The sequence below is a fragment of the Macrotis lagotis genome, chromosome 2 (genome assembly GCF_037893015.1).
Source record: "Macrotis lagotis isolate mMagLag1 chromosome 2, bilby.v1.9.chrom.fasta, whole genome shotgun sequence".
Lineage (NCBI taxonomy): Eukaryota > Metazoa > Chordata > Mammalia > Peramelemorphia > Peramelidae > Macrotis > Macrotis lagotis.
The window spans coordinates 219406932-219479020 of record NC_133659.1 but is presented as its reverse complement, the minus strand read 5'-3'; the positions used below and the strand labels follow the sequence as shown (position 1 = coordinate 219479020).

At 37.2% G+C, this 72089-nt stretch overlaps 1 protein-coding gene across 1 annotated transcript; it reads right to left on the bottom strand.

Moving 5' to 3' along the window:
* Nucleotides 1-28673: 28673 nt before the first annotated feature.
* LOC141514206 (uncharacterized) lies at nucleotides 28674-70907 on the bottom strand. Its single transcript, XM_074224794.1, has 5 exons — nucleotides 70680-70907; nucleotides 39884-40041; nucleotides 35020-35334; nucleotides 31738-32010; nucleotides 28674-30420 (listed from the first exon to the last, which is right to left on the bottom strand). Exons 2-5 carry the CDS (start codon nucleotides 39957-39959, stop codon nucleotides 30347-30349), a joined length of 738 nt encoding a protein of 245 aa, XP_074080895.1. The 5' UTR covers nucleotides 39960-40041; nucleotides 70680-70907; the 3' UTR covers nucleotides 28674-30346.
* Between the last annotated feature and the right edge of the window lie 1182 nt (nucleotides 70908-72089).

Below are 72089 nucleotides of genomic sequence, written 5' to 3'. Positions count from 1 at the left end.
TCAAAATTAGAAGGAAAGCAGAAAACAAGGAAATAATCTTCACAACAGAGTCCCAATAAAAGTTTCATTTCTAAAATATATTGACAATTGCATCAAATATATGAGATCACAAGTCATTCCCCAGGTGATAAATGGTCAAAGGATATGAACAGACAGTTTTCAAATGAAGAAATTAAAACCATATATAGTCATATAAAAATGATCCAAATCACTATTGATTAAAGAAGTATAAATTTAAACAACAATGAGTTATCATCTCACATCTATTAGATTAGCCAAAATGAGAAAAAGGGAAGATGATCAATGTTGGAGAGAGGTTAAGGGAGGATTAGTACATTGATGCATTGCTGGTCAAGCTGTGAATGGATCCAATTTTTCTGGGGAACAATATGGAACTATGCTCAAAGAGCAATAAAACTGTCCATTCCTTTGACCCAGCAGTTCCAATTCTAGGTCTATATCCAGAACAAATGATAAAAACTGGGAAAAGTCCTACATGTTCCAAAATATTCATAGCAACTCTTTTTATAATGGCAAAGAATTGGAAATTGAGGGGATGCCCATCAATTGGGGGAATGGATAAACAAATTATAGTGCATGAATACTATGGAATACTATTCTATAGGAAACCATAAGTGGTCAGACTTAGAGAAGCATGGAATGACTCATGGAATCTGGTACTGAACTAAGGGAGTAGAACCAAGAGAACAATGTACATATCAACAATAACATTATGAGATGAACAACCTTGATGGAAGCAGCAACTCTTGGCAGTCCAGAGAGCTAGGCCAACTGTATTTGACTGACTAAAGACTATATTATTTCCATCCAGGGGAAGAAAAACAAAACACACAGGAAAAAAACCCAACCTTTCTGAATCTGATGAACACTTTTTGAAAATTATCTCTTATGTATCTCTTTCCCTTAATCCTAATTCCTCATGCCAAAATTTATTAATTTGTAAACATATTTATCAAAATATGTATGTAAAATGCTAACCTGACTATTCACTGCTGAGGGGAGGGGGTGGGAAGGAAGAGTGGAGGGAAATTTTCTACCTTGAAAATATGCATGTACATATGGATGAAAATAAATAAATGAATTTTAAAAAAAAAAAGAAAACTGTGCTGTAAGGGGAAGTAGACTCCAGTCCCATCCATGATCATAAGATCCCCCACCCACCCAAAGGGCCTGAGTCTTTGGCCTTTTCATTCTTTCTTTTCCATTCTAGGTGCTAAAAGCTGATTCTTCAACTTTGGGAGTCCTATATTCTCATTCTATAACCAAAATATTTGATCATCTATTTCAGTAATTTAACATTCTAGCTAACAGACTGAATTCTTTTAGTATTCACTGACTTGACCACCGTGCTGTCCAAGGGACTCTCAAAAGTCTTCTCCAGCACCACAAATGGCAAGTGTCTATTCTGTAGCTCATTTTTTTTTTCTAGTCTATCCCTCACAGTTATACATTGCTATTGGGGAAACAAAACAAAATTAAGCTTTGACTATATGATCCTTTGTTAGCAAGATGAGGTCTCTTGTTTGTAGGTATGCTGTCCAGATTTGCCATAGCTTTCCTTTCAAGGACTAAGTATCTTTTTTTAGAAAGATTTTATTTATTTTGAGTTTTACAATTTTCCCCCCATTCTTGCTTCCCCTCCCCCACTGCACATTCTGTTAGTCTTTACATTGTTTCCATGGTATACATTGATCTTAGTTGAATGTGATGAGAGAGAAATCATATCCATAAGGAAGAAAAATAAAGTATGAGATAGCAAAATTACATAATAAGATAATGGGGTTTTTTTTTTTCTGATTTGAAGGTAATAGTCTTTGGTCTTTGTTCAAAGTCCACAATTCTTTCTCTGGATACAGATGGTATTCTCCATTGCAGAGAGCCCAGAATTGTCCCTGATTGTTGCACTGATGGAATGAGCAAGTCCATCAATATTGATCATTACCCCCATGTTGCTGTTAGGGTGTACAGTATTTTTCTGGTTCTGCTCATCTGGCTCAGCATCAGTTCATGCAAATCCTTCCAGGCTTCCCTGAATATCCATCCCTCCTGGTTTCTAATAGAACAATAGCATTCCATGACATCCTTATACCACAGTTTGTTAAGCCATTTCCCAATTGAAGGACATTTACTCAATTTCCAATTCTTTGCCACCACAACAGGGCTACTATGAATATTTTTGTACAAGTGATGTTTTTACCCTTTTTCATCATCTCTTCAGGGTACAGACCCAGTAGTAGTATTGCTGGATCAAAGGGTATGCACATTTTTGTTGCCCTTTGGGCATAATTCCAAATTGCTCTCCAGAAAGGTTGGATGAGTTCACAGTTCCACCAACAATGTATTAGTAGGACTAAGTATCTTTTAATTTCATGTCTATAATGCAATCACCAACTGAAATGATCTTTGAAACTAGAAATATAAAATCTATCACTGCTTCTATTTTTTCTCCTTCAAAGAGGAAGAGAAAATAGGTTTGTTATATTTAGCCCCATCAGGCAAAACCAGAAGCAGAGTCCAAGAGGCAGCAAGTTCAACCTTGATGTAAGACAATCTCCCTAACAATTAGAGCTACACAAAAATGAAATGTTTTACCTTAGGAATTGGTAGGTTGCTCCTCACTGGATAGCTTTAAACATAATGACCCCTTGTCAGCATTATTTTAGAGGTTTAGAGGTAGGAGTTGAACTACATGGTCTCTTGTTGCGGTCCACTCTGGGCAGCTGGGTCTCAGTCTCATTCACACGACTCTTCGGGGAGCTCCGCCGGACATGTCCCGCATGTTCAATAATGAAAGTAAGCCAGTGAGAGATAAGCAAGGAGTTTATTGCAGGTATATGCTACATCTCTGACTCACATAGTTGAAATAAGGGTATATATAAGCCTAGTCCCCTTGTATCAGCATTCCTCATCTCCAGGCCTGTGAAAGTATAAGGGGCATGCCACAAAAGGTCTGTATCCTGGGAAAATGTAGAATCTTCAACAAGATAAAGATGAAAGGTAGAGAGATAAGTACCAGAACTCCTTCCTGGGACACTTGAACAAGATGAGGATGAAAAGGCAGAGGGATAAGGACACAAAAGGTCCTTCCTGAGAATATTCAACAAGATAAGGATGAAAGGCAGGAGAACAAAGAGAGAGAAGGGCCAGAGCTCCTTTCTGAGTTCAGAGCACTCTGGTATGGACATTCCTGTTGTCCCAGGTCTCAATGACTCTCAGGATGAACTCTTCATGGCCACATACTCTGTCTATTATCCCCTTACAATTCCCCCTTCTTGTTTAAGCGCAAAGTGCCCTATAGATTCCCAGAAAAGGGTTGTCTTGGAGGATCAACAAAAACATCAATCAGAACCTTTCTTATTCATGAGATGAGGACTTACATCACAAGGGGCACACACAAGCAAAATAATAAAAGTCCAATACCAAACAATATATAAGGTAAAAATATATGCAACAGACCACCAGATTGAGCATGAAAGAACTGATCAGAATCTGCTGCCTGGTCAATATGATCAGCTATTTGGGCTAATTTTGACAATTTTCATGTAACATTTTCCATATTCAATCCATGCAGCTGGGCTCTAATAACATTCCATTCTACTTGAGATTCATTATATTGCGCTTTGGTCAAACAATATTGATTATATCTATAATCACATTGTAACCTTTGTTGTAATTCCAAATATTGTACTTCTTCTCCCAAAAACATAGTGGCTTTATGCAATTGATATAATGCTTTATAAAATTGCTCATCTACCTGAAGCTGGTGTTTAAATCCCACTGAAACATTCTGCATTAATTCTTGTAATCCCTGTGCTTCAACTATTCAATTCTGAGTATTAGATTTTGACATAGCAAGGGCTGTAGAAGCCACAATGGCTTCTACCAGTAACGTAATGCCCAAAATAACACAAAAAATACATCTTTCTGTTTATCTGTTGAAAGGATAACATTTTCTCATTAGTTGCCTCAAAAATATGATCACTACATGTTCTATACCAATTTTTTGTTTTTACAATAGTAAATGCATAATGTGGTCATGTTACTTTGAAAACTTTTCTACCTACAGCAAATTTAGGGCCTATGCAGGTTCTTACTAAACAATTCATACAGGTTAAATTGAACACCCCATCAGAATATTTAGTTAATGTAACATTAGATTTTCCTTCTACTAAAAATGCATATTCCTCACCCCAGCATACCCTGGCAGTAATAGCGATATTACTAGTTATATTATTCCTTATATCAATATTAACCAATTCAGGCATTCCTTGCACAGTATGTCCCCCAACCAATGCAACAAATTTTTCTATCCCTTTAACCTCTATTCCAGATCCATATATATATATTGCAGTCGAGGATAATTTACTGCTCCTCTATCTTGCATGTCTCTTATGGTATTATGACAAGATATTAAATATTCTGTATAATTCATAAAGTCTAAAGGTACTTTGATGCACTGATGAGTATGACAATATTTAAAGGGCATGAAACCAGGATAATGATACATAAGTGAATAGAATTACAAGAACTTAACCTGTTTCCTTGATATTGTTTAGTTTCATTCAAAGGTATCTCAGTACCATTTAATCTCCATGTGTATATGTGATATTTCCTGGTGTCAATTTGTATAGAATTCTTATTTGTTTTTACAGCAATATCCCCCAAATATATCCTTCCATCCACAATCTGAGTACACCATCTATCAGCAGGTACAATACTTTTAGTGTAATTCCATTCAGTGCTCAACCAGATTCCTCCCATTTGTTTCTGGAAGTACACAGGAAATCCTTTAATCAATCCCATGAAAGTCATTGTTTTGTTAAAGTTCTGTATGGATTCATTACTTATTATTTCTTCAACACTCCCTTCATCGTACATGCAAGAAAGATTTCCATGTAAAATAAATTCTAGCATAGTATCTGTCCAGGATAGTGTTTTCAACCATGGTGGAGATGGAACGAAAGCCCATCAATGATCAGTCAGTCATATTAGCCTTTCCTACAGTTAACAAGTGCATCATCATAAATGTTCTTATGAGTATCTTTAATTGTCTTTTATGAGCATGATTCTTTCTTCCTCTCTTGTCTTGCCTTCTCTTTTGTCTATTCTTCCTCAGTTTCCACATTTCTTATTCTTTTTGCAGAAACCCATTTGTCTCCATGATCTGTGGAAACACAAAGAAAACCTGGACCCCATATTAATACTCTGTAAGGTCCATACCATGAGCCATCAAGCTCCTTTACCAATACCATAGGTTTTATTTTCAGAATTATTTTTAAAGTATTTTCTTTCCAACTGTTTCTTAATTTGTATAAAATGTCTCATGGCTGGAGACAAATTGTCCAATTTAGAAATTTGTAAAAAATTATACGTATATATTGCTTTGTCTAGAATTCCTTGTGATAGACATCCTCTTCCCCTTTCTTGTTTAGCGAGGATCGCCTTAATATTTCTGTTAGCATGTTCCACTATGGCCTGACATGTAGGATTGTAAGGAATTCCAGTGACATGCTTTATTCCCTAAAACTTTTAAATTACAAAGATTTCTTAAGACCAATTGTTGCCAAAAAATCCCTTCTTATGACTATAAGATTTTCTTCATACTTCTCTTAAATTCCAAAAGTCATATTCAAATTAGTTTTAAATCATCTTCTTTTCAAAAGCCTAAAAAGTTTGCAAATTCTTCTTATCTTTATCAGTGCAATACTAACTTCTCAATGCTTTCATTTATAAAAACTTTCTATCCTTACTGACCAACATTTCTTAATATTAGAACATTCTATATTCTGGGAATGAGAGATTCCCCAAAATTTGAGATATCAAAGTGATATGTACTAATTCTTTACCTTTACTGTTTATCATTACTCACTCATTCCAGATTCTTCCCAGATACATGATCCACATTCCAATCAGTGTAAAATATTAACTTCCTCTTATTTAGTTATTCTAAAGCTAACTCACAAGTCTGTCCTGACTCCCATAACTCTGGAGGAGCCATAAAACATCAGAATCCAAACTCAAACATATTCTTTACAAACCCCTTAATTCAATTTACATGTATCTTTAGATTAGCACACTATAGGATCAATAATAACATAATTAACATTTACCTTGCAATTGCTTTCATATCAAACTTTTTACTTTATGGGGTTTATTATTTTTCTAATCAATTCATTGCCAAACATTGCAAAAAAGTACCAATTTAATGCAATTTTAAATCACCCCAACCTCATATAAACACATATGTCCCTATAGACTTACAGTTCTATACTTTCTTCTTTTCTTATAATGATTTGTACACCATTTTCCAAAGTTCCCAAAATCCATTTTTTGTATACAAAGTCAACCCTGCTTAAACCTTTCCATACTTAACAAATGTTTCAAAAGAAACCCCAATTGTCTCTAAGTCTGGATTTTCTTTCCAGTACTTTCAGAATCTCTTACTCAAACTATACCACTCACATTTTCCCACCATTACTTTTCATTAGCTCTTCTTGACTTTAATTCATACTATTCCAAACTAGAGTCATATAGCTTATACAGCTATATAAATACAGATATGATCCCACTTTTCACAATGCATTTTTCCTTCCAAGGTTTTAATATTTAACGTTTCTTGATTACAACTGCTAAAATCCTGGAGAAGGCAGTCATTCAAAAATCCCTTAGCCTAATTAGAATATTCCCTGCCCCCCTTCTTCAAATAGAGTAAACTGAATAACTTTTATAGAGAGAGACCATCCTAGATTCTTTCTGGGGGCGGGGTGGTCTTCTATTCTTCAACCCTTACATGTCCCATAATTTTCTGTAATAACTAACAATATCTGAATCTATATTGATAAACTCCTGAGGCTCTAATGATGCCATATCATTCTGGAAAAAAATTAATTATTTAGTTTCCCTGATACGGGCAATTTGGGAACCACATTATACACTTTAGGATTAACCTGACTCTCCTGTCTTTCTGAAATTTATTTTCCCTATTTTCAAATTAAAATAACATTTCTTTTTATGATTTCCTTGTTTAACATATTTGGTAATATTTGCTGTTTCTTTAACTTCAATGTCCTTTTTAACACTTACTTTACTAATTCTTCCTGAAGTAGCTCTCCCTCCTGAAAGCGGGAGGGAGGGGGGAACACTCTGGCAGCACAGAATCAAGGAGAATGGGAAAGAGAGGGAACATAAACAAGGAATGGGGGGGCCCTTCTCATAATAGTAAAATAACAGGGTGAGTAGTTTGGCCTCAGTCAATTTAACACCAAAATCCATTCCTTTTTTAAAATAAAAACAAAAAATCCTGGAAGAGGAGGGGGATCAGATTACTCACAGAAAGCAGGCTCAAGGGGAGAGCCAGTGAGGGCATTAGATGCCAAAATAATAAAGAGCAGCAAAATGAGGCAACCCAAGGACAATTTTAGGGGAACTTTTCTCCCCATCTAGCAAATCAATAGAAGAACCTGAACACACAAGTAAACAGACAATCTAAACACATAAAGACAGACAAGGCACAAGCACAGATTACACAAACACAACAGAATTTTCCAAACTGACAATCTCAACACATATCCACAAACACAGACCAATGGCAAATTCCTGACATCTCAGGAATGCTCTCTTAAACTAGTAAGAAGGAGCTGGTAGGGGAGGAGGAGGCCAAATTTCATCCTCCTGTACAAATTTTTTTCTTTTCTTTCTTTCTTTCTTTTTTTCTTTTCTTTTCTTTCTTTTTTTTTTTCTTTTTTTTTTTATTTTAGTTTTACTGTCTGTTTGGCTTTCTATAGAGAAATGTCACTCCATTCCCTCAAAAGCATTTTTCAATATACTAATTATCAAGAAATTTAGTTCTTTAAAATAATCAGGGCATTCTTGTTCATAGCTAGTCATCTGTTTTCCTATTACCTGCCATTTATCTTTTGTTATTTCTATATTCTGGGCCCATGGTGATATAGTGTGTATTTTTTCAATGAATGCCCATAAATCTTTTAGTTGTATAGTAATCCCTTGTTTCTTGATAACTTTGTATAACTGTCTGGCCCAAATTTCACTTTCTTCTGGCTTAACCATGGGAACCTATTCCCCATCTTCCCTGCCTACTCAAGTAGCGAAGGTACTTTCATTATCTTCTTGTCCTACTGACAAGGTCCCAGTTCTCTTTCCTGCTCTTACCTTTAGTCCCTGTTCGGATGCCAATTCTGTTGCGGTCCACTCTGGGCAGCCGGGTCTCAGTCTCATTCACACGACTCTTCGGGGAGCTCCGCCGGACATGTCCTGCATGTTCAATAATGAAAGTCAGCCAGTGAGAGATAAGCAAGGAGTTTATTGCAGGTATATGCTACATCTCTGACTCACATAGTTGAAATAAGGGTATATATAAGCCTAGTCCCCTTGTATCAGCTTTCCTCATCTCCAGGCCTGTGAAAGTATAAGGGGCATGCCACAAAAGGTCTGTATCCTGGGAAAATGTGGAATCTTCAACAAGATGAGGATGAAAGGCAGAGGGATAAGGACACAAAAGGTCCTTCCTGAGAATATTCAACAAGATAAGGATGAAAGGCAGGAGAACAAAGAGAGAGAAGGGCCAGAGCTCCTTCCTGAGTTCAGAGCACTCTGGTATGGACCTTCCTGTTGTCCCAGGTCTCAATGACTCTCAGGATGAACTCCTCATGGCCACATACTATGTCTATTATCCCCTTACCGTCTCTGAGATTTCTTCAAATCCTTAGACTTGGTTAAGTATTTGCACATGGCCTCTCCAGATATTGGGAGACTGATGTCTTGACTGACAAGTGAATTGGATTTAAGTGAGGCAGAACTGTAAAAAACCATCAGCTTTGCTTTCTCCTCCAGAGGCAGAGTCCTGTGGCAAGTCATAGATCAGAATGACTACAGATGGGCCAGATGTAGTGAGAGATATTAACCATTTTAAGCTAAGATCTTTCCTAGGTCTGAGGCAGCTCCCCATCAGTAATTAAAGGTTAGGCATGAATAGAGGCAAAAGAGGGTCTAGTTTGCCTTCACAGGAATACTCAAACAAACAAAACCTCCTTGGATGAACTCAGTGGGAATAGGGACTTCTTTGTCTTTCTTTCTATCCCCAGCACTTAGAACAATACCTCACACACCATGGTTGATTGTTGTCCTTTGTTCTCAAAGAAGACCAAAATGACATCACTATGTTAGAGTCAAGTTGCAATGTGGTTGATTGTGGCTAATCAGACCAATATGAAATCAGAATGCTCTACCATCTATTGGGAACACACAGTCCATATGAACACCTGGGATAGGTTCTCTAAACTTGAGCTTCTCTCATTTCCTTAGAGCTGTTTCAATACTGCTTTGCACAGTACCCTCTCTAAAGAGAGCACACCATGTTGGGTGTTCTTTTGCCAGTGTCCCCCATGCTGTTCAACTGATTCCAAAGTTCTTATGAGACATCTTGAGAGTGTCCTTCTATCAATTTTTTCTGACCCTAATGTGAACACTTGCCCTGTGTGAGTTCTCCATAAAATAATCTTTTAATCAATCATACATCTGACATTTAAACAAAATGGCTAGCCCTTCAGAGTTATGCTCTCTGGAGTAAAGTTTGAATGCTTGCCAGTTTTAGTTTGAGGAAGGACCTCAGTATCTGGTATCTTTTCCTGCCAGTTGATCTTCTGAATCTTCCTAAGACAATTCAGAAAGAGATGATTCAGTCTCTTTTTTTTTGCAAGGCAAACGGGGTTAAGTGGCTTGTCCAAGGTCGCACAGCTAAGTAATTATTAAGTGTCTGAGACAGGATTTGAACCCAGGTACTCCTGACTCCAAGGCCAGTGCTTTATCCACTACGCCACCTAGCCGCCCCGATGATTCAGTCTCTTGGCATGGTTTACTATTCCTGAAACTGGTATTATGTCCAGGTTTCACTTGCATACAACAATGAGGTCAGCACAACAGCTCTGTACACTTCAGTTTAGCAGTCAGTTTAAAACCTCTTCTCTGTCACACTTTCCTTAGGAGCCTTCCAAACACTGAGCTAGCTCAGACAATGTGTGTGTCCACTTCATTATCAGAGTGTACATCCCTGGAAAGTATACTGTCAAAAAAAGCAAACATCCTCAGCATTCAGAACATCTCCATTGCTGATAATTCCACATGCGGATAGTGTTGATGGAATATCTGTGTTTTCTTAGTATTAATCATAAGGCCAAAATTAGCCCAAGCAGCAGAGAATCCATCTATATTTTGTTGCTGTTACATTTCAGCTTCAGAGAATGCACTATCATCTGCAAACAACAGCAAAGAAATCACCCACCAATACTCCTTTCACTTTGTTCTTGGTTTGTAACATTGCCAAGTTGAAAAATTTATCATCAGTGCTGTAATGCTGCGTTCTTTCTCATTGAAGGTGTTTGACAACATACCTGGAAATACCAAGCTAAAAAGCACGGGAGCAAGCATCATGTAATTGACATACAACACTGATGAACTTCTCTGGGCAACTAAATTTTAACATATTTATCCATAAACTCTTATAACTGAAAGTATCCAAGGCCTTGTTCAGATCTACAAACCTTGTGTACAAATCTCCATTCTGCTTTTGGCATTTCTTCTGGAGTTGTCAAACAGCAAACATCATATGGACCATTCCTTGACCCTTTCTGAAGCCACACTAGTTTGTAGGTAGATGACCATCTTCCAGGTGAAAGATCAGCCTTTTAAGGAGGACTCTGCCAAGAATCACAGGAAGGACATGCCTGTAATTGTCATAGGAGAATTTATTTCCTTTTTCTCTGTAAAGATGGAAGATGGAGACATTGTTGAGCTCCTGAGGGATAACCTCCTCTTGACATAAAATCCAGAAAATTTCAGTTAGTTTTTGTATGAACAACAGACTCCCACTTTGTAAATTTCAGCTGGAATAGAATTGCCACCAGGTGTTTTGCCACAGGAGAGGAGCCTAGTAGTATTCAAAACCTCTTCTTCAGTTGAAAATTTGTCTAGAGAGGGATTAATTTCAATGAGGTTAACAGTCAATGACTTTTTTTTTCCTATTCATTTTTGTCCCTCTTGGGACATGCTTGATGACTACTGTCCCATTCATTTTTTTGTTGGTCTTTGTAAGGCAACAGGGTTAAGTGACTTGCCCAAGGTCACACAGCTCAGGTCCTGACTCCAGGGCCAGTGCTCTATCCACTAAGCCACTTAACTATGCCCAGTCAATGACTTTTGCACTGATTGATGATGACCTGTTAAGAATACTATGGAGGTTTTCAATTCATCTCTCCAGGATTATATCCTTACCATTAATCAATGAGGTTTCAACAGCACTAGGTAGAATGAGATGCACCATGTCTGTAGCATGTAAATAGTCTTCAGGGCATCATAAAAGCATTTTGGATTGTTGTTATTATTAGCATAAAACTGAGTTTCATCTGCCTTCTTATTGAGCTCAGAGTCCTGCATCTTTCTAAGCTTCACTAGTACTTTACTTTTGGTGGGATAAAATACTGCCTTCAGCAGATGGATAAATTCTCCTGCTGGTAAACTTGAAGATCTTGTTTCTCATTTACCAGCTTCTGAATTTCACCATCATTTTCATCAAGTCTGTTTGCAAGTGTTCTGACCAAAATTAGCAAACGAAATGCTGTACTTTCAATCTTTGAAATATGCCTACTCTTTTTCTGCTTCCCCGTTGCCAATCATGTTTTGGCTCAACTTTATCTACAAGTTAGCAACACACTGTTACTGCTCAGAGAAATGGTCAAATCTTTTGACATGGAGTCTTTACATTTTGTCTTGGGTCCACCCCTTTTATTGAATGTGAATATTTAGCTTGGGGAGGATAAGTCTGTGATCAGTTCAGCACTCTGTCCTACACATTGCCTTTGTCATTCTCACATCTTGTCTGTCTCTTCTTACAATCACATAGTCTATTAAATGCCAATGTTTGCTGCCATGGTGTATGCATGGAGTTTTATTAGGTTTAAGTAAATGGAAAACAGTGTTGGTAATGAGGTCATGAAAAGCATAAATCTTTTTTTTTAATTATTTATTTAGGCAATGGGGTTAAGTGAATTGCCCAAGGTCTCACAGGCAATTATTAAGTTTCTGAAATCACATTTGAATTCAGGTCCTCCTGACTCCAGGATCAGTGCTGTATTCACAAAATAGACCACCTAGCTGCCCCATAGATCTTGAAGTGAACATTTCCAATTCCATTTCTCCCAAGGACTCCCTGCTATGACTGGAAATTGGAACTTTAGCATTAAAATCACTCAGAATTAAAAAATTATCCTCTTTTGACACATTGATGAGAGTTTCCAGGTGTTCATAAAATTTTTCTTTGATCTCATCAGGGGGTCACAAAAATTTGCTATCAGGAGAGGCAGAGCTTCCCTTGACATCATGAAAAGAAAAAATAATGATAAAAATAGAATGAATATTAATATTTGCTCTATGATCTGTGTTATATATGTAGTTTCTGTTTAATTCCAGTAATTTTCATTAACAAAACAGATGAATTTGTTTTTTAGCCTCAAATATAGGGAAGGAAGCAAGGTGAGGCAGCAGTGTACTGTGTCTCACCTCAAATTGTGGATTCCCTCACAAACTGGGTCTAGCATGTACACTTAAGCACATGCCTGTTGATATTTCTGTTTATGTCCCAGTTTAATGTTTTTAGACTCTTTTATTATAAATCCTCATTTTCCATAGACTAGATGATGCACTTCATCTATGTGTATAAGATATTTAGTATTGCTGATCTTGATTTTAATCACCCAAAAAACCAACTGGGGCGGCAGTCAGTACAGCTGTCTCACTGAGGTGGGTGTGCAGGTGCTACTTATTTTTAGACTCATAAAATGCAAATCCTGATACTGTTTGTGCCTTTCCAGTCATGGACCCCACTACACATCACTGAGGGGTTGTCATGGTAGGAACATAGGCATTGATGATGGTGACATTATGTTTTTCTGCAAGTGGCAATCACATTGCAATGATTCCATTATTTACTCCTTTTGGTAGGCATATAAGTTTGTTGACTAGATTAGTTTGATTGCAAAACTTATGCAGCTTGATGGCACCTTCCTTCACTGTGACTACTTCTGAAAAATGTGTATCCTACTTAAGTAAGCTAGCCTTCATCTGCCATCCTTGTTTCACTCAGAGTTGCTTCTTTCGATGTGATACCTATTGGATTTTTATGTTGTTCATTAGTATGTGCACATTCCATATACTGGATTGTGAGTGGGATGATCTTTGCAGAAGTTTTTGTACATTTTTTTGGTGGTTCGCCTGCAGGTTGGGATTTCTACTTGTTCTGGTAAGTAGGTCAGTGTTAGGCAAGCAAATGATTTTTAGGGCATCTTTTCTAGCTCCTTCCTCACATCAGGAGGTGAACAGTGTAGTCCTTAGACACCAAAGGGACTGCTGAATCCCACTGTTGCTTCTAGTGAGAAGATGATCCTATGGTCTGAGTTGCCTGGTTGCAGGCTCTATAGCTCTATAGCTCTCAATGTATCCACACCTGCTGCTCTGTTTCTTGCCTATCACAGCAGGACTTTGAGATAGCTAAAAATAATAAAATGATAGGGGTAATGTCTTTTGATTTGTGCATCAAAAGGATTTATGTGAGGCAGAGTTATACAAAGTTGTCAGTTTCACTCTCTTTTCCAAAGTCTTCACAGCCTAGTGGAAGGACAGAGTCAAGGCTACTGGTGATGGCTCAGGATATCTTCTGTGTCTGACCAAGCTCTAAGCAATGCATTGCATCTGCTTCAGTTGCCTTCATGGACATTGGAACAAATGGTTCTCATCTGCCCATTCCTTGAGGAGAAGCTTTCAAGTATTTGGAGTAGAAACCCTCTAATTCAACAATGAGTTTGTGATCTATCAGTTATCCTCAATCTGGTATAACCCATACTGCGATGTTTTACTGGGGTGTGACTGCTAAACATGCAACAACTTCTTGGAACCACAGGTAAGTAGGTGGATCAAATGTGGAAAGTAGCCTTGAACAGTTCTCCGAATAGAAGCACTAGCTTTCCCTGAACATACCCTACATACCCATACCCTCATCACACATAGTAGGACCTATGTCAACTAATAAATGAACTTATGACACAGGAATTGATACTTGTTTGTTAATTTGACTTGATTTAAAATCTGATTCTGGGAAACCAGGAGTAGCAATTTAGTAATATGTTATTTTGCCAAGATTTTAAAGAATGGGAATATGACTTTCTGTGGTTTTGATGGAGGCTTTGTGGAGGGTTTATGTAAGCACATCTTTGCTTCATTTTAATCCAATTTACCTGGAAGTCAGACATCACCCTCTTGATGTCATTGGTCCTCCTCAAGAATGAAGGGCAAGGGGAAACTAGGTGGCACAGTGGATAGAGTACTGGCCCTGGAGTCAGGAGGACCTGAGTTCAAATCCGGCCTCAGATACTTAATAATTGCTTAGATGTGTGACCTTGGGCAAATCACTTATCCTCAATGCCTAAAATAAAATAAAAGAATGAAGGGCAAGCAGCATTTTGCCTGTGGAGGCAAACACTCTTCTATTTGTCAGAAAATGATGAGCTAGTTGCTAAGATATTAGATTTTTGATATTAATCTTCAAGCCAGCTTTTACAATCTCTTCTTTCACCCTCATCACCCTCCTCCCTCTCTACCATCAGAATGGTATCATCTGCATATCTGAGACTGTTAATATTTCTTCCAATAGCCTTAATTCTGGCTTTTGATTTATCTAGTCTGGCATTTCACATGATGTACCTTTCATATAAGTTAATTAGATAAGGTAACAATATATGACTTATCAAATTCTTTTCCCATCTTAAATCAGTCAGTTGTTGCATGTTGAGTTTTGTTGCTTCTTGGCCCACATACAGGCTCCTCAGGAGACAAATAAGATGATCTCATATTCCTATCTCTTTGAGGACTAGCCATACTTTATTGTGATCTACACTGTCAATGGTTTTAGAGTAATCAATGAAACAAAAGTATATGATTTTCTGGAACTACTTTGCTTTCTCCATACTCCAATGAATTTTGACAAGTTGGTCTCTGTTTCTTCTTTGAAAACCCAACTATTCTTCTGGTAATTCTTGTTTCACATTTTACTGAAGCCTAATTTGCAGAATATTAAGCATAACCTTCCTTGTGAATTAAGCACAATTATTCAATAATTTGAACATTCTTTGCCATTGCCTTTCTTTAGATATGGAACATAAACTTTATCTTTTCCAACTACTAACCACGTTTGAATTTTCCAAATTTGCTGGAACATTGAATGCAACACATTAACAGCATCATCTTCAAGAATTTTAAGTAGCTCAATTAGAATTCTAGTTTTATTATTAGCAATGCTTTGTACAATCTACTTGGCTTCATTCTACTTGAATCAGTAACTTCTCCAAAGTGGTTTTGGGTGATGTCTTTTTTGTATAATTAATTCTTTTATTTATTCTTGACATTTCTTAATATGTTCTATTTATATTATTTCTTTGTGCATAGCAATTATGATTAGACATTGTCTCTGATTCAAAAATTTAAAGTAGTTTCTAGGGATACACATGCTCAAAACAACAAGGGCATCTAAATAGTTAAATTGACTTTAAATTGAAAATGCTTGAAGAGATGAGGAAAAAGGGTAAAAACATTACTTGTACAAAAATATTTATAGCAGCCCTGTTTGTGGTGGCAAAGAATTGGAAATCCAGTAAATGTCCTTCAATTGGGGAATGGCTTAGCAAACTATGGTATATGTATGTCATGGAACACTATTGTTCTATTAGAAGCCAGGAGGGACAGGATTTCAGGGAAGCTAATGAACTAATGCTGACCCAGATGAGCAGAACCAGAAAAACACTGTACACCCTAACAGCAACATGGGAGTGATGTTCAACCTTGAAGGACTTGCTCATTCCATCAGTGAAACAATTGGTAACAATTTTGGGCTGTCTGCAAAGGAGAGTGTCATCTGTATCCAGATAAGGAGCTGTGGAGTTTGAACAAAGTGCAAGGACTATTCTCTTTAATCTAGAAAAAAAACCAGATATCTTATTGTCTGATCTTGTTACCTCTTAGACTTCTCTTCTCTTTAAGGATTATGATTTCTCTTTCATCACACCCGATTTGTATCAAGGTACAACATGGAAACAAAGTAAAGACTGACAGAGTGCTTTCTGTGGGGGGTCGGGGGAGGGAAGCAAGACTGGGGGAAAATTGTAAAACTCAAATAATATCTTTAATAAAAATAAATTTAAAAAAATTGAAAATGTTTAGAATGGGCATAAGTATAAAATAAGTATGAATTCACAGATCCCAAAAATTATGTAAAATAATTCTCCAGTTGGTTATGATGTAATTTTACAAGGAGATAGATGTGAAAAATGATGAAAGAAGGTGCAAGGGGTGACAAAATACTTTATCTCTGTCTTCAGACATCTAAGAAAGAAAGAGACAGGGTAATGGCTTTTTCTTTAAATGCAACAAAATCAATAACTGCACCCAATAGTGTATATAGCATTCCACTGCTATAGTCCCTTATTTCTCTACCAAAAGAATCAAAATGTACCTTCTCATTACTTCTCAGGGATCAAGATTGTGGACATGGAATTAAAAAGCAATATTTAATGAGTTCTCTAGTTTCTTACAGCTGTAATATTTCATGACAGAAAAAAGAGTAGTTGAAAAGTTGAATTTGCAGAATGATTTCTTTTCTTTTTGAAAATCAATTTTTTTTAACATTTTGAGTTCAAAATTTTCTCCTTCCTGTCAACCCTTCACCTACTTATTGAGGAGACAAGCAATATATTATCAATTATACATATGAAGTCAGATAAGACATTTATTTGTTAGTCATATTTTCAAAAAAAATCAAGAAAAATAAACTAGGGGTGGCTAGGTGGCACAGTGGAGAGAACACTGGGCCTAGAGTCAGGAGGACCTGAGTTCAATTCCAGCCTCAGACACTTAATAATTACCTAGCTGTGTGACCTTGGGCAAGCCACTTAACCCCATTGCCTTGCAAAAACTAAAAACTAAAAACTAAATACTAAATAAACTAGATGAAAAAATATGCTGCGAACTATACCCAGAGTTCATCAGTTATCTCATTGAAGATGGATAGCATTGTTCACTGAGTCCTTTGAAATTGTTTTGGATCATTGTTTTGATCAGAGTAGTCTTTCACAATTGATTGTTTTTACAGTATTGCTGATACTGTGCCCAGTGTCCTCCTGGTTCTGTTCATTTGACTTTGCCTTAGTTCATATAAGTCTCCCAATGTTTTTCTGAAACTGTCTTTGTTCTCATTTCTTTTTTTTCTTTTTTCTTTTTTCTTGTTTAGGTTTTTGCAAGGCAATGGGGTTAAGTGGCTTGCCCAAGGTCACACAGCTAGGTAATTATCAAGTGTCTGAGACTGAATTTGAAGTCAGGTACTCCTGACTCCAGGGCTGGTGCTCTATCCAGTGGGCCAGCTAGGTGGCCCACTTGTCTTATCATTTTTTAAATCACAATAAGTCCATCCCAATCATATACTACAGCTTGTCTAGTTATTCCATAAGTTCCAGGTATCCCCTCAATATCCAGTTCCTTGACACTATAAATAAGAACTGCTTAAGTATTTTTGTACATATGGTCTTTTACCCCTTTTTAATGATTTCATTAAGAAAAAGACTTAATAGTGGTAATGCTGTTTCAAAGGGGCATAGCTCCAAATTGTTCTCCAGAATGGTTGGATCCCTTCACAAATTGATCAACAATCATTAGCAGTATTTGACATTTTCCTTTTCTGTTGTGTTAGCCAATGTGGGGGATGTGTGATAGTATCTCAGAATTGTTTAATTTATATTTTTCCAATTATTGGTGATTTGGAACATTTTTTTCCATATGTCTATAGATAGTTATGATTTCTTCTGAAAACTGCCAATACATATCCTTTGAACATATATAAATTGGGGAATGACTTTTATTTTTTATAAAGTTCCCCCCATTTCCTATATATTTGAGAAATGAGACCTTTGCCAGAAAAATTTGCCATAAAAACTTCCCCTAGGTTCTTGCTTGTCTTATATTCTTGGCTGCATTGGTCTTGCTTGTGCAAAAATTTTAATTACATTTAATTAAAATTATGCATTTTATTTCCCACGATCCTTTCTATCTCTTATTTGGTAATAAATCTTCCTTTATCACTAGATCTGAGAGATAGATTTTTTCATGCTCCCCTAATTTGTTAATGATATTACCATTATGTTTAAATCACATATTCATTTTGATTTTATCTTGGTATATGGTGCAATATACTATGTCCATGACTAGTTTCTTCAAGTTGATTTCTAATTTTCCCAGCAAATTTTCTCAGTCAGTTCTTGTCCTCAAAACTTGGATCTCTGAGCTTATCAAACAACAGATTAGTATGATCTTTTATTACTGTATGTAGAGTTTCTAATCTATTTCACTGATCCAGTAAGGTATTTTTAAAGCCTGTACTAGATTGTTTTGATGATTATTGTTTTGTAATATTATTGCAAATGTGGTTCTCCAAGACCACCTTCCTTCATACACTTTTCATTGATTCATTTGATATTCTTGAGCTTTTCTTCTACATGAATTTTGCTAGTTTTTTTTTCTAGCTCTATACAATACTTTTTTGGTAGTTTGGTTGGTCTGACCCTGAATAAGCAAGTTAATTTATATAATTTTGTCAGTTTTATCATATTGGCTTGGTCTACCCAATAGCACTTAATATTTCTCCAATTGTTTAGCTCTGTCTTTATTTTTATGTAATGTGTTTTATAATTATGTGCACATAGTTTGTCTTGGTAGGTAGATTTTCAACTACATTATAATGCCTATAGCTATTTTCAATGGAATTTCTCTTTCTATCTCTTTCTGATGGGTTTTGTTAGTAATATTTAGAAATGCTAATGATTTATGTGAGTTTATTTTATATACATATTTATTTTATATATTTATAACTTTACAAAAGTTAATTATTTCAATTAGTTTTTTAGTTGATTTTTCTAGGATTCTCTAAGTTTGTCAACATTATCTGCAAGGAGTGATAGTATTTTTTCCTCATTGCTGATGTCATTTCTTCAATTTCTACTGCTAAAATTAGCATTTCCAGAACAATATTAAATAATAGAGACAATAATGGACTACCTTATCTCATCCTTTATCTTATTTAGACAGCTTCTAGTTTATCCTCAATGAAGATAATACTTGTTTTTTGTTTTAGATAGATACTACTTATAATTCTAAGAAAAGCTTCATTTAATATTGCACATGATTAACATATCAGATAACTTACTATCTCAAGGATGGAGCAGGGGATAAAGTGAGGGATGGAATTTAGAACTCAAAACTTTAAAAAAATGTATGTTAAAAGGGTTTTTATATGTAATTGTAGAAAAATAAAATGTTATAAAAACTAATATGAGCATAAAAAGAAAAGCTCATTTATTTCTTTGCTTTATATCTGTTAAATCTATTCATATAATCATATAATTTTTATATAGTCAATTACACTCATAGTTTTCCTCATATTTAATCAACCCTGAATTTCTGATATAAATCTCATTTGGTCATAATTGAAGGTAACCTAGGGAGTCTGTAAGTTGTGGGGGGTGTCTACCCCAAGCATATGAAGTCTTCCACTGGTGAAATGAGAACACTTGGTTCCAACAGTCATGAAGGCAGCTGAAGCAGGTTCTGTGGAGTGCTTAGAGCTTGGTTAGACATTGAAGACATTGGGTCATCCACTGCATCTAGTGCCATCATCAGGTGTCTTGACTCTGTCTTACCATGATGGATCGTGATGATTTTGGAGGAGAGAGTGAGATAGATAACTTCATACAACTCTACTTCACTTAAATCCAATTTACTCATGCATCAAAAGACATCACTCATACTTTACCATTCCTCAAAGTCCTGTGCAGATACACTGGGAGGTAGTCCCAACCTTGCACACAGGTGGCCCAGGCCATGGGGTCATTTCCCTACTGAAAGCATCAAGGGGATTTGGCAACTTCCTGGGTGACTGAGCAGTGCTTTTAAAGATCATACTGTCTACTTCCTTATGTGAGGAAGGGTCTAGAAATGGTGCCCTAAAACTTGTATGCTTATGCAACCCTGGCCTGATTACTGCAGCAGTTGAGAGCAAAAACCCTACAAAAACTTCATCAAAGAAGATTCTACTCATCATTGGTGCATGGAATGTGCACACACTCATAGACAACACAAAATCCAATAGACCTGAAAGACAAACAGCTCTCGTTGCAAGATAACTCAACAGGTATATTCAAATAAGAACCCTGAGTGAAACAAAGCTGGCAAATGAAGGACAGCTTACAGAAGTCAGAGCTGAATACTCATTCTGGAGTGGCTGCTGTGAAAGGGAATACTGTGAAGCTGGGGTAGGTTTTGCAATCAAAATTCATCTAGTCAACATTCTTCAATGCCTACTAAAAGGAGTGAATGACAAGCTCATGACAATGAGATTGCCATTTCCCAGGAAAACATCATTCCATCATCATTAGTGCCTATGTTCCCACCATGATAAACTCTGATGAAGTCAAAGAAAAATTTTATGAAGATCTGGAGACACTTATTACCAATGAACCAAAAGAGGATAAGTTTATAATTCTGGATGTCTTCAATATTAGAATAGGCTCAGATTATCAGACATGGTGGGGAGTCCTTGGGAGGAATGGAATTGGAAACAGCAACAGCAATGGTTACTTACTACTGAAAATTTTTGTATGTCATGACCTTCTCATCACAAACACTATTTTTCATTTACCTAAACATAATAAAACTTCCTGGATGTACCTTTGTAGCAAACACTGGCTTTGTCATTGTAAGAAGAGGTAGACAGGATGTGAGAGTGTGGTGTGGAGTGCTAGATTGATTACAGACTTATCCTCTCCAAGCTAAATATTCACATTCAACTAAAGAAGCGGCCTCAAGGAAAGATGAACACTAGAAGAATTAATGTTAAGAGATTAGAATGTTTCTCTGAGCTGGAGCAGTGTGTTGCTAACTTGGAGGGAAAATTGAGCCAACACACAGTTGGTAACAGTAGAGCAGAAAAAGAGTGGGCAGCTTAGAGATCTGGTATACAGCACTGCATTTGGTCATCTGGGTCAGAAGACTCACAAATATGGCTTGATGAAAATGATAGTGAAATACAGAAGTTGCTAAATAAAAAACAAGAACTTTACAAGGTTTAAGTAGGATAGTTCGTCCATTTCTAAGGAGTATTTAATTCCATCAAAAGTAAAGTACAAATGAAGTTTAGAGAAATGCAGGACTCTTGGTTCAGTAAGAAGGCAGATGAAATTCAGTTTTATGCAGACAGTAACAAACCAAGATGCCTTTATGATGCCCTGAAGGCTATTTATGGGCCAAAGACATGTGGTGTATCTCAAATGCTCAGTACTGATGGATCCATACTGATCAACAATAGGGACATGATTCAAAAGAGATGCACTGAACTCTTGCTTAGTATTCTTAACAGACCATCATCAATCAATGCAGAAGTCATTGACCATTTACCTCAGATTGAAGTCAATTAGCCCCTAGCTACAGTTCCAACAGAAGAGGTTGTGAATGCCATAAGGCTCCTTTCAAGTGGCAAAGTACCTGACACTGATTGTATTCCAGATGAGATCTACAAGGTGAGGGTTCCATTATTCATCTAAAAGCTGACTGAAATTTTCCAGGTTATATGGCATGAAGAGGTTATCCTCCAAGAATTCAAGGATGCCTCAATTGTTCATCTCTATAAAGATGAAGTGAAAACAATCACTGGGGTATTGCTCTTTTTGTCATTGCTTGTAAGATTCTTGTCAGAGTTCTTCTCAATAGACTGATCTTTCACTTGGAAGATAGTCACTTCCCTGAGAGCCAGTGTGACTTCAGAAAGTGTTGAGGAGGGGGCAGAGCCAAGATGGTGGCGTGAAGGCAGCATTTCCCTGGAACTCCTTCCCTACAATCTCCAAAAAAACAAACAAATGATGACTCTAGCCAAAATTTAGAGGGACAGAACCCACAGAAAGACTGAGTGATACATTTTCCCAGTCCAAGATAACTTAGAAGTTCCACAGGAAAGGTGTGTTTCACTAGGGCTGGGGGGTTGGGAAAAAAAAGCCACGGCAGCAGCCCAGCCCAGGGCAGCCCAGAGATCACCCACAACAGCTTGAAGGGGTGGGGAGAGAACTCTGCTCCACCAGAGAATGAATGTGGAGTGAGGAGCACCAGCCGCAGAATCTGCAGCGAGAATCTGGAGAAAGCAGCCCGCACCCCCAGAGATGGTAAAGGAAGTCTACAGAGATTTCTCTGCTCTCCTTCACAGTAGGACTCTGCTGTTTGCCTACACTCAGACCCAGGTTGCAGTCTGGGCTTCCATACTAAGATAGCTGGATCCCTCCTTATAGTCCCAGGGCAGAGGGAAGTAGGGGGTGGGGCATCTACATATCAAAGCACACCCAAGAGAGCATAAGACCTTGGAGGAATAAAGGTCCCAGTGGGGTGTCCCAAAAAAACCAACCAAAAAACCAAAGCCTTGGAAGTGCTGTGTTGGGCTGATGAAATGAGTAAACAACAGAGAAAGAAGAATCTGACCATAGAGAATTACTTTAGTCCCTTGGAAGATCAAAACACATACTCAGATGATGACAAAATGGAAGCTTCCATATCTAAAACTTCCAAGAGAAATAGAAAATGGGCTCATACTATGGATGAACTCAAAAAATACTTTGAAAAGCAATTAAGGGAGATGAAGGAAAAATTGGGAGGAGAAATGAGAGCCATGCAGAAAAATCATGAAAACCAAATCAAAAACTTGATGAAAGATATACAAAAAAATACTGAAGAAAATAATATGTTAAAAACCAGTTTAGGCCTAATGGAAAAAGCAAAAGAAAAGGCAAATGAGAAGAAGAATGCCTTAAAAAGAAGAATTGGCCAACTGGAAAAGGAGATAAGAAAGCTCTCTGAAGAAAATAACTCCTTCAAATGCAGAATGGAACTAAAGGAAGCTAAGGACTTTGCAAGAAATCAGGAAGAAATAAAACTATTCCCCAAACCCCCAAATTAGAAGAAAATGTATAATATCTCATTGGAAAAACAACCAACCTCAAAAACAGATCCAGAAGAAATTATTGGGCTATCTGAAAGCTACGACCAGGAGAAGAGCCTAGACTTCATTTTTCCAGAAATAATACAGCAAAATTGCAATGAGATCCTAAAAGCAGAGGGCAAAATAGAAATCGAGAGAATTCACCAGTCACCCCCTGAAAGAGATCCCAAAAGAAAAACTTCCAGGAATATTATAGCCAAATTCCCAAACTCCCAAATCAAAGAAAAAATTCTAAAAGCTGCCAGAAACAATTCAACAACCAAGGCTCCATAGTCAGGATTACACAGGATCTGGCAGCATCTACATTAAGAACTCTTAGGGATTGGAATATGATATTCTGGAAGGCAAAAGATCTTGGTTTACAACCGAGAATTAACTACCCAGCAAAATGAACATCCTTTTTCAGGGCAAAAGATGGACTTTCAATGAAACAGGGGACTTTCAGACTTCCCTATTGAAACAACCAAAGGTGAACAGAAAGTTTGATCTTCAAGTACAGTACTCTGGTGAACCATAGAGGGGGTGGATGAGAAGGACTAACTATGAGGAACTTAATGATATTGAACTGCTTGTATTCCTGTATGGGAAGAAGATACTGATAACCCATATGAACTTTCTCATTTATAAGCACTATTAGAAGGAATATATATAGACAGGACATAGGAAGGAGCACAATATAATGGTATAATATAGTAAAAAGATGGAGTCAATGGGTGATAAAGGAAAGTACTGGGAGGAAGGGAAAGGAGATGAAGAAGACACTAAGAAATTTCACATATGAGTCAAGAAAAAGCTTTTGCAATGGAGTGGAAAGGGTGAAGATAAGGGGGAATGAGTGAGCCTTTATTCTCATCAGAAATGGCTCAGACTTAATAGGGTGAGGAAATCTATCTTACCCTAGAGAAAAATAAGAAGAAAGGGATGGGATAAGGGGAAATGGGGGAGGGAAGAGGGGAATAGGTGATAGAAGAGAGGGAAGATCGAGGGAGAGGGTACTCAGATTCAACACATTTTCGGACAGGGCCAGGATGAAAGGAGAGAGAGAGAGTAGAATAAATGAGAGTGGGGTGAAATAAAGTAGAGGTACAGCTAGCAATAGCAACTGAGGGAAAAATACTGAAATACCTTCTCTGATGGACTTATGATAAAGAAAGCAACTCATCCCAGAGACAGAGCCATTGATATCTGAACACTGACTGAAGTACAATTCTCTCTCTCTCTCTCTCTCTCTCTCTCTCTCTCTCTCTCTCTCTCTCTCTCTCTCCTTGAGGTTTCTCATCTTGGGGGGAGGGGGTTATGTTTATTCTTATGTTTACTCTTATAATGTATAACATGGAAACAATGTAGAGGCTATCAGACAGCCTTCTTGGGGGGGGAGGGAAGGGGGGAAATTGTAGAATTCAGAGCCTTGCAAAAAATGATGGGTACAAATTACTATTGTATATAATTGGAAAACAAATAAAATGTTAATTTGGGGGGAAAAAAGAAAGTGTTGAGGAATGGTCAATATGGTGTTTGGGGCCCAACAATTCCAGGAAAAATGCCAGTAACAGAATAGAGATCTGTAACCAACACTTGTAGATCTTACTAAGGCCTTTGATACCATCAGTCATGAGGATTTATGGAAAATTATGTAAAAATGTTGTTGCCTGGAGAAGTTCATTAGTATTGTATATCAATTTCATGATGGCATGCATCCAGAGATAGTGGATGATCCTCTCAGGATTTCTCAGTCACCAATGGAGTGAAACAAGGAAGTATCTTTGCTACTTTGCTTTTTAGCATGATGTGTTCTGTCATGTTATCATACACCTTGACTGAGGATGGACATGGCTTCAAGGTCAGCTACCAAACTGATGGTAAATTCTTCAACTTGGAAAGGCCACAAGACAAGACCAAAGCAGAGGGAGTGTTGGTGCATGATCTTCTGTTTGCAGATGATTGTGCATTCAGTGCTACCTCTGAAACTGAAATGCAGCAAAGTATGGATCTATTCTCTGCTGCTTGTGCTCATTTTGGGCTAAGCGTTAACAAAAAAAAAAAAACACAGGTGCTCCATCAGCCAGCACCACACCATCCATATGTGGCACCATCAATTACAGCAAATGGAGAAATTTTGAGTGCTGTAGACAAGTTCACTTATCTTGGCAGTGTCCTTTCCAGGGAAGTACACATTGACAATGAGATTAACACATGCATTATCAGAGCTAACTCAGTATTTGAGAGGTTCCAAAAGAAAATCTGGGAGAAAAGAGAAGAAGATAGACTATCAAACCATTGTGCTATATGCCTATGAAATCTGAGCAATCTACCAGTGCCATTTATATTCTTTTAGGAAGATTACCTGGTAGAAGAAGATCACCTGGCAAGAGACAATACCTGACACTGAGGTCCTTTCTCAAGCTAGACTGACTAGCATTCCAACATTACTATAGAGAGTACAACTATGGTGGACTGGGCACATTATTAGAATGCCAGAAGCACACTTGCCGAAAAGATCATTTTATAGACAACTCACACAGGGCAAGCACTCACAAAGGGGTCAGAAGAAGCAATACTGGGACACCCTGAAATTCTCTCTTAAGAACTTCAGAATTAGGGGTGGCTAGGTGGCACAGTGGATAAAGCACCAGCCCTGGAGTCGGGAGTACCTGGGTTCAAATCCGGTCTCAGACACTTAATAATTACCTAGCTGTGTGGTCTTGGGCAAGCCACTTAACCCTATTGCCTTGCAAAAACCTAAAAAAAAAAAGAACTTCAGAATTGAATGTATGGGAGATACTGGCAGAGGACTGCAGCATTGCATGCCCTCATGAATGAAAGTACTGCACTCAATAAGGAAAGCAGAAATAAACAGCTCCAAGCAAATGTGAAATATTTAAGTTTAGATTAAACACTCCAATGTTCACTTGGACTATTTGTGCCCAATCTGTGGCAGAGCATTCCAAGTTTGTAATAGACTGAGCAGTCACACTCAGATACACTGTAATTTGTCTCAAATACAGTGATGTCATTTTGATCTTGTTTGATAATCAGGGACAAGAACCACCTAACCAACCAACCAACCAGCCAACCAATCAACCAACCATATTGCTGTAGTCTCCTTGCTAGTATTTCATTTAAAATTCTCATATTAATATTAATTCGAGAAATTGGTCTACAATTTTCTCTCTTTTTGTTCTCCCTAAAAATCATATTTGTAACATTTTATAGGACTCCTTTATTTATTTTTTAAATAGTTTATGTAGCATTGGAATTAATTATTCTTTAAATATTTGGTAGAATTTACTTAGAAATCCATCTGATTCTGTTTTTTTTTTTCCTTAAGGAGATCATTTATAGCTTGTTTCACTACATTTTTTTTTAAGACGGGATAATTGACATTCATTTTTTTACAGTTTTGAGTTCCAAATTTTCTCCATCCATCTAGCCCCTCATGTACTTAATCAGAAGGCAAGCAATATATCAGTTCTATATGTGAAGTCATGTAAAACATATCTCTTTATTGAAATTGTAAAACAATAAACTTTGCTTTAATCTGCACTCAAAGTTTATCAATTCTATCTCTGGAGATATTTTTCATCATGAGTCTTTTTCTTGATTAATAATTATTACAATGTTGCTGTTATTGTATAATATTCTCCTGATCCTGCTGACTTGATTTAGCATCAGTTCATATAAGACTTCTGAGATTTTAATGAAATCATCATCCTGTTCATCATTTCTTATAGCACAATTATATTCCTTACCAGTCATATAGCAGAATTTGTTCAATTATTCCCTAATTGATGGGTATCACTTCAACTTCCAATCTAAGACAGGATTATTTAAATATTTTATTTCCTGTTCTGTTTATCTGGCCAATTCATATTTTTGTAAATATTCATACATTTCACTTAGATTGTCAGTTTTATTGGTATATAATTTGATACAATAGTACTTAATAATTGCTTTAATTACATCATCAATGGTGACACCTTAACTCTTTTCATTTTTGATACTGCTAATTTTGTTTTTGTCTTTCTTTTTTAAAAAAAACCAACTTAACTAATAGTTTATGTATTTCATTGGCTTCTCTGGTTTCAAACCAGTTCCTAGTTTTATTTATTATTTTTATGAGTTTTTTACTTTCAATTTTATTAATTTCTTCTTTGATTTTCAGGATTTATATTTTGGTATTTAGAGATTTTTAATTAGCTCTTTTCAAAAAATTTTAGTTGTGTGTTCAGTTCATTGATCTACTGTTTCCTTCTTTTATTGATGTAAGCAATTTTCCCTAAAAATTGCTTTGACTGCTTCTCACAAATTTTAGCATGTTGTCTTGTCATTATTTTTAATGAAATCATTGTTTTTTTAATTTATTCTTTGACCCAATCCTTCTTTACGATAAGATTATTTAGTTTCCAATTAATTTCTCCTCCTCCCCCTCCTGCTCCTGCTCCTCCTCCTCCTCCTCCTCCTCCTCCTCCTCCTCCTCCTCCTCCTCCTCCTCCTCCTTTCTTCTTTGGCAATCAGGGTTAAGTGACTTGCCCATGGGTCACATGGTAAGTATCTGAAGCCAGATTCGAATTTGGGTTCTCCTGACTTCAGGATATTACATATCCACTCTACTACCTAACTGCATCATCCAATTAATTTTTACACTTCCAAAGCCCTTTTTGAATGTTACTGTGGTCCAAAAGGGACACATTTATTATTTCTGCTTTTCTATATTTGGTTGTAAGGTATTTATACTGTAATGATACATGGTCAATTTTGGTGAAGGTGTCGCTGTACAGTATTGAATTCCTTTCTATTTTTATTCAATTTTCTCTACAGGTCTATCATATCTAACTCATCTAAAATTCTATTAATCTTCTTAATATCTTAATTTATTTTGTGGTTCTATTTATCTAGTTCTGAGAGGGGATTGTTGATGCTTTTCCACTAGTATAGTTTTATTGTCTTTTTCTTCCTGTCATTTATTTAACTTTTCCTTTAAGAATTTGGATGCTATATGTTATTTGGTGCATATATTGTTAGTATTGATATTACTTCCTTTTAGCAAAATGCAGTGTCCCTTATTAGCTCTCTTAATTAGGTCTATTTTACTTTTGCTTTGATGAAGATAATAATTGCTACCCCTGCCTTCTTACTTTAACTGAAGCATAACAGATTCAGCTCCAGCCCTGTTTTAATGCTGAGTGTTTCATTTTATTTCAAGTGGGTTTCTTATAAAGAACATATTGTTTATAATTCCTATAAACAATATATTCTGGCTTCTAATTCATTCTGCTCTCCACTTCTGATTTATATGTGAGTTCATCCCATTCACATTCCCAGTTATGATTACTGTATATTTCCCTTCATCCTATTTAGCTCAGTGTATCCTCCTCTCTTTTTTGAACCTGTCCCACCTCAAACATTTGTTTTATCTCTAACCACCGCCTTCTTTAATTCACCCTCCCTCTTCCCACCACCCTCCCTTTCTTTTATCCCTTCCCCTCTTTTTCATCAGTCTTGAGTTGGTTGTTGTCTTTTGTGCTCTAAGAGAACCAACATGACATCACTGTGCTGAGGTCAAAGACTGTGGCTGACCAGATCAATACTAACTCAGAGCTCTACCAGAGGTGAGGCACAAGATTGAGTTCTATATCCAACTGGATTTATATGTGAACTAATTTTGATGAGAGCAAGGTTCAAGCCTGCCCCCCCCATTTTCCTCTCTACTGTAAATTCTTATTTTTACATTTCATTTTTAGGTAATTTTCTTTTTTCCTCTCCCATTCCCCTTCTCCCAATGCAGTCTATTTTCTCAACCCCATTTTTTTTGAGATTACTCCAAAACAATTGACTCACACTTTTGCCCTCTGTCTGTGTAGACCTTTAACTGTGCTAATAATGATAAAATTCTTAGGAGTTACATTTTCCACCTTCCCATACAGGAATGTAAATAATTTAACCCTATTAAATCCGTTATGATTTCTCTTTCATACTTAAAAAAATCAATTTATTATTTATATTTACATTCTTCATAAATTTTGAGTTTCAAATAGTCTCCCTCCTACTTCATCTGTCCCCTTACTCACTGAGGCAAATTATATAATATCATTTATACATGTAAAATCATGCAAACATGTTTCCACATTAGTCATATTTTTAAAAGTAAGAAAAATAAAGAAAATGAGAAAATTATTCTTCAATTTGTGCTCTGAGCTCATTGGTTCTTTCTCTGGAGATGGATATCTTTTTTTTTCATTGAGATCTTTGGAATTGTCTTGAATCATTGAAACTATTGATCAGAGTAGCCAAGTCTTTCACAACTGATCATCATTAAAATATTACTATTATTATGCACAATGATCTTTCAATTCTTCTTACTTCTCCTTATGTCAGTTCATATAGGTCTTGTCATGTTTTTTTCTGAAACCACCCCTTCATAGTATTTACAGTATTTAGTCTTTATAGTATTTAATTTTTTCTAATTACATGTATAGATAGTTTTCAACATTCATTTTTAAAAATTTTGAGTTCCAAGTTTTTCTTCCTTCTTTGTCTCTCTCCCCTTCCTCAAGATAACAAGCAATTATAGATGTGCAATTATCCTAAATAATTTACATAGTAATCATATTGTGAAAGAAAAATCAGAACAAAATACCATGAAAAAGATAAAAGAAGAAACAAATTTTAAAAAGTAGAAATAGTATGCTTCAGTCTGCATTCATACTCCATAGGTCTTTCTCTGGATGTGGATGAAATTTTTCTATCACAAATTTTTTAGAACTGTCTTAGATCATCGTATTGCTGAGAAGAACCATGTCTATCATAGTCGATGTCCCATAAAGTAGCTGTTATTGTATATAATGTTTTCCTAGTTCTGCTCACTTCAATCAGCATAAATTCATGTAAATCATTTTGGGTTGTTATGAAATTGAACTGCGAATCTATGCTTGTATTCCATTACATTTATATACCAGAGCCATTGTTCAGCCATTCTCCAATTGATGGATTCCTCAGCCAAGTCAAAAGGCACAAAGTATGGCTTATCAGTCTTCATATAGTTTTGGGAAGTACAAAAGATCAAAGAAGAGGAAGCATAAAGCTATGATTGATTACAAAGTCTGAAGTATCCCAGCTGATGGAAACCAATAAGTGAAAAACATAAATGTGGGAATAGCAACTGCATTATGTTTTTTCCATACTTGGCTAAAAATTCATCAAAATCAAAACAGAAATTATGGTTATAAAAAAATGTATTTCATGTTTGTTCATTGAAGCACCTGCAATGAAAGAAAAGCAAAAATGACAAGTAAGCCCTGAACCAGGAATCCAGAGACCTATATTTGCATCCCTACTGGACCAACAAGTTACTATACATCCATAGGCAAATCATTTAATTTCTCTGGTTCTTAGCTTCCTCATTTGTAAAATAAAGGTGATGATAATAAAGTCCTTTTCTAGCCTAAATGGTCTATGATTCCATGAGCCAAGAAGTGTAAGGACTTGTTGGAGAAATTTGTCCATCCAAAGTATACTCTTCTCCTTGAATTCTTTACTGGCCCCTTGACCTGCTATTCACAAAATCATGTACAATAATTATAAACAAGTTCTCTTCTTGACATGGAGATCTCCACTGCGTCCCAAGTATTAAATGGACTGCTTTGATAAGAGAACAAATTGTATTTTTAAAAATTCGAAGAACAGAATTAGAAATAGTTTAGAGAAGTCACTTGGGAGACCAAAGAACTAGCAGAATTGATATGAAGAAATCTCCATTTGAGTGCTTATTTTTAAGGCTGTTATACTTTGGTCTTTGGAAAAGTCAGATTTAAGCAGAGATAAAGTCTACTGATTGGTTGTAGCTAGAATATGCCAGGATAAGCTCCAAAATCCATCCTATTGGGCACTGGTGTGCTTTGTGTGTCTACAGTAATTCAGCTTATAGGGATGGAAGTGGTGGCAAACAACATCAGTTCCTCTTGAGGTGCACCATATCTTACTAGTGTTTCGAGTGGGAGAACCAAATTCTTTACATTATCATAATTGGATGCCATATCTCTGATATCATTGCCTTAGAATGATATTCCTAGACTTAGAATTAATGTTGTATTGACTGGCCAAGCAAGAAGAACCTGCGGGAGTCCTTATTTTAGAGAGGTTGGTGTGGCAAGAAACCTCATTTAGAGTTAGATGATCTGTGTTCAAATTCTGACCCTCCCACTAATGAGCTGTATTCCCTTGTACAGTCTCAGTTTCATTATATGTCAAATGACAGTGTGGATAATAATATTAACTAAGACTGCCTCAGAAAGTTGTTATAATAAAAGCAAATTATGAACCTTAAAGTGCTTTTAAAAATGAATTGTCTCAAACTGCAGGTTCTTGTACCATATTTCTGAACTCCTAACTCTAGGGCCAGTACTCTATTCATTGTGCCATTCAGCTGTCTTTATGTGTGCCTGATACATAATAAGCATAAAAAGCCACTGGGATTGCAATTGTTACCCTAAACAGTAAGAAAAACCTCAAAAAAGTTGCCAAATCCCTCTAACCCATTCTTCCCTGAGTAAAAACCCAGACTTCATCTGAAACCTTACACATGATGGAATTGGTATAGCAAGTTTCTTCACAAGGTTCTGGGGAGTCATTCTCATCCACGACTTTACAGCAAGGTGGATTAATGTCAAAAGTATCATTCCAAGGTTGAGAGCTGCTGAGTTTGATTAAGCCTTTGGCATCCACATTTGGAGGGACTGTGAACTCTGACTGCCCTGGGGGCAGTTCATTGGACCAGATGATTCTTCTCCCTGGCTTTACCACTGTTGCTTGACATATCAGGCTGCCATTTTCCTTGGAGATCGTAGGGGGCTCTAGAAGAAGCAGAATCATATGAAGACAAATAAATGTCAAGAGAAAGAGTAACCCTCAGGAGGAATAGGAAGTAATGGATAAGGGATTCAGACAGCAAAGCAATGAAGAGCTCTTTTCCCAATTTAGTTCATGAGATCAATAACATTACCACTCATAATGATGACAGATAGTATTTATATAGGGCTTTAAGTTTTGCAAAATGCTTTCATCTGATTCTCACTATAATCTGCCAATAGAGTGGATGCTATTGTTATGTCCATTGTACAGATGAGAAAATTAAGGCTTTGAGGTTAAAATGACTTGCTTAGGTCTGATGCACTATCTAGTGGACAGAGTTAGCTACCACCTAGCTACCTTCAAGTAGTACACAAAATTCAGACAGCTAGTGGCACAGTGGATAGAGCACTGGCCCTAGAGTCAGAAGGACATGAATTTAACTTCAGCCTCAGACATTTGATGTTTTCTAGCTGTGTGACCTTGGGGGGAGTCAATTAACCCCACTGACTATGAAAAAAGCAAAAGAAAGTGTACAAAGTCCGATACTAGGTCCTGCTAATGAGAAAGCATCTTGGTCTGGTGGGAAACATAATACTTGGGTTCCATTCTAAATTGAAACACATTGAATGACTTTTGAATTCACCAATTTCTTTTTCCCTCACTGATATTTACAGAATGCCTATCATGTTCCAGGAATACCTAGAGACAGCTAGGTGACATAGTGGGTAGAGCACAGCACTGGTGTAAGGAAGACCTGAACTCAGATATGGCCTCAGATACTTACTAGCTATGAGGTGTTGGACAAGTCACCTTCAGCCACTGAGGAAGGAAATGGCCAAGAACTCCAGTATCTTTGTCAAACAAGCCCCTTGGACGGTTTTGGCATGATACATATAGTACTTGGAGTCATGGAGAGTCAGACACAGTCGAATAACAGTAATGTATCATACACTGTGTGAAACTCTTGACAATGATTATTTCATTCGTTTACAAAATAACTTTGGACAAGTGACTGCCTCACTAAGTCACAGGCTCTTCATCTGTAAACTGAGAAGGTTGGATTAGATGATCTCCAAGGTTCCTTCTAACTTTGCAATTCTGTGAACCTATGAAGGAGAAGATGTTATTGTTACTCTTGGGGGAACTTCCAGTTTCATTGAGGAGACAAAACACCACCACAAAATGCCATGGAAACATTTATAAAACACTTTACCAATGGAATGACCCTTCAAGGAGGTATGATAATTAGTCAGTGAAGGCTTCCAGATTAACATGGCAGAGGGGAAAGAGTATTTGATTTGGAGTCAAAAGACCTGACCTTGTCACTTACTACCTATGTGATTAAGCACAAGCCACCTTGACCTTCTGGTAGCTCCTATCTGATGGGTTTCTGTAACTTAGATTGTTCCCAAAAGAGTTTGTTTGGGGGGTGGCTAGGTGGCTAGTGGATAAAGCACCGGCCCTGGAGTCAGGAGTACCTGGGTTCAAATCTGGTCTCAGACACTTAATAATTACCTAGCTGTGTGGCCTTGGGCAATCCACTTAACCCCATTTGCCTTGCAAAAACCTAAAAAAAAGAGTTTGTTTGGTTAGTTTTCTTGAGATGATAGAGCCTTCTGACTTTGAAAAAAAAAAGAACTGATATAGGGGAAACTAGGTGGTACAGTGGGTAGAGTACTGGCCCTGGAGTCAGGAGGACCTGCATTCAAATCCAATCTCAAACACTTGCTACTTAAAAGCTGTGTGACCATGGACAAGTCACTCTCAAAGCCTTCACCAGTCACCTCTGAAGACTCTGATCACAAGCATGCTGATGGATTATTTTGGCAATACTTCTCTCCTCTAAAGAACCAGTAAGATAGCCTAATAAAAGGAGAGCTAGACTTGATGTCTGGAAATGCTGAATTCAAAATCTAGCTTCAGTTATTTACAAGAAACACAATGCTGGGCAACTCTCTCTCTCTCTCTCTCTCTCTCTCTCTCTCTCTCTCTCTCTCTCTCTCTCTCTCTCTCTCTCTCTCCCCTCCCTCCCTCCCTCCTCTCTTTCAGGTTTCCCATTTATAAAATAGAGATTAATAATAGCATCACTTTCCCAGAGTTGTGAAGTTGTGAGGATAAAATGAGATATTTATAAAGCACTTTTGCAAACCTTAAAGTACTTTGTAAATTACAAGTTAGCTTTTATTATAAGAAACCTAGTCATCAGGGAAAGGAGGAGGGGAAGGCTGTCATAGCTAAACTGCAAGGTGTACTTCATTGTAATATGAAGGGGTTAGGCTTGTGGGACACAAGGTGAATAATGATATCAAAATAAGAGGGGTCAGATAAATGTCTATATTGTTTTTAAAGTTGTCATTTCCAGGATTTATAGGAGTATCAGTCTGTGCTAGAATGTAGCTATGCAATCAACTCATATTCTAGGTCTGGATTATCTGAGGTTTTCTGAATGATCCAAGTCGGCAAGGTAAGGAGGGAGTTTTTCCCTTGCAGTAAATTACCTGTCTATTGTTTTTAAATAGATGTCTGAAACTCCCCCAATCAGGATAAACAATTATATTTGTTCTACTTTTTGAGAAGTGAAATACTATAGAGGATAGAAACTAGTCCTTGGAATCAAGAAGATTGGATTCAAATGCTGTCTATGACAAAAGCGAGTTTTGTGATTATGGGCAAATCATATAACCTGTCAATATCCCCAGGCAACTTTAAGATCACAAGTTGCAAATGAGTTGCCCATCAGAGGAGGGAGCTTCCATACCAAAACAATCACAGATCCAGATCCCTCATAGAGTTACTGGTATCCTAGTTATCTGTATTGAGGTGTATAATAATTACCTGTAAGCCCCAGGAGGTCAGGGATCTGTCACATCTAAATTTTGTTTCTCCCCTAAGTTGTGTAGGTGCTTAATAAATGCTTGTTGAACAGTTGAGCTACCAATATAACAGAAGATTTTATAATGTTCCTTAAATTTATATATATGTGAAACTTCCCATTCCTGGCTTTTCCTCACCTGAAACATATAGTCTAGTGTATATAATTGTGGATCCTTTGCTTAAAAGGACCCAGCGGTAGAGTCCACGATGAGAAAATTGGGTGTTCTGAATCACCAACATGGCTTCTTGGTTCTTAAGTTGGAGATGTTTCCCTTCCTGAAATTTAGATGCTCCTACTGTTGTCATGTTGAAGAGGAGTTTTCCTTTGTCTGTCTTGTTATAACAGAGATACAATTCTATTCGATGGAAGTCCAGGGTGCTATTGCAGATTATCTCAACCTTCTTATTTTTGCAAACAGATACTTCTTTCTGGCATTTGAACTCTGCAAACTCTGCAATAAATAAGCAAATTCCAGAATCATGTTATCAGCACCACCACCTTCACCATCACCATCAACAACAATTAAGAAAACTCTGCTATAACTAAATTCCAGAATTATGCTTTCATCACTGCCACCACAGTCATCATCATCATCGACACAGTGAGATACATCAAGAGTCATGAGGCACTTGCTGCCTTTGACCTTGAAGACTTGTCCAATAAGAACACATAAGCTCAGGATCAAATGGATGATTGGCACAGATACCATGTACTCAAAATTCAAAGAGCAGAGAGATCTTTGAAGTCTGGGATTGGAACAGTTAGGAAAAGTATCATGTTGAAGGCTGACCTTGAATTAGTGTTGAAAGATTCTCAGTTATTGAATAGAAGTTTCTGAATGGAAATTTCTGTAGATGATTCTTATTCTTTGCTTAGGACTGTCCTTTTCCCTCTTGATTCCCAAGTGTTTTACTTGTACATTCTTTCATATTTTTTCTTTTCTAATTCCCATATACTTCCTCTCATCATCAAAAAAAGAAAGGAAGAAGGAAGGAAAGAAAGGAGGAAAAAGAAGGGAGGGAGGAAAGGAAGGAAGGAAGGAACAAAAGAAATAGGTTAAAGAAAAGCAGATCAAAAGCTAGTTTTATACATTGTGAATCCTTAAATTAAGTGCAATAGGTTAAAACAATAAAGAATTAGAATTTATCATTTTCACAGAAAGTGTATTGGAAACAATGAAAAGTTTATCTGTGTATGTATTTCTTAGAAAAAAACAAAGTCCATAGATATATCCATGAAAAAATCATTTATCCATAAAAGGCTTATTACATGGAGAAAAAAAAGATGAGGGAAAAGGGAAACAGGAGAGATGGAGAAGAAGGAAATAAAGGGTCCTTCATTTCCTGGGCTAAAAGTTCCAGTTTCCTCTCAATCTCCTGCTACTATGACCCAACTGCATTTCCTTCTCTGCTTCTGCCCTAAAGCAGCTATTTATTATCAGAGTTCTCAAATATATTATTGTTTTTGCCTAGATTCCTTCACAAAGACATGTGTAAGACGCTTACTATGATCTCTGCCATGTAATAAGTACTTAAAAATGATTATTCTTTCTCCTTCACTTCCTCCTTAAAAAGGGATCTTAATAATGAAAAAATTGAATAGAAAGAAATTCATCAATTAATTTGAATATCATAAATGCCTTTCTCTGTGTTCTGTTCTATCTTTCATCATAATAGACCTCAAAAACCCAAAGAGGAAGACTTCAATAATGGCAGCCTATATGGGGAACAGGGAAAACAGGGAAACCTTTGCTGGACTAATGAGATTATATTTGAAGAAGACTTGCTATATACCATGGGATCATAGAGTTAGAGTTACAAGAAAACTTAGAGATCACCAAATCCAAAGTCTTCTTTTTACAGAGGAGGACAATAAGGCTCAGAGGTTAGAGTTTTTTGTGATCCTGGGAGTCACATAAAGACCTGATTTTTAAGTAGGATTTGAACTCAGGTCCTAAATTTCAATTTTAGCATCCTACTGCATCATGATCAAGTTATAAGTAAATCAATGGAAAATTCCTAAGGATAGTTTATTATTGTCTCTCTTGAACCATTCACCTTTTGCTGTTTCTCATAGCTATATAAAAGGAAATACTGTCTAGGGGAAAGTTTACTGGTTTTAGATTCAGGAAATTTGAGTACAAATCTTGCCTTCAACACTTACTTGCCATTTAATTCTTTTTTTAGGTTTTTTTTCAAGGCAATGGAGTTAAGTGGCTTGCCCAAGACCACATAGCTAGGTCATTATTAAGTGTCTGAGGATGGATTTGAACTCAGGCTCTCCTGACTCCAGGGCCACTACGCCACCTAGCTGCCCCTTGCCATTTAATTTTAAGCAAGAGCCAGCATGACATGTTAAATCAAGGGGTGCTCTTGAAATGGGGGAAAACCTGATTTCAAATTTTGTCTCTGAAAATATGTGTGAGTATAGCTGGGTTGTTCAGTGGTTAGAACACCACCCTGTATACAGGAGGACCTGAGCTCAACTCTGATCTCAGATACTTAATTACCTAGTTGTGTGACCTTAGGCAAATCACTTAAACCCATTGCCTTGGGAAAAAAAGTATATATATATATATATATATATATATATATATATATATATATATAACCATGGCCAATTCACTTACTCTTTCTAAGCTTCAGTTTTCTCATCTCTAAAATAGGGTACTTGAATTAGATGACTTCTTCAGTCCCTTCCTTTCAGCTATCAATCTATGATTCCCCAAAACACAAAAAGCCTTTATAAAGCTCAAATTCTTTGTCTGCCAAATAGGAATGATAATACTTACATTATCTGTCTCTCAAACTTGTTATGGGGAAAGAACTCTGTATACATAAAAGGGCTATTTAAATATGAACTAATATTTGATATGCATTTTCAAAATTACTTCATAAAATCATTTAAACAATTTTTGCATGTAAATTTATATAATAATTGGATAAGATCTAATGATTTATAAGCAATATGAGCTGAATTATAAAGCATCAAAAAAAATCACATTAGATACAGAAACAAATAAGGAGGAAGGGAGGGAGGGAGGGGTTGTGTCATTAACTTCATTCCCTATTCACCATGGAGTAATAGTATATAGTATTCAGGGTCATAGTGAGTAGAGTGATGAACCTGAAGTCAGGAAAACCTGAGTTCAAAAACAACCTTAGACATTTACTAGCTGTATGCACAAGTCACATAATCTGCTTGCCTCAGTTTCTTCATATATCAAATAATATCACTTACCTTTAGGTCCTTCTAAGGATCAAATGAGATAATATTTGTAAAGCACTTTGGAAACCTTAACTCTGGCTTAGTATCAAGAAAATCTTCCTATCCATTAGAATTGTACAAAAGTATAATAAGCTTGTTTTGGCAGGCATCAGATTTCACCTCATTGGAGGTGTTTGTGGAGAGGTTGTCAAGTTCATCATGGTAGGACTATATCAGGTTAGACTAAGATGATTGTTGAGGTCTCTTCCAAATAAAAACTATGTTATTCAACTCAATTTAAAAAACTTCACTCAGTACCTAATATGTGCTGGGGACAGCAGAAAAAAAAGGAAATAGTATCTGCCCTCAAAAAGTTTACATTCTACTCTTCAAAAGCTAATTGATCCATGGGTAGGGGAAGATAATGATCCAGGACTGTGATTTCATTCACTGACCTGTTTTAGCTCCATTAACCATGGATACCTGATCACCTAGCCCAGCCCCAAACTTTATCAGCAGACTTGCAAAAAAAAAAATTGTATCACTACAAACTCATTGTGTGAGTCTTGGACTCCAGGCCCCCAACCCAAGGTGAAGACTGGAGAACATATTTTTGACCTACATAAACCTATTGCTTTTTCTCCTTGGACCCTGACTCCCTCATATACCTACTTATTTTTTCATAATTAAGTGTATCCTTGGTTTCTATTTTCTTTCACTTTAAATTGACTATCCCATTGGCTTAAGCTCTTGGAGAAGGAACTATATATACACATATCTATAGCTCTCTCTATATCTATATCTATATCTATCAATCTGTCTATCTATCTATCTATCTATCTATCTATCTATCTATCTATCATCTATCTGTATATCAGAAGAGGAGGCTCTGTCCAGGGTCCTAAACTCTTTAGGTTGTCTTAGTATGACAGAGCACTACCAATGAAAGTAAGACCTAGTCATGAGACTAATCATGAAAGAACATGTATCACAGAGAGATATGAATAGAGGAGAATAGCAAAGAAGAGATGGGGAAAAAGAGAAAAAAACCTCATTACAGAATCAGAGAACTATAGAATGCCAGAGCTGGAAAGCAATCTTAATAAATTATCTTCCTTTTACAGGTAGAGAAAATGAGGCCCAGAGAGTGAAGTGACTTACCCAAGGTCACACAGTGACAGAAACAAATTCAATTTAATTCATTTCAACAAATATTCAAATACAAAGATGCAGAACCTAGGGCTTCTACCTAATAGTCTAGGAAGTTTCCAACACAGTATAGTGTCCTAGAAGAATAACAACAAGAACTTCATCCAAAATTGAATAGGTTTTATCCCCATCTCTATATATTTCAGGTATAATGAAGAAGGCATGGTATAATAGAGCACTGAAATGAGAGTGGAAAGACCTCCAGCTTGAATCTTATTTCTTCTCCTTAGAACCTTATGACCTTGGACAAAATCACTTTATTTTTCTAGGTCTTTGTTTTGAAGGGGTGAATGAGTTCTAAGGATTCTTTAGGTCTGAATCATACCATTTTTATTCTCCCCATTATCATTATTATTTTTTTAGTTTTTGCAAGGCAATGGGGTTAAGTGGCTTGCCCAAAGCCACACAGCTAGGTAATTATTAAGTGTCTGAGACTGGATTTGAACTCAGGTACTCCTAACTCCAGGGCTGGTGCTCTATCCACTGGGCTCTATCCACTGCACCACCTAGCCACCCCATCTTCCATTATTCTTTCCCTCAGATATTACTTTGCAGAGAAGATGGAAGAGAACAAAAATACTCACTTGAATTTGCTGTGACCCTTAAAACAGTAAAGAGCAAGATGATCAGAACTGTTCTTGGTAAGAAATCAGAAGACATGAGGTCAGATTGGTTGCACTGGCAGGTGGGGAATCAGGCCTCAGGAGTCAGTCTTCTTTATCATCTATTCTCCAGACATCCCCTGGAGAAAGAAAAAGTCAATTAGACAAAAGCTTTCACAAAGGACCTTTGCTTGTCCTCATTATTTACAGTGAGAAGTAACCATTCCTGTCTTAGGAGACATACTACTCTTTCTCCTTCCAGTGGTTATAGAATCATAGGATTCAGAGTTGGAAAGATCTTTTGAGATTGTGTAATCAACATTTTTTTAGATGAGGAAAGTGAGATGCACAATTAGGACTTGTCCTCTGCCTCCTTCCCATTATCCATTGCCATTGATTACCCACACCATTTTACAGATGGAAAAAAATGATTCCCAGAATTTTAACTTGTCTTGCATCTCCTTCCAGTTAATCACCCTCTTTCCAGATTCCAATAGAATTGCTCATTTAGCAATATAATGTTAAAACTTTTTTTTAATTTGAAGCTAAGATAGACAGAGACAGAGAAACATAAAGACAGAGATACAGAGAAAGACAGAAAGAGCTGCAGACAATCAGAGACATAGAGAGAGAGACCGAGATTCAGAAACAGAGAGACACACACAGAAAGACAGAGGCAGAGAAAGGCAAAGAAAAAGAAACAGAGAGAAACAAAGACCTTTTAAGATCCTTCATTCTAGCTTCCTCATTTCACAGAGCAAATTGAGATCCAGAGTCTCATACCCAGATCACATACTTTGTAAAGTCACACAGGGCTATGATTTGAACCCAGGTTTTCTATCTCTGAGCCCACTGTTCTTTGCCTTTGTTATTGCTGAGTCATTTCCAGCTCTTTATGACCCCATTTGGGGTTTTCTTGACAAAGATACTATTTCCTTCTCCAATTCATTTTACAAATGAGGAAACTGAGGTAAACAGAGTTAAATGGCTTGCCCAGGGTCACTCAGCTAGTAAGTGTCTGAGGCCAGTTTTGAATTCTGAAAGATGAGTCTCCTACTTCCAAACCCAGTGTTTTAATCACTATGCCACCTAACTGCCCCTAAGTAGAACAATTTTCCTTATGCTATCATTCAAGGGAAATGAAATCCAAAGAATGAACAGTTCAGCTCCTTTCTAAAGCCAGATCAACTTCAGGATTGGCATACTTTTGAAAATTGTTTGGCAACTCATATCTTGTGACAGATAAATTGACTTTTTAAAAATTTTGACATGGAATTGCTTGAGGGAAATGTTGCATACCTTGTTGACCCTTGGATTTGGGTGAAATGCTCCTCTAGAAGAAGCCTGGAAAGGTTTCTAAAGGTATCTAAAGGTATCTAAACCCAGGGAAGGCCCTTTAAACATTACTTAGTAAGTTGAAGGAAAACCCCAGATACACCCAATCCCCTATAATGCTCTACCCATAGTTTGAGATTCAGTTCTAAGACCCAGTAAAGGACCAAGAAGAGAGCATTAGAACAAGAACCTTTGGTTCTTAAGAACCCTTGATGACTCAAAATAAAGTAGCCTAATTTAAATTTTCTCCTTAGAGGGGTGGCTAGGTGGCATAGTGGATAAAGCACTGGCCTTGGAGTCAGGAGTACAGGTCCCGTCTCAGACACTTAGTGATTGCCTAGCTGTGTGGCCTTGGGCAAGCCACTTAACCCCATTTGCCTTGCAAAAAAAAAAAAGAAAAGAAAAGAAAATGAAACCAAGGAGTGTAGGGCAAAGGAAAAAAAAAACAATAAAAAACCCACCAAATTTTTTAAAGGCACATTAGTTAGATGTAAGTGGGGGCAGCTAGAGTATTGGGTAAGGAATCAGGAAGACTCATCTCCTTGAGTTCAAATCTGGCTTCAAATACTTCCCATCTGTGTGACCTTGAGCAAATCACTTAACCCTGTTTGTCTCAGTTTCATCATCTGAGGAAAGGAACTGGAGAAAGTAAAGGAAAGAGTGTGGGTGGCTAAACATGAATAGTAGGAAGCAGCTACAAGTTAAAACTCTGGGAGTCTGTTTCCCCACCTATAAGGAGAAGGCAAAGAATATTACAGTATCTTTGTTAAGAAAATGACTGAAAAATAACTAAACAACAAGAAAAATCAATAGGAAAGGATTCACTTTCCCACAATGCTCTAGTTCTGAGGCACAGGAGCTGATGGTAAAAGAATTTACAAAAAAATGGATGGGATTGAAACTCAGATGCTCTTTGGAGAGGAGCAGAGTGCACTGAAAGGAACAAGGCAAGTCCCTGAACAGAGGAAAGCAACAATGAGCTAAATTCCTATGTTTCCAGAAAGAGAGAAGCTATCTGAGTAGTGACAATTAAGCCCATTCTATCTGTTTAGGACTTTAATCCTGAGAATTAATGTTACAAAAGTAAAACTCATTTTCAGTTAAAAGACCAAGGATTTCTTTCTTTTTTCTCTCCCCTCCTCTCCTCTCCCCTCTCCTTCCTCCTCCCCTCCCCCCTCTCCCCTCCCCTCCCCTTCCTCCTCCCCTCCTCTCCCCTCTCCTCTCCTTTCTTCTCTCCTCATTATTTAAATAATGGTAGGGATTAAATAATTTAATAGTTTAATTAATCAATCAAATTTTATTTAGTGTGTTTAGGCCACACTAAAACAATGAAATGATCATACTATCTAAATTTATTTATAGATTCAATTCTATACCAATAATTTTATTACATCAACCAAATTACAAAATGATTAATAAAAAAGAAAGAAACCAATGAAGCATCTAGGTGAGCCAATGGAAATTTTCTGCAGGGATAAGGGTGTTGGGAGATACAAATGTACTTAAAATAAGAAAAATTTAATGGGAGGGTGTACTAACAACTGCAGAAATCAGAAATTTTTTCTGAGTTCAAACATGGCCTCAGACACTTACTAACTGTGTAAGCCTGGGCAAGTCACTTAACCCAGCTTGCCTCAGTTTCCTCATTTGCAAAATGAGCTGGAAAAGGAAATGGCAAATCACCCCAAAAGGGATGACAGAGTCAGACACTATTGAAACCAGCTAAACAACAAGTCACATCAGTATCCTATTGTTGGAGCTATTAATTGACCTGACCAATGTGTAATTAGGCAAGAAAGTCACTAAAATGCAAGTGATCCTATTAATAGAGCTATAACCCAGGGAGGGCAATAACAGAGAAAAAAGTCCTACAAACATGTCATATTTTTTCATTACTTTTCCTAGTAGCAAAAAATCAGGGGAGAAAATGAGTGCCTATCAATTGGGAAATAAATTGTGACTGAAATATGCAGAATTTGACTTAAAATTCAGACAATTTAAATTAGAACTTCCACCAGGTAGATGATCTTAGGGTTCAAAATAAATTTAGGGAACAAATGGGCCTCTCCAGAGGACATTGGGACCCCTAAGGAGATCTTTAGAGCTAACTGGATAACCATGAAGGCCTCTATTATCCAGAGCTCTAGGAAGACCAGAGGGAGCCAGGCTCATTGTTTACTTGTTGGACCCCAGTAAAAGCAATTACTTAATTTGAATACCATGGTTTTGAATGTTCTACTTGCACCAGATCTGAAATAATCCCTCCTAAGACTGTACAAATGGATATGATAGAATATTACTGAACCACAAGAAATTATAAATATGAGGAATATCGAAAGACATAGGAGAATAATAATAATAGCTAAGATAATTTATTTCATTTATTGTATAAAGTTATATATACCACTTTAAAGGTTATTACATATTATAATATTTATATACCTTTTTGAGGTTATTTTGTTATATATTTATTTATTATATTTATATATACCACTTTGAGGTTATTATATATTATATTTGTTTACCATTTTTATATACCACTTTAAGGTTGTATAAAATTTTATTTATTATGTTTATTTGCTATTAATTTTATATTAAATAGCTAATGGTTAATAGTAGTTATTTAATTTGATTTAATGATCATTGATTTAAAGAGCAAATATTAATTACTAATATTTATAAATTAACATGTTAACTCATTTGTTCATTTACAACAATCCTGGGAAGTAGGTACTGTTATCAGTCACATTCTATAGATGAAGAGACTGAGGTAGTTACACAGCTAGTTAATGTCTGAGGTAGAATCTGAGCTCAAGTTTTTCTGTCTGCAAGTTTCACTTTTATCCACTGTATCATCTAGTTGCTTAGATGAAATAATATGTAAAGGGATCAAAGCAGAACTGAGAATAATATATGCCATGATATATAGTAATATAAAATATAGCAACAATAAAAAATGTGAACTATAAGGCATCTCCAAAGTCTTGGTGCAGCTTTAAGTTAAGTGATTTGGGGACACGTGATGAATTGTAATGAACAGTATCAGTCCTGAAACACTAATAAGGAATATATTATCACCTACACAGAAGACAGGCTCTAGCTGAGGGCTCAAGCTGACCTAGATTCATTCTGAAGTTAACTTGATCCCAAAGAGAAAGGATTAAGTTTTTTTCTCACCTTCTCTTGTTAGTTCACCACAGGGAAAATTCTTTTAAAAACTTATGTATAATTCATGTCTACTGATTTTTGCCCTTGAAATCCTTTTGTTACTTCAGTATGGATGACTGAGCCAAGTTGGAAAAGAAGGAATTCTGATCAGCCACTAGTTACTACTCACAGTCCTTATTGCCATGTCCAGAGAGTGCTATAAGGTCCATTCCCCACTCTCAAGGGCTTTGCAAAATATTGCAAGTCACCCACAAACAAGATGTAATTACTCTGAGTAATGTCTCTGGTTATCAATAAGCAAAGTTTTATATTCATGAAATCCTGTCTCTTGCATGCAAAACTGATTATTATCACTCAAGGGAAAGTAAGCTCTTTAAAATTACTCATTGCAAATAAAAATGGAAAAGGACTTTGAAAGAAGTGGGTTGGATTGCAACTGTGTTGACATGGGTGCCTGTATCAAAGTGTAGGGGTTAGGGAATTTGCAGCTGTCTAGGCAGAAAGGAATGTGAAACTTTGACAACGGGTCTTCCTATTAAAGTCTATTATTAGGCTTTAAAAGATACTGAGACCTATGATGTCATTCTTTCAAGAGATTTGACTTGGGTAGGGAGTATCAGACATAGTTAAGATATTAATTAGTAGGAAGAGAATTGGGAAGATGAGAAGGAGGAGGGGAAGAAGGACAGAGGAGGATAAAAAAAAGAAGAGGCCTTTTTCTGAGATTAATATGCTATCCCAAGGCTTATTGACCTTTGCAAACTTGATCATTCTGTCTAGGAAGAACCACAAGTTTTGAAATTAGAAAATCTAAGGTTGATACACAGCTCTGTTCCAAAGCCCCTGTGGGGCAGTTAATATATTTGATTTCTCCGATCTTTAGATTTCTCCTCTATAAAATGGAGATGAGTATTGTCCTAAAAGCCTCACAGGGTTGAAGTGAAGAGCAAATGAAATTTTGCCCATAAAAATGTATCTTTTAAAAAAATTATAAAAAATATTTATTTTCCAATTATATACAATAGTAGTTTCTATTTATATTTTGGTAAGGTTTTGAATTTTACACTTCCCCTCCCCCTTCCCTCCCCCCTTCCCCGACAGAAGGCAATCTGATTATCTTTACATTGTTTCCATGCTATGAATTGATCAAAATTGAATGTGTTGAGAGAGAAAAAAATCCTTGAGGAAAAATAAAATATTAGAGATAGCAAAATTATGTAGTTCAATAAGACAACTTTTTTTTTTTAAAAAGAAATTGAAGATAATTGTTTTTGGTCTTTGTTTAAACTCCACAGTTCATTCTCTGGATACAGATGGAATTCTCCATCTCAGATACCCTAAAATTGTCCCTGATTATTGCACTTATGGAATGAGCAAGTACATTAATGTTGATCACCACCCCCATGTTGCTGTATGGGTGTACAATGTTCTTCTGGTTCTGCTCATTTCGCTCAGCACCAGTTCATGAAGGTTTTTCCAGCTTTCTCTGAAATCCCATCCCTCCTGGGTTTTTTTGTTTTGTTTTGTTATAGTTTTTTTTTTTTGCAAGGCAAATAGGCTTAAGTGACTTGCCCAAGGCCACACAGCTAGGTAATTATTAAGTGTCAGAGGTTGGATTTGAACTCAGGGACTCCTGACTCCAGGGCGGGTGCTCTATCCATTGCACCACCTAGACACCGCCCTTCCTGGTTTCTAATAGAACAATAGTATTCTATCAAACACATCCACCACAATTTGTTAAGCCATTCCCCAATTGATGGATAGCACCTAGATTTCAAAATCTTTGCCACCACAAAGAGAGCATCTATGAATATTTTGTACAAGTGACGTTTTTACCCCTTTTCATGGTCTCTCTTCAAGTTATAGACCCAGTAGTGGTATTGCTGGATCAAAGGGTATGCACGTTTTTAATTGCCCTTTGGGCATAATTCCAAGTGGCTCTCCAGAAAGTTGGATTAGTTCACAGCTCAATTCATTGTGTCCCAGATTTCCCACATCCCTTCTAACCTTGATCATGTCCTTTCTAGTTATATTGGCTAATCTGAAAGGTATGAAGTGGTACCTCTGAGATGCTTTAATTTACATTTCTGTAATCCATAATGATTTAAAGCAATTTTTTCATATGACTATGGATTGCTTTGTTTTACTCATCTGTGAATTGCCTTTGCATATCCTTTGACTATTTGTCAATTGGGGAGTCACTTTTTTTTTATAAATTTGACTCAGTTTGCTATATATATATAAGAAATGAGTCCTTTGTCAAAAACCCTAGTTATAAAAATTATTTCCCAGTTTACTACATTTCTTTCGGTCTTGGTTACAGTGGTTTCGTTTGTGCAGAAGCTTTTTAATTTAATATAATCAGAATTATTCAGCTTGTTTTTAATGATGTTCTCCATCTCTTCCTTGGTCATAAACTGCTTCCCTTTTCATAGAACTGACAGGTAAACTATTCCTTGTTCTCCTAGTTTGTTTATAATATTGTCTTTTATGTCTATTCCTGCACCCATTTTGATCTTATCTTGGTATAGGGTGTGAGATGTTGTTCCAATCCAAGTTTCTGCCATACTATTTTCCAATTTTAACAACAGTTTTTAATTGAAGAGAGAGTTCTTATCCCAGAAGCTGAACTCTTTGTGTTTATCAAACAGCAGATTACTATAATCATTTCCTGCTATCTCTTTTGCACCTAGTCTATTCGCTGATCCACCATTCTTTTTCTTAGCCAATACCAGACAGTTTTGATGACGGATGCTTTATAACATAATTTTAGATCTGGTAAGGCTAAGCCACCTTCTTTTGCACTTTTTTTCATTAAATCCTTTGATATTCTTGACTTTTTGTTTCTTCATATGAATTTAGTTACAATTTTTTTCTAGCTCATTAAAGTATTTTTTTGGAAGTTTGATTGGTAAGATACTAAATAAGTAGTTTGATTTAGGCAGAATTGTCATTTATATTATATTAGCTTAGTCTATCCATAAGCAGTTGATATTTGCCCAGTTATTTTAATCTGATTTTATTTGTGTGAAAAGTGTTTTATAGTTATTTTCATAGAGTTTCTGAGTCTGTCTTGGAAGGTAGGCTCCCAAGTATTTTATAATGTCTGAAGTTATTTTAAATGTGATTTCTCTTTCTAGCTCTTGCTGCTGTATCTTGCTAGTAATATAAAGAAATGCGGAGGATTTGGGGGGTTTATTTTATATCCTGCAATTTTGCTAAAGTTGCTTATTGTTTCTAGCAGTTTTTCCAGATTTTTTTAGGGTTCTCTTGTTATACCATCATGTCATTTGCAAAGAGTGAGAGTTTTTTTCTCTTCCTTCCCAATTCTAATTCCTTCAATTTCTTTTTCTTTCTTATTGCTGAAACTAACATTTCTAATATAATATTGAATAATAGTGATGATAATGAGCTTCCTTGTTTCATCCCTGATCTTACTGGGAATGTCTCTAGTTTATCCCCATTGCATATAATGTTTGTTGATGGTGTCAGATAGATACTTCTTATCATTCTAAGGAACAATCCATTCATTCCTACCCTCATTAATGTTTTTAGTAAAGTGGTAAATTTTGTCAAAGGCTTTTCCAGCATCTTTGAGATAATCATATGATTTCTGTTAGGTTTTTTATTTATATACTCAATTACACTGACAGTTTTCCTAATACTGAACCAACCCTGCATTCCTGGGATAAATCATAGTGTATTATCCTAGTGATAATTTGTAATTCTTTGCTAAGATTTTATTTAAGATTTTTGCATCTATATTCATTAGGGAAATTGGTCTATAATTTTCTTTTTCTGTTTTGACTCTTCCTGATTTAGATATTAGCACCATATTGGTATCATAGAAGGAGTACATCTTCACCTGTTTTTCCAAAGAGTTTATATGGAATTGGAACCAATTGTTTCTTGAATGTTTGATAGAATTCACTTGTGAATCCATCTGGCCCAGGAGATTTTTTTTCTTAGGGAGTTCAATAATGGCTTGTTGAATTTCTTTTTCTGAGAGTTATTTAGGTATTAATTTCCTCTCCAGTTAACCTGGGAAAATTATATTTTGTAAATATTCATCCATTTCACTTACATTATCAAATTTATTGGCATAAAGTAGGGCAAAATAGTTCTGAATTAGTACTTTAATATCCTCCTTATCAGCAGTGAGTTCACCTTTTTCATTTATGATACTAGTAATTTTGTTGTCTTCTTTCTACTTTTTTAATCAAATTAGTCAAAGGTTTATTTTATTGTTTTTCTCATAACACCAACACTTGGTTTTATTTATTAGTTCAACAGTTTCCTTGCTTTCAATTTTATTAATTGCTCCTTTAATTTTTAGAATTTCTAATTTGGTATTTAATTGGGGGTTTTTAATTTGTTCTTTCTCCATTCTTTTTAGTTGAATGCTTAGTTATTGATGTCCCCTCTCTCTATTCATGTGAGCATTTAGAGATATAATATATCCCCTAATAACTTCCTTGGCTGTATCCCATAAGTTTTGGTATGTTGTCTCATTGTTGTCATTGTCTAGAATGAAATCAATTTTATCTATACTTTAAAATGAGGTTATTTAGTTTCCAATTAGTTTTAGGTCTATCTCTCCATGGCCCATTATTGCTCATGATTTTTATTGAATTATAGTCTGAGAAAGAAGTATTCACTATTTCTGTTTTTCTGCATTTGATTATGAAATTTTTATGGCCTAGTACATGGCCAATTCTTGTGGAGGTGCCATGTACTACAGGACAAAAAAAGTATACTCCTTTCTATCTCCATTCAATTTTCTCCAAAGGTCTATCACATCTAGGTTTTCTTTTTTTTTTAAATTTTAAACATTTTATTTATTTTGAGTTTTACAATTTTTCCCCTAATCTTACCTCCCTTCCCCCCACCCTACCCCCACAGAGGACAATTTACCACTCTTTACATTGCTTCCATAGTATACATTGATCCAAATTGAATATGATGAGAGGGAAATCATATCCTTAAGAAAGAAAAATAAAGTATAAGAGATAGTAAGATTACATAATAAGGTATTGGGTTTTTTTCCCCTAAATTAAAGGTAATAGTCCTTGATTTTTGTTCAAACTCCACAATTCTTTCTCTGGCTACAGATGGAATTCTCCATGGCAGATAACCTCAAACTGTCCCTGATTGTTGCACTGATGGAATGAGCAAGTCTATCAAGGTTGATCATCACCCCCATGTTCCTGTTAGGGTGTACAATTTTTTTCTGGTTCTGCTCAACTCACTCAGCATCAGTTCATGCAAATCCCTCTAGGCTTCCCTCAATTCCCATCCCTCCTGGTTTCTAATAGAACAATATTGTTCCATGACATACATATGCCACAGTTTGTTAAGCCATTCCCCAATTGAAGGACATTTACTTGATTTCCAATTCTTTACCACCACAAATAAAGCTGTTATGAATATTTTTGTACAACTGATGTTTTTACCCTTTTTCATCATCTCTTCAGGGTATAGACTCAGTAATGGTATTGCTGGATCAAAGGGTATGCACATTTTTGTTTCCCTTTGGGTCATAGTTCCAGACTGCTCTCTAGAAAGGCTGGATGAGTTCACAGCTCCACCAACCATGTATTAGTGTCCCAGATTTCCCACATCCTTTCCAGCATTGATCATTGTCCTTTCTGATCATATTGGCCAGTCTTGAGAAGTGTGAGGTGGTATCTCAGAGATGCTTTTATTTGCATTTCTCTAATAAGTAATGATTTAGAGCAATTTTTCATATGACTATGGATCACTTTGATTTCCTCATCTGTAAATTGCCTTTACATATCCTTTGATCATTTGTCAATTGGGGAATGACTTCGTTTTTTTATATGATTTCTCTCTCATCACAATTATTTATTTGTTTGTTTATTTATTTATTTGCTTATTTATTTATTTGTTTGTTTGTTTGTTTAGGTTTTTTCAAGGCAATGGGGTTAAGTGGCTTGCCCAAGGCCACACAGCTAGGTAATTATTAAGTGTCTGAGGTCGGATTTGAAACCAGGTACTCCTGACTCCAAGGCCAGTGCTCTATCCACTGCGCCACCTAGCCACCCTGAATGGCTTGTTTTTTTAAAAATTTGACTCAATTCTCTGTATACTTTAGAAATGAGTCCTTTGTCAGAAATACTAGTCATAAAAATTGTTTCCCCATTTACTACATTTCTTTTGATCTTGGTTACAGTGATTTTTGTCTGTGCAAAAGCTTTATAATTTAATGTAATCAAAATCATTTAGTTTGTTTTTAGTGACATTTTCCATCTCTTTCTTAGTCATAAATTGCTTTCCTTTCCATAGATCTGACAGGTAAACTAGTCCTTGATCTTCTAGTTTGCTTATAATATTGTTTTTTATGTCTAAATCCTGTATCCATTTTGATCTTATCTTGGTATAGGGTGTGAGGTGGTGTTGGTCTAATCCAAGTTTCTTCCATACTAACTTCTAATATTCCCAGCAATATTTATCAAAGGGAGAGTTTTTATCCCAATAATTAGACTCTGTGTTTGTCAAACAGCAGATTACTATAATCATTTCCTGCTATTGCACCTAGTCTATTCCACTGGTCTACCACTTTCTTAGCCAGTACCAGACAGTTTTGATGACTGATGCCTTATAATATAATTTTAGATCTAGTAAGGCTAAGCCACCTTCTTTTGAACTTTTTTTCATTGAATCCCTGGAAATCTGGACTTTTTATTTCTTTTTTTATTGTTTTTTTTAATTTTATTTTTTAATTCTCATTTTGTACAAATGTTTTTTTTTACATTAATAAAATATTCTTGTTCAAGAGCAAACAAAACACCCCTCCCCCCATGAATATAAACTTGCTTGGGCGATAAAGGGGAGAGAAAAAAAATTAAAGTTAAAAAAAGAATAATAGTAATAATTGTTGGTATGGACAGGTGGCGCAATGGACGAAGCAACAGCCCTGGAGCCACAAGCACCTGAGCCCACATCCAGCCCCGTAGACCCAACAATCACCCAGCTGTGTGATATGCAAGCCACCCAATCCCCACTGCCCTGCAAAAACCCAAAAGAAGAAAAACAAAGACCCCAAATAAAATAAAATAGCAATAATAGTAGGGGTGGCTGGGTGGCAGACAGAGCATTGGCCCCTGAGTCAGGAGCACCCAGGTCCAAATCTGGCCTCAGACACCCAAAGATCACCCTGCTATGTGGCCCCAGGCAGGCCACCCAGCCCCACTTGCCCTGTACCCTCCCCCAAATAATAATAATGATAAAAAATGTGCTTCAGTCTTTGTCCCAACACCAATACCTCTGTCATGGGTGGATAGCATTCTTTATGGTAAGTCCATCGCAAAAGTTGCTTCCATATTTTTCCAACGTTGCCATTGCTGATCGCAACTCCCATCTTTCGTATTTCTCCACTACCATGTACTATATTTTCTCTCTCCTTTCACTCTGACTCTGCTGTAGGGTCGCTGAGTGGCACAGCAGACAGATCCCTGGTCCTGGGGCCAAGAAGCCCAGAGACCCCCATACCACCCCTTAGGCCCAGAATCCACCTGGCCCCATGGTCCTGGACAGTCCTTCCAATCCCAGCCCCTTACAAGAAGTAAAAAAGAAAATGTGTTATATCTGCCCGCTCTCCCCCATAATCCATCCTCTCCTCCTTTATTCACATCCCCACCCCTTCCCCCTGCTCCCCTCCTTCTTACTCCAGATGCCTATACCCCATGGAGTATATATGCTGTTTCCTCTCCTAGCCACCTCTGATGAGGGCAAAGGTTCCCTCATACCCCCTTGACTCCCCCCTTCCACATCATTGCAATAACTCATTGTAATAAAAAAATCTTATTATATGAAATATCTTGGCCTATTCCCCCTCTCCTTTTTCTTTCTCCCATTACATTTCCCTTTTTTTCTGTTGACTCCATTTTTACACCATATTTTATCTTCGAATTCAGCTTTCTCCTGTGCTTCATCTATAAAAACTCCTTCTACCTGCTCTGTTAATTGAGAAGGTTCATATGAGTATTAGCAGTGTCATTTTTCTATGCAGGAATACATGCAGTTCATCATCATTAAGTCCCTCATATTTCCCCCCTCTCCTCCAATCTCTGTGCTTCACCTGAATCCTGTATCTGAAGATCAAACCTTCTGTTCAGCTCTGGCCATTCCAAAAGGAACATTTGAAATTGCCCTGGTTCATTGAAAGGCCATCTTTTTCCCTGGAAGAGGACATTCAGCCTTGCTGGGTAGTTGATTCTTGGCTGCATTCTAAGCTCTTTTGCCTTCCTGTATATTATATTCCAAGCCCTATGAGCTTCCAATGTAGTTGCTGCTAAGTCCTGTGTGATCCTGACTGCAGCTCCACAATATTTGAGTTGTGTCCTTCTGGCTGCTTATAATATTTTCTCTTTGACTTGGGAGGTCTGGAACTTGGCTATAATATTCCTAGGGGTTGGTTTTTTGGGATCTCTTTCTTGGGGGGATCCGTGGATTCTCCCCATTTCTATTTTGCCCTCTGCTTCTAGAATATCAGGGCAATTTTCCTGTAGTAATTCTTTGAAAATGATGTCAAGGCTCTTTTCCTGATCATGACTTTCAGGTATTCCAATAATTTTTAAATTATTTTTCTTAAGTCTGTTTTCCATATCAGTTGTTTTTTCAATGAGATATTTCACATTTTCTTCTAATTTTTCATTTTTTTGGTTTTGAAGTATTGATTCCTGATTTCTGGTAAATTCATCAATCTCCCTGAATTCTTTGTCTGAAGGATTTGTTCTCCTCAGACAGTTTTCTTATCTCTTTTTCCATCTGGCCAATTTTACTTTTTAAAGCATTCTTCTCCTCAATAACTTTTTGAACTGTTTTATCCATTTGACCTAAGCTGGTTTTTAGCATGCTATTTTCTTCAACATTTATTTGGATTTCCTTGACTAAGCTGCTGACTTCATTTTCATGTTTTTTCCTGCATCTCTCTCCTTTCTTTTCCCAGTTTTTCTTCCAACTCCCTCATTTGATTTTCAAAGTCTTTTTTGAGCTCTGTCATAGCCTGAACCCAATTTCTGTTTTTCTTTGAGTCTTTAGATGCAGGAGCTTGTGCTTCCTCATCTTCAGACTGAGTATTTTGATCCTTCTTGGGCTCATTTGCAAAATATTTCTCAATGGTCGTCCTCTTATTTCTCTGCTCGCTCATTTTCCCAGCCTGAGCCTGGTTTTGGGGTGCTTCCTGAGCTTTTGGGACACTCCCACAAGGGTCTCAGTGTGTGAGGCTCTGTCCTCCCTCCTGGTCTGTGAATGACCATAAGCGCCCCCCTCTGCCACAGGGCTGAGGTGGGGGGGGGGCCTGCTGTTCTGTGTGGGGGCCTAGACTGCGATCAGTATCTGAATGTTTTCAGAGCCCCAGAGTCCTGTTCCAGGGGCAGAGGACAGAGCTCTGCAGTCTCTCTTCACTCCCCTCCCTCAGCTCCATGGGCTCATGCCCTGGAGGCTCCTGCTTATGGGCTCTGCCTGCTTCTATTTCCTGATCAGGGCTGAGGAGAAACCAACCTGCTTGCTGTGTGCCCTGAGGGCTGGGCTCCACATGCTGGCTCTGGCAGAGGTCCCCACTGTTCCCTCACTTTGTGCCCGGTGCTCCCCGGGGTGCAGCTCAGGGAAACTCCCCCGCTGCTGCTGTGACCCATGGCTCCCAGCATCCTGGGGCTGCCTCTGGGAGGCTGAAGTTCTTTTGCTCGGGTGGGCCACCCCTCCGACCCTGGGAAGCAGAGCCTTTCTGCTCTTTTCCAGGTTACCTTGAGTAGGAGAGCTGCCTCACTGGGTCCCTTTGGGGGTTCTGTCTCTCGAAAGTTTAGTTAGAGTCCTTAGTTTCACATTTTATCAGAGAGCGTGTGCCTAAGACTGGATCCCTTCTTGTCGCCATCTTGGCTCCGCCCCCCTCACCATCTTGGCTCTGCCCCCCCTTTTTATTTCTCCATATGAATTTACTTACAACTTTTCCTAACTCATTAAAGTAATTTTTTTGGAATTTTGATTGGCAGGGCACTAAACGAGCAGTTTAATTTTGGTAGAATTGTCATTTTTATTATGTTAGCTTGACTTATCCATGAGCAGTTAATGTTTGCCCAGTTATTTAAATCTGATTTTATTTGTGTGAGAAGTGTTTTGTAACTGTATTGAAAAAGTTTCTAAGCCTGCCTTGCCAAATAGACTCCCAGGTATTGTATATTGTCTGCAGTTACTTTGAATGGGATTTCTCTTTCTAGCTCTTCCTGCTGTATCTTGCTAGTCATATATAGAAAAGTCGAGGCTTTATGAGGGTTCATTTTCTATCCTGTGTCTTTGCTAAATTGCTAATAGTTTCCAGTAGTTTTTTAGATGATTTTTTGGGATTCTCTAGGTATACCATCATGTCATCTGCAAAAAGTGAGAGTTTTGTCTCTTCTTTCCAATTCTAATTGCTTCAATTTCTTTTTCTTGTCTTATTGCTGAAGCTAACATTTCTTTTTGTTTTTGTTTTTTTAGTTTTTGCAAGGCAATGGGGTTAAGTGGCTTGCCCAAGGCCACACAGCTAGGTAATTACTAGGTGTCTGAGGCCGGATCTGAACTCAGGTACTCCTGACTCCAGGGCCAGTGCTCCATCCACTGCGCCACCTAGCCACCCCAATAATGGGCATCCTTGTTTCACCCCTGATCTTATTGGGAATGCCTATAGCCTATCCCCATTGCATATAATGCTTGTTGATGGTTTCAGATAAATACTGCTTATTATTCTAAGGAACAGTCCATTTATTCCTACACTCTCTAGTGTTTTTAGTAGGAATGGGTGCTGTATTTTGTCAAAAGCTTTTTCAGCATCTATTGATATAATCATATGGTTTCTGATAGGTTTGTTATTGATATAATTAATTATACCAACAGTTTTCCTAATATTGAACCAACCCTGCATTCCTGGGATAAATCCTACTTGATCATAATGTTTTATCCTAGTGATAATTTGTTATAATCGTTTTGCTAAGATTTTATTTAAGAATTTTGCATCTATATTCATCAGGAATATAAGTCTATAATTTTCTTTCTCTGTTTTAACTCTTTCTGGTTTAGGTATCAGAACCATTTTGGGAAAGAGTTAGGCAGAGTTCCATCTTTCCCTGTTTTTCATTTAATCTAGGCACCTTATATTTTTGTAAATATTCATCCATTTCACTTAGATTGTCAAATTTATTGGCATAGAGTTGGGCAAAATAATTCCAAATTCTTACTTTAATTTCCTCCTCATTGGTAGTGAGTTCACCTTTCTCATTTATGATACTAGCAGTTTGGTTTTCTTCTTTCTTTTTTTTAAATCAAATTGACCAGAAGTTTATCAATTTTATTGTTTTTTTTTTCAAAAAAACAACTTTGGTTTTATTTATCAGTTTAATAGTTTTCTTGCTTTCAATTTTATTGATATCTCCTTTAATTTTTAGAATTTCTAATTTGGTATTTAGTTGGGGGTTTTTAATTAGTTTTTTCTCTAATTTTTTTAGTTGCATTGATTTATTGGTTGCATTAGTTCATTGATTTCCTCTTTCTCTAATTTATACATGTAAGCATTTAAAGATATAATATATCCCCTGACAGCTGCTTTGAGTGAATCCCATAGGTTTTGGTATGTTGTTTCATTATTGTCATTATCTAGGATGAAATAATTAATTTTTTCTTTAATTTGTTGTTTGATCTACTCATTCTTTAAAATGAGGTTATTTAGTTTCCAATTAATTTTGGCTCTATATCTCTCTGGCCCAATATTGCATATGATTTTTATTGCATTATGATCTGAGAAAGATATATTCACTATTTCTGCTTTTCTGCTATTGATTATTAGGTTTTTATGCCCTAGAACATGGTCAATTTTTCTGTAAGTGCCACATCCTGCAGAAAAAAGGTATATTCCTTTCTATCCCCATTCAGTTTTCTCCAAAGTTCTATCATGTCTTGGTTTTCTAACATTCTATTTATCTCCTTAACTTCCTTTTTGTTAATATTGTGGTTAGATTTATCTAATTTTGAGAGAGGGAGTTTGAGGTCTCCCACCAGTAGAGTTTTGCTATCTATGACTTTCTGTAACTCATTCAGCTTCTCCTCTAAGAATTTGGATGCTATACCATTTGGTGCATACATATTTAGTATTGAGAGTCCTAAACTGTCTATGGTGTCTTTTAGGAAGATATAGTTACTTTCCTTATTTCCTTTTAATGAGATTTACTTTTACAGTTGCTTTGTCTGAGATAAGGATTGCTACCCCTGCCTTTTTCATTTCATTTGAAGCATAATATATTCTGCTCCAACCTTTTATCTTTCCTCTATATGTATCTCTCTGTTTCAAATAAGTTTCTAGTAAGCAGCATTGTAGGACTGGTTTTTAAACCACTCTGCTATTCACTTACATTTTGTGGGAGAGTTTATCCCATTTACATTCAAAGTTATAACTGCTAACTCTTTATTGCCCTCCATGCTATCTTCCCTCTGTGTGTATTTTGCCCCTTTTTTTCACCTTATCCATATTCCCTAGTATTTTGTTTCTAAATACCACTCCTTCAGTGTGTTCACCCCTAATATCCAACCCCCCTCCTCTTTCCTTCCCCTTTCATTTTGCCCCTTCTTCCTTCCCTTCCTTCTGTTTGTTCCTCTTCCTCCCATTTCCCCTCTAAATACTTGAAAGGTAAGACAAGTATATGAGTCTGTATACGGTAATCCTTCTTTGAGCCAAATCTAATGAGAGCAAGATTCAGGCAGTTCTCACCTCCTCCCCTCTTCCCCTCTATTGCAATAGGTCTTTTTTTACCTCTTCATGTAATGCAATTTACCCCATTCAATCTCCTCCATCCTCCTGTCTCTTTAATGTCCCCCTTTTATAGAGATATTGCTTTTAAATCATTGTATCAGAGTCGCAGACAAATCATGAGTTGTTCATCACTACTGGCTAAGGATATTCTCTCTAATAGAGTTACAATTCTCAAGAGTTATGAGAATCTTTTCCCAGGTGTGGATATAGCCAGTTTCATCCTATTGGATAACAGTTTTTTCCCTTTTCCCCCCCCCCCTTTTCCTGTTTCTCTTGAGTCTTCTGTTTGAACACCAAATTTTCTATTTCTTCTGTTTGAACACCAAATTTTCTATTTAGCTCTGTTCTTTTCATCAGGAAAAAGTCTCCTATTTTGTTAAATGTCCAACTTTTCCCCTGGAAAAGAAGGCTCAGTTTTGCTGGATAGTGAATTCTTGGCTGCATTCCAAGCCCACTTGCTCTTTGGAATATCATATTTCAGGCCCTTAATGTTGATGCAGCCAAGTCCTGTGTAATCCTGACTGTGGCTCCTTGGTATCTAAATTGTTTCTTTCTGGCTGCTTGCAGGATTTTCTCTTTTATCTGATAATTCTGGAATTAGGGCCACAAATTTCTTGGTGTTTTCATTTTGGAACTCCAAGTGGGCCAGACAATAGGGGATGCTAGACACTTTTTCTAGAATGTCTGTGACCTTGAATTGTGGCCCACTCCCTAGGCTGGGGTGGGTACGGGTGGCAGTAGGATCTGATTATTCTCAATGTGTGTTGAAGATTCAGGCTATATAATTAATTCCCTTAATCCTCACTCAGCAATAAAGGAGATCTGCTGCCTTCATTTGAGTCTGGGAGAGGTGGGGGGGACTGTAACTGTGTTTTATCTGAGAAGAGTCACTTTTTTCCCTACAGGCATGGGGGGAAGGGACTCATATAGAAACAAGAGGACTCTGCTGAAAACAAGGGGGCTTGTGGCCCTGGTCTTCCAGACCAGCCTAGCAGTCTGGATTGATGTCTAGCCACCATGCTGGAGCTCTCCCACCTGTCACTTACATAAACAAACCTTCCATGGCTATTCTCAGGTTAGTCCCCGGGCCTCACCCTGCTGTCCCTGTGCTGGCTCTCTGCTCTCTGCCCCCAGTTCTTCTCCTTTGTTCTTCTCAGAATTTTGTGGATCTAAATTCTGTTAAGAGGTTTGATTCATATTAGTTCTGAGGGAAAGTCAAGAGAGCTTAGGATAGTGCCTGGCTTCTCTCTGCCAGCATGGCAGGAAATCCCCAAAGTGCTTCTTAACTGTTGGTATGAAACTCTAAAGCTACTCTAAGACTGCATAGTCCTAGGATTCTACAATTTAAGATTTTTAGAACTGAAAGGTTCCTCAGAGATCCATGATGGACAATCTTCACTACAATATATCCAACAAATGATTCTCTAATCTTTGCTTGAAAATATCTACAAAAAGACTTTAAACCTAGACCTCCTAAGATGACCCAGGTCCTCATCACCTCTTGTCCAGTAGACTGCTAGTTGGAATTTTTGCTTCCAGTGACTCCCCACTCTATCCTCCACTGTTATCACATTGATCTTCTTAAAGTATAGGTCTGACATATTGTCACCCATTTCAATAAATTCTAGCAACTCCCTATTATCTAAAGGTTCAAATTCAAAATCCTATTTGGCATTTAAAATCTTTTTACTACTCTATGAACAAATGTTTTGTCATTTTCCAAACGATGTGTAACTCTGCAGTTTCCAATTGTTTGCTACCACAACAAGAGCTACCATAAATGTTTTGGTGGATATGGATTCTTTCTTTTATAGCTTTAGGTTATTACCCCAGTTTACAGATGAAGAAAATATAGCAGACAAAGGTTAAGTGACTTGTCCAGGTGTGGTGTGTTGTTCAATTGGGTATGACTCTTCATAATGCTATTTGGGGTTTTCTTGGCAAAGCTACTGGAGTTGTCATTTTAATGATGAGGAAATTGAGCAAAGTGGGTTAAGTGACTTGCTGAGGGTCACACAAGGTTTGAGTTCAAAGTCCTGAATCAAGGCCTGGCATTCTGTTTACTTGTCCAAGGTAACACAGCTAGGAAATATCCGAGGCAGTATTTGGACTCAAGTCTTCTTGACTCTAAGCCTACAGTTGTAACTGCTAATTTTTCTCACCTGTGCTCTTCATCCCTACCTCCTCCTCACTCTCCTTCTTTGGAACATGGATTTTTCAGCTATCTCTTCACTACAGCTTTATCTCCATCTTCTCTATTGGTTAAACACTCTTTTGCCTACAGGAATTCATAGATATCCCCTTGCATGAAAAATGTTGATTTCTGTGGTAATGTTCTCATGCTACTCTCCGTATCACATCCAGAAAGCTACCTTTAGACAGGGAAGAATTAACAATCTGGCTATTAGCAATTAAGAACAGTCAGTCACTACATGAGTAGTCAGTCATTTGGAATCAGGAGATAACAAATAACAGTTGTCTTTAGATTACAAAGGAGAGCTTGGTAGACTAAAATGTATTGTTTGTTTAAGTGCACTGAACCTTCTGAACTAGCTGGGGAGCTTTTAGATTTAATCACTGATTCCCTTATTGACTCTTTATTTGATATTTTGAATTCTCATCTTTTCTCTGCCCCTTTGGGTCTCTATTCAAAGAGCTGGTAATCCTTCTGGTCAAGATGGGGCAGGAGACCTCCTGTCCTTCAGAGTTTCTAGCTCATTTTTTCAGAGGTGTTTGAAATTTCTAGGATAGGAAACATCCCTCTGGATTTAGTGACTGTCTCCACAAAGTTTGTGTTTTCTTTGCAAAATTTTATGGGAAAAACTTTCCTAGAAAACAATACAAAAGTAAAAATTTCTAATGTGGATACATTGAATCCATAGGAAAGAGGAGGTTAGGTTCCCCCAACCACTAAAACCTGTAATCTTTCATTAGAGATTGCTGAAAATATGCATTTCTGCATAAAATTCTTTACAACAAAACATTAATTTTGATAATAGGCATTTTTTCTTACAACAGTAACCAAAGAATAAACCATAAAATTCCAGGGAAGGGAGGGGAGAGACAACATCAAACAAGACTGCAGAAGAACTGTCAAAAAAAGCCATGGGTGTGTCTACTTCGCACAGTGGATAGAGCACCAGCCCTGGAGTCAGAAGAAAAGCCATCTGTAATTTGCCCTGCAATTCCATGGTTAAAGTGACCCCCATGGAAACCATGGGCTTTTGGGTGAGTCCCTGACTGTGGTCCAAGTTTAGAACTCCCTCTCTGGGAAGGAAGCTCAGGAGTTCATGCTGGTGGAAGGGAAAACTTACTTTAGAGAGAGTAAGGGAATGATCACCAATCATATTTGCCCACAAACTTATCTATTTTTCCATTTTTTTCTCTTCTCTCAGTACACATACTTTAGCAATTTCTAGAGTAAATTCACAAACACTTTTATGAACATTTTTCTTTTCTTTTTGTAGATATAAACTTGCTCATTAATCCTTGTTTTTTCTTTTTTTTTCTACTGTGAATAACCATGAATAATGGCAATCCAAGGTTGCCATAGGTAAAGTGAAAATGAGGTTATTAATAAAATCCTGACGGTTTAGAGAATATTGAGGCTTAATGAGTGCATTGAGAAGCAGTTTGGGGAAACTGTATAATGAACTTAACCCTTTTGTGAGGAAGATTTGGGTTTAGATCCTTCCTCAGGCATATTGCTGGCAGTGTGATCCTGGGTAATTTCTTTATTTTCTGATCAACAAAGTCTTGGGAAGGCCCTAGTAAATGCAAATCAGTCAAAGTCCTGATTTATATTTGCAGAAAGGAGTTTACCCATGACTTTTTAAATTATTGGGAGTTCTCTCAACCTATGAAATAATTCCACAAAAGTCAATATCTACTCTGTTGTCAGCATTCTGACTCAGAAGTGCTTCAGATGTCTTTGGAAGGCACCAATGTAGAAAGGGAGGAAAAAGAATAAAATGGAAGAAGATAAGAGATAAGATCACAGATTTAAAAGCTTAGTCCCAACCTTTCATTTTAAACATGAACAAACTGGGTAGCTGATGCATTAAAGTGACTTGTTCAAAGTCACACAGGTGACAGAACTGAAATTCAAACCTGCTGTCCCCTGATTGTGTTTTGGGAAAGAACAGAAAGAAAGTGGATGAAAAGGAATGAAAGAGGAAGAGAAGGGGATACAGATTGTGTGTGTGTGTGTGTGTGTGTGTGTGTGTGTGTGTGTATGTGTGTATGAGAGAGAGAGAGAGAGAGAGATTTGAACTCAGGCCTTTCTGACTCCAGACCTAGTGTTTTATCAACTGAACTACCTAGTTGTAGGACAAGTAATGAGTCAGATTTGGACATATTGACTTTAATATTTTGTAGACATTCAATTTTACATGTACAATTAGCAATTGGAGATGCAAAACTGAAGTCATCAGAGGGGCTATGGTGTGGTGAAACACAAAAATGTAACTGTTTCAAAAGAATTAAAAAGTAATATCAACAGAAGATAATAGTCATATGCTGATTGTGACCTTTTAAATAATGAAAAACTCCAAAGAAGAAGAGGGGTAAAAAAATGTCATCATGGAAATTTATGGTATGAGAAAATAAAATATTACCTTTTTATTTTATATTTGATTGTATATTGTGATTCATTATATTCTGTAACTGCGTACGCAATGAGTTATGTTCAGAAGTCTGTGAGTCCAGAAGTTCTGTTTTCCTCTGTGAGTTAAGTTTAAAATATGTTTCCCTAGAAATCACTTTAATAAGAAAATGGTTATCTCTATATAATCTTGTATACCAATGTACAATTAAGGAAGATCTATTATATTACTAACAAACCTTAGAGAATGAAGTTAAGCACCAAGAAATCTGTTCTCTCTGTTCAATTAATGAGCAGATGCTCATGTCTAGTCAGTCATATTGTTTTTGATGTCACTATACTCCAGACTTTGTTCTAATCATACTGTTTTCCATTTGTGATGCTTCCAGTTCTTTGATCTTATCAAAACTATACGATGGCTAGTAAGCCCTACCTTGTGGTTTTGGCTTGCTGATGGGTCCAAGACCCATTTTGTTGTTGATTAGAACAACAACTGTTCTCGGCAGTAAAATGAACTTGGTCAAAACTTTATCTCCTCACTTTATCTTAATTTTCAAATGTAGCAAGATCATCTATTTGGACTTGGAAGGGAGTTTTTTAGATGTTATCAAGTACATTTTTCTTCTCATTTTTCAGATGCAGAAACTAAGGTTCAGGAAAAAACTAAGTATTTCACCCAAGGTCTAATAGGTAGTAAGTGACCAAACCAGGACTCAACCCCCAACTGTCTGACTCCAAGTCCATTATTCTTTTCCTGCACAAAATGGCACAATGTGCTTCTAGGTAAAACCGAATGACTACTTGTTGGGTATGTGGTGGAGGGAGGATTCTTAGTGAGTTGGAACTGATGGCCTCTGAGATCCTTTCCAGCTCTGAAATTCCTAAAATTCAGGATTCTTAACTCATCATGTCCCTGTACCACTCCCTCCAGTGGCAAATTGACTTTTACTTCAAAACTGATCAATATACCAGAAGTGTCAGCCACACTGACCTGAATCCAGCCAGAATCAGATTAATGTGTAATTGGGAAAATTTAATAAGTAAAAAATACAATAAAGCACAGATAATATTGCATTTTAAAAACTAAACCAATATATGACCTGCAGGGATATTTAGATATAGATTATGAACCCCTATTCATTTCTATTTGACTTTGACTGCTGTATCCTGTTTTCTGACTACTATCAATATCAGTCAAAATTTTTGTAAATGTCAAAAAATGTTTTAACTTGTAATTGGGGAAAAAGGAAGGCAAAAAAGGAAAGAAATAGAAAAAAATCCAGTGGAATTCCTGTGTCTAAATACCATCCTGTATTTAACTAAGTGTCACTCACTAAAGCAACTGTATCTTATATCTGGTGTATTATCCCAGACCTATTCCTTTGTACTTGCATGTTTACTTTGAGTTGACACAGATAGGTCAGGATTATACCCTGGCTGCCAAGAAGAATGAGAAACAAAATGACTGAGGAGGGGAGTCCAGGACAAAGATGATCAATGAGACATGGGATTTGAGTCCTGGAATGAGCCTTTTAGGTTCCCTAGCCTAACATGTCACAGATGGACATGGAGGACAGATGTAAAATACAAAGGGAAACAAATGGAAGGTGATTAGCACTATCTTCTGCCTTCTCTGTTCAATTCTCAGCTAAAATCTCACCTACAAGAAGCTTACCCCAGTCACCCCTAAAACTAGTTCCTTCTCTCTATGATCATTTCCGATTAATCATATACACATACATACATCATAAATATACACATTCCAATATATTAATCATATCTATTGATAGCTATATTTAGATACATCTAGATTTAGGTCTATCTTGTTTGTACATTGTACTTTATATGTAAACAACTGTTTGCACAGTTTCCCCATTAAACTATGAGTTCCTTCAGAGCAGGAACTGTTTTTTTTAACCTTGCCTGGCACAGTAGGTAGTTAACAAATGTTTATTGACCAAGTGACTAATCACAGTCCCAGCTACACAAGGGAATATTCATGAATCAAGACATCTGGTGAAGGAAATTCAATGGAAGACAAGTACTGTGTTCCTCTGTGACTGTTACAAAAGTCAACAGAAGGGTACAGATAAAGAGGAGCATAACCATTGGAACTGATGGGGAAAAAAAGAAGTTCAAAGGAAGGTGATCTAGTCCTAACAAGATCTAAAATGATATTATAAAGCAACAGTCATCAAAACTGCCTAGAACTGGGTAAGAAATAGTGGAATGGATCAATGGATTAGAAAAGATATAAGAGGAACAGTAGCAAATGACTATAGTAATCTACTGTTTGACAATTCCAAAGACATTAGCTTCTGGGATAAGAAATCACCATTTGACAAAAACTGCTGGGAAAACTGGAAAATAGTAAGGCAAAAACTAGGCATAGACCCACTTCTCAAACCCAATACTTAAATAAGGTCAAAGTGGGTGCAGAATTCAGACATAAAGGGCAATACCATAGACCAATTAAGAAATCAAGAAATATTCTATTAATCTGATCTATGGAAAGGGGAAAAATTAATGAAACAAGAAATAGGGTTTATTATAAATTGCAAAATGCATGATTTTTACACTATCAAACTAAAAAGGTTTTGCATTATTAAAACGATTGTAGACAAGATTAGAAAGAAAACAGAAAGCTAGGAAACAATTTTCAAGAGTGTTTCTGATAAAGATTCATGTCTAAAATATATAGAGAACTAAATCAAATTTATAAGATTACGAGTCATTCCCAGTTGAAAAATGGTCAAAGGATATGAACAAGCAGTTTTCGGGTAAAGAAATTAAAGCTGTACATATATAAACATATATATATATATATATATATATATACATGAATTCTATATATTCATATGAAAAAATTCTCCTAATCATTATTGATTAAAACATTGCAAATTAAAACTATTATGAGGTACCATCTCACACCTAACAGTGACTAAGAAGACAAAAGAGGAAAATGATCAATGTTGGAGAGGTTGTGGGAAGATTGGGGAATTAAAGCATGATTGATGGAGTTGTGAACTGATCTAGCCATTCTGGAGGGCAGTCTGGAACTGTAGTAACCTTTGGTAAATTCTGGAGGAATCCTTGTTTGTTGAAACTGTGTAACTTTGTATTTAGAGACAAGTGTAATTTTTGTAAGATTGTATAAGGTTATTCTACAGTGACTATTTAATTTTTTGTCTTATATGGCAGTAAGTAAATGAAAGGACAATATTTATGCCTCCCAGAGAACTGGGGGATAGGGATATCGACAACATGTTTAAAATACACCCCTATCATTTTACCATGGAAAGCAAAGTTGAGAGGTGGAATGGGGGCAGTATAGTATGGAAATGGACCTGCCTGGAGTGCCCTTACTAGCATCTATTCAGATGGAAAGACAGAGGAGTCTGCTGGGAGAATCATGATGACATGGAATGGAAGTGGATTCTGTTACTAGTTCTGGTCTACTAATTATATGATTAAGAATAGCTTTTTTTTTTCCATGGGCTGTAAAATCAGAACTGGGGAGATTTTCAAAAGACTAAGTCAACCTTCATCTAGTTCCTTTTAGCTACCTTCACTTCAGTTGCTTTCTGATCATTGGATTCCTTTGATTTCTGTGACTAATTAGAAACAATCCTGGAGGGGAGAAGTCTTGAGTTCTCAATGAGACTGTGCAACCTCAAGAAATGGGTCTCAGTACTTGACCTCTTCATTTGTTCTCTTTCCATTTGAAGTGAAGGGATTTGAATCTCCACCCCAAAGAATTCTTAAAGACAAAAGACCACTCCAGGAATCCAGAATTGGAGAGTCTGCATTTTTAAGCCAATACAATTTCAGTGCTCAGAGTTAGCAAGGAATGTCCTTCAGGAACAAAGCCAGTGGAAGGTGAGACAAGGATTCATCAATCAAGTAACATCTGAACATGGACTTCTTGAGTTTTTTTGGATAAATGTTTTGGAAAAGAGCTTGGAGTGTGTCCCTGAGGTATTGAGGAGATATGTTTGTACATTTTTGTTCTTGACAATATCTTTGAAATCAATGTTCTTTGCAAAATCGATTTTATGACAAGTGAATGGATGGAGAGAGTCACTGGAGTTTTTCAGTGGAAGAAAGCAGAGTCCTTAGAGACTTGAGTCAATGGATGTAGAGAAGAGAGACATACTAACCCCCTCAGGGTAACCTAGAATCTCTCTGAGGGCATATACAGCATGTGTATCTAGGAGAAAAATACAGGGTTTCTACTCAAGCATCAACTTATTGGCCGAATCCTCTTGCCTACAAACATACCCCGATTCATTCTGGGAAAAAAAGTTTTAATTTAACCCTAATATCCCTACAAGTTATTATCCTATACCTCTTCAACCTTTCATAGCAAAACCCTTAGAAAACTATATATACACACATATATAATAGCAGCAACAATAATAATAGTAACTTAGAGGTTTGTATACTTCTGACATTGTTATCTCATTATCCACATTTTATAGATGAAGGACCTAAAGCTGAGAAAGTTTGCATGACCTGCCTAATAATAATGTTTTGTTTTTCGTTTTTTTTTTTTAGGATTTTTCAAGGCAAATGGGGTTAAGTGGCTTGCCCAAGGCCACACAGCTAGATAATTATTAAGTATTTGAGCCAGGGTTAGAATCCAGGTACTCCTGACTCCAGGGCCAGTGCTTTATCCACTGTGCCACCTAGCCACCCTGTTCTTCATTTTCAAAGAAGATCATGATATCAGGGATATGATGCCATGGCAAGAACGTGAATTGGATTTGAGTGAAGGGATGTTGTGCTAAGTCACCAGCCTCACTTTCTCCTCCAGAGCCATCTGGGTCCAGTGGCTAGATATGAATCAGGATAACTGGATACATCCATAGATGCAAGGTCATCAGGATTAAGTAACTTGCCCAAGGTTATTCAGCTAGTGTCAGAGGCTGGATCTGAATACCCATCCTCCTGATTCCAAGGCCAGTGTCTTAATGACCTGCCTAGGTTCACATAGACAGTTAAGTGTCTGATATAAGAATTTAAACTCAGGTCTTCTTGACTATAAGAACAATGTTTTATCCGTTTAATCAACCTCTTTGCCTGATTCATTGTCTCTGCTTTACTATCTTCAGACTTACTTCTCAGGCCTTGCAATCTGACTTTCATCCCAGCCACCTGACCAAACTACTTTCTGATTTATCTCTTTGTTGCCTTTATAGCCTTAGAGATAGACAATCAGGGTTAAGTGACTTTTGGAGGGTCACACAGCTAGTGATTGTCAGAAGTAAGATTTGAATTCAAGTCCTTGTGATTCCAGGGTCAGTTTTCTATCCATTGAACCATCTAGTGCCCCTGCTTATTTTTTGGCACTTTGATTACTCATTTTTCAGGCATGTTCAATCCACTCTCTGTGACCCCTTTTGGGGTTTTTTTGGTAGAGATACTGGAGTGGTTTGCCTCACAACAGCCTCTGTAGTAGCTGAAAGGTGACAAATTGAATTGAAACATTCCAAAACCACATTAATTTTTGGCCATGTTGTACCTCCCTACACCCTCTCTCCCCCCCCCCCCCCCAAAAAAAACTTCTTGAGGATCCCAGGTCTTGGCACAATGTGTTCTGAATAAGGCAAACAGTGCTAAGTGACTTGTCCAGGATTAACAGCTAATAAATATCTGAGTTCAAATTAGAACTCAGCTCTTCCTGTTCCCAGGCCCAGCACTCTGTCCATGTACCACCTAGTTACCCTACTTTGAAACTGTTGATCCTTTTGGATCTTTCTACTCCCCAGATTCTTTTGATATTGATCTCCTACCTGTAGCATTCATTTTCAGGATCCTTTCAAAATCATCATCTATGGTCTATTTGTCATATGTGGATATAGCTCAGGGCTTGGTCGTGAGCCTTTTTCTTTTCTGATTCCATGCTCTCTTTTAGGTTTTTGGGTTTTTTTTAAGGATTTTGTTGTTTTGTTTTGGGTTTTTTGCAAGGCAATGGGGTTAAATGGTTTCCTCAAGGCCACACAACTAGGTAATTATTAAGTGTCTGAGGCCTGATTTGAACTCAGGTACTCCTGACTCCAAGGCCGGTGCTCTATCCACTGCACCACCTAGCTGCCCCTCCATACTCTCTCGGTGATATTATTAACTCCCATAAAATTCAATGAGCACCTAACTCTATCAGATGACTTTTTTGTCTACGTATCCAAACCTTATTTTCTCTTTGGTTCAAACCCTGCATCATCAACTGCTTGTTAACTATTTCTCACTGAATCTTCCATAGCATCTCTAATTCAACATGTCCAAAACAGAACTGATTATCTTTCTCCAGTCCTCATAACTTCTCAATTCTGAGAAGGGTATTATCATTCTTCCAATCATTCTTGCTTTTCCTTCCTTCCTTGTTCTTCATGATGATTCAGTCATTTTTTCAGTTATATCCAATGGGGTTTGCCATTTCCTTCTCCAGCTCATTTTATAGATGAGAAAACTGAGGCCAACAGGTTAAGTGATTTGCCTAAGATCATACAGCTAGTAAATGTCTGAGGTCACATTTGAACTCAGGACGATGAGTCTTCCTTACTTCAGACTTAGTGCTTTAGATACTGAGCCATCTAGCTGCCCCTTTCCCCCTAAATGTAAGTAAGTCTCATTGATTCTATCACCATGTTGTCATCTTTCATTTTTTGACTTTGTCTCTTTATCACCTAACACTGTTTAATTGAATTGAAATAAAACAGGAAGAAATGCAAAAGGTGTTGTGTTCAATGCAACTAAGAGAGAGAAATATTGATATCTAAGAGGGATTAGAGAAGTTCTTGAAGGATTATAATATTTATATTGCAATAATGAACAAAAAAATGAGTAGTCATGGTTTGAGTAGTCATAGCTTAAGGTCAAGGAAAGCAGTAGACTTGCTAAAAGAAAAGTCCTTAATGTGTTTAATGATACTCAAAAGAATTGGCATTTGATAAATAACTGATAGGACTTGAAAATAAATTGATGTTCATGGGTAATACACATAAAACCCATATCAGATCACTCACTGTCAAGGGGAGGGAGGAGGGAAAGGAGGGAGGGAAGAAAATGTTGAACTCAAAATCTTAAAAAAAGTAAATGTGGAAAACTCTCTTTGCAGGTAGTTAGAATAATAAATAAATTTAAATTTTAAAAAAAGTAAGTAAATTGATTTTGAATGGCAGGAAGGTGGCGTGAAATGATGGATGGACTCCCTTTCAGAGTGGATCTATGTATGTTTTAGTTGCTTTATGCAGGGAAAGTTACTATGGGCCAAGTTAACTGCTACCCCCCCCCCCCCCAAATTCACAACTTATAGAAAACCTCAGGTCTCTTGAATAAGGGAAGGAATAAAGGTCCTATATAAATGATAAGATCTCAACCATTTTCCTGAAATAGCTTTATACTAGTTGTAATTAAAGCCTACATTTCCTCAAATACCAGACTTCTAAGTAATAAGAAATTATTTCCCTATTTGATTTTATTTTTAATTTTAGTTTAGAACTTTCTAGGAACATTGTTTTCAAAATGTGTTTGGGGTGATTCAATTTAATTAACAAACACTTATTCAGAACACATTGTGCCAAGACCTGGGATCCTCAAGAAGTTTTTTTTGGGGGGAGAGAGAGAGGGGTGTAGGGAGGTACAACATGGCCAAAAATTAATGTGGTTTTGGAATGTTTCAATTCAATTTGTCACCTTTCAGCTACTACAGAGGCTGTTGTGAGAAAAATACTTAGGAAAACGTTAAATCTCTGTTTTTCTTATCATCCTTATTTCTCTGTATCCTGTACAGTCCAGGTATAGACGAGAAATGGGAAAAGAAGCTTTGATAGGATAGTAGGAGCTTGCATCTCTCCAAGTGCTAGTTGTGACTGGTTGTCTCCCACCCCGCCAGACTTGCACTCCTGGCTCCAGCAAGCCTTAACACAGAAAAAGATCTGAAGCCAGATTCCTCTCCCATCCTGTGCCCTAAGGTTGGCATTGCCCGAGGCCTTGTTGAGGTTTGGCTTAGGTCTTAGTCAGGGAGATACCATTGCATCACCATCAGCTCCCTCTATGCCCATCCTTATCTTCCTAACCTTTAAGAGGAAGAACCGCGAGTTGTCCTCCTTTCCCCTGGCCGGATCAGGAAAGAGGCCCCAAAGAAGTCGCCCCTTCGGGGACTGCTCCACCCCCAGCTCTCCTCCTCTGGCCCTCTGGCTTTCCCCCTCCCCTCCCCTCTTCTCCGCTCCTATCCCACCTCGCGCCCCCAAACTCGCGGCATCCCTGACCACCGTTGCTAGGGACCCAAACCTCCTCTACGTGGGGTTCCCCACCTTTTGTCATTTAAATGACAGAGATCAAGTCAGCTCGGACAGCCCGAGATCTAAACTCTCCTCAGGGTAACGCGGCCAGTTTCGATCCCGGAGCCCGGCCCGGACCCCGCTCACGCGGACTCCCGGCCCGTGGTCTGTCAGTCAAGCCCCGCTGTCTCTAGCTCGGATGGCCCTTAGTGACTGACCTAATAACGCCCAGGAAAAGAGAGAACGAGTCCTGTGCAAGCTGTGCAAATGCTTTCTCTGAAACCCTTCTAGGAAGCAGCGTCCACACTCTCCCTTAGCATTTCGGGGAGAGTGGGGTGGCAAATCGCTCCGCTGTCACCCACAACAGGTTTTCTATCCTCCAGGAAAACGTTGCAACACATAGACTCCAATGCTATCCCCAGCTTCTGTCCCAGAGAAATCCCCGTCCTAACCAGAGGAGGTGCAGAAAGAGAAGAGTGATCGAGGAGAGGGTGGTATTGGGGGCAGCTGCTGCACCCCTGGGTGCAGACATAAGGGTCCGAGAGACGTCCCTTTGAGGAAAACAAAAATAAAATGCTGTAGTTCGACTACCTTTAGTGGGTGGCTCTCCTAGGCAGTGTTCGCTTTCCTCGGGAAGGTAAGCCTTGTGCAGGTTTTCCAGCAGGAATGGGAAGACGAGACCCACTCACCTCTCTTCCTACAAGTCACTGAAAAGATTTCCTTCCCCAGTCTCAGTGGCCGATCCCCCTTACCCCCACCCCCAGCTCCTTCCTCCCACCAGTCTCCAGTCCCTGAGCTGAGGAGTGGGAAGGGAGGGAGGGAGGAGCTAAGAGCCCAAGTCCAGCTCAGAGGTGAAGTCACTTTCCTTATCTAGCAAGTGTGCAAAGGCAAAGGTTCTCCAAGTGCCGTGCACAAGAACTTAAAGGAAATGTAGGGAATTTCGGTAAGTGATATAGAGTGATTACATAATTTATTTCATTAGGGCTTTGTTTTCTTTATTTCCCCTACCTCTTAATGATCCTGTTTCTTACAACCCTGATCTTTTGGATCTCTCTCCCCTTATCCAGAGACTATTTTCATGTTAAAAAGAAAAAGTTTAGCAAAACTAGCCTACTCACCAATTATACCTGACAGAATCTCTTACTTCTCTACACATGGTGGAGAAGCTTTTATCAACTGACCTTTGGAACCAAGATTTTTTAAGCTGAGTGCAATAATCTTCCAATGCTGTTTTCATTTATATTCATTTAATTATTATATATCTCTTTCCTCTGCATGTTCCAGTCTGGAATAATGATGTAGGTTCTTAAGAAAGGTCTGAAGAAAGAAAGATCTTATGATCAAGAATGAATTGATGGTGTTGAATAAGTATGGTTAGATTAGACAAATGGGGTCCAAGAACAGATACAATTGATAGGGAACACTTTTGAGTTTTTTCTTTTTAAAACAAGTATATCAAAGTCCTAGTACATTGAGAATTGTGTCAGGTCTTGACAAAACCAATTTCAGCCATTTGTTAGATCCTCAGTAGAGAACTATGTTTGTCCAGATTCTCAGTAGAAAGCTATGTTTGTCCAGGTGTAGAATTTAGGTGGCAAAGGAAAAAATGCAGAAACAAAGTTGTTGTTGTTGTCCATTCTCAGAGGATAAAAACGACACCACCATATGGAAGTCAAGGTAAAAGCTGTCTGTCTATGACTGATCAGATAATACAAACTTGAAAGACTACCACAGATGCAGCATAAATAATCCACATGAATATTTGGAGTGGAGATGTCTCTAAATTTACTCATCTCACATTTCTTTTGTGTTACTATAATTCTGCTTCACTACTAAAGCACAGTGAATGCCTTTTTTGATACAGGCATGCTATGGTGGATAATCCTTTGCCATGTCTCCCTTAGTTTTCAAAGATTTTCAGAGTCCTTCTCTTCTATTGCTTTTTCTGACCTCTATGTGAGTACTTCTCTTTTGTGAGTTCTCTCTAAATAGTCTTTTAAC

Coding starts and splice junctions, on each gene's coding strand:
- LOC141514206 (XM_074224794.1), bottom strand. CDS start 39,959: ATGTCTTCTGATTTCTTACCAAGAACAGTTCTGATCATCTTGCTCTTT. Junction 35,335..39,883: donor AAGGGTCACAGCAAATTCAA/GTGAGTATTTTT, acceptor TATTTATTGCAG/AGTTTGCAGAGTTCAAATGC. Junction 30,421..31,737: donor CTATACCAATTCCATCATGT/GTAAGGTTTCAG, acceptor CTTTCATTGCAG/GTGCTTCAATGAACAAACAT.